The sequence below is a fragment of the Heterodontus francisci genome, chromosome 29, assembly GCF_036365525.1.
Source record: "Heterodontus francisci isolate sHetFra1 chromosome 29, sHetFra1.hap1, whole genome shotgun sequence".
In the NCBI taxonomy this organism is placed as follows: Eukaryota; Metazoa; Chordata; class Chondrichthyes; order Heterodontiformes; family Heterodontidae; genus Heterodontus; species Heterodontus francisci.
In genome coordinates this window covers 15,286,776-15,352,684 of record NC_090399.1, presented here as the reverse complement: position 1 = coordinate 15,352,684, position 65,909 = coordinate 15,286,776, and the positions used below count along the sequence as shown (strand labels likewise).

Genomic DNA, 65,909 nt, shown 5'->3' with positions numbered 1-65,909 from the left:
TACGGCATGCTTTCCTTCATCGGACAGGGTATTGAGTACAAGAGTTGTCAGGTCATGTTACAGTTGTATAGGACTTTGGTTCAGCCACATTTGGAATACTGCGTGCAGTTCTGGTCGCCACATTACCAAAAGGATGTAGATGCTTTTGGAGAGGGTGCAGAGGAGGTTCACCAGGATGTTGCCTGGTATGGAGGGCGCTAGCTATGAAGAGAGGTTGAGTAGATTAGGATTATTTTCATTAGAAAGACGGAGGTTGAGGGGGGACCTGATTGAGGTGTACAAAATCATGAGAGGTATAGACAGGGTGGATAGCAAGAAGCTTTTTCCCAGAGTGGGGGATTCAATTACTCGGGGTCACGAGTTCAAAGTTAGAGGGGAAAAGTTTAGGGGGGATATGCGTGGAAAGTTCTTTACGCAGAGGGTGGTGGGTGCCTGGAATGCGTTGCCAGCGGAGGTGGTAGACACGGGCACGATAGCGTCTTTTAAGATGTATCTAGACAGATACATGAATGGGCAGGAAGCAAAGAGATACAGACCCTTAGAAAACAGGCGACATGTTTAGCTAGAGGATCTGGATCGGCGCAGGCTTGGAGGGCCGAAGGGCCTGTTCCTGTGCTGTAATTTTCTTTGTTCTTTGTTCTTTTTTCTTTGTTCTTATATCTAAAGGCATAAATGTCCTTCGAGTTGGAAATTTGGAGGTTCTGAAAAGGCTGAGTATCGTTCTGAAATAGATGTTCTGAAATAGATGATCTGAAGTGTACTAGAATACATGCACATTATTTTAGATTGTTCTCTGCACTTTTTAATTTGCACTAAGGGAGGGTAGTCGGTGGCGTAGTGGTATTATCACTGGACTAATAACCCAGAGACCCAGGGTATTCCTCTGGGGACATGGGTTTGAATCCCTCCACAGCAGAATGTGGAATTTGAATTAATAAATCTGGAATTAAAACTAGTCTAATGATGGCCATGAAACCATTGTCGAATGTTGTAAAAACCCATCTGGTCCACTAATGTCCTTCAGGGAAGGAAATCTGCTGTCCTTACCTGGTCTGGCCTACATGTGACTCCAGACCCACAGCAATGTGCTTAACTCTTACATGCCCTCTGAAATGGCCTAGCAAGCCACGCAGTTGTATCTAACCGCTACCAAGTCTAAAAAAAGGAATGAACCTGGATGGACCACCCGGCATCGACCTAGGCACCGGAAACGACAACGGCAAACCCAGCCCTGTCGACCCTGCAAAGTCCTCCTTATTAACATCTGGGGGCTTGTGCCAAAGTTGGGAGAGCTGTCCCACAGACTAGTGAAGCAACAGCCTGACATAGTCATACTCATGGAATCATACCTTACAGACAATGTCCCAGACACAACCATCACCATCCCCGGGTGCGTCCTGTCCCACCGGCAGGACAGACCCAGCAGAGGTGGTGGCACAGTGGTATACAGTAGGGAGGGAGTTGCCATGGGAGTCCTCAACATCGACTCCGGACCCCATGAAGTCTCATGGCATCAGGTCAAACATGGGCAAGGTAACCTCCTACTGATTACCACCTACTGCCCTCCCTCAGCTGATGACTCAGTACTCATCCATGTTGAAAACCACTTGGAGGAAGTGCTGAGGGTGGCAGGGGCGCAAAATGTACTCTGGGTGGGGGACTTCAATGTCCATCACCAAGAGTGGCTCAGTAGCACCACTACTGACCGAGCTGGCCGAGTCCTAAAGGACATGGCTGCTAGACTGGGCCTGTGGCAGGTGGTGGGGGAAGAACCAACACGAGGGAAGAACATACTCGACCTCGTCCTCACCAATCTGCCTGCTGCAGATGCATCTGTCCATGACAGTATTGGTAGGAGTGACCACCGCACAGTCCTTGTGGAGACGAAGTCCCGCCTTCACATTGAGAATACCATCCATCGTGTTGTGTGGCACTATCACCGTGCTGAATGGGATAGATTTCGAACAGATCTAGCAATGCAAAACTGGGCATCCATGAGGCGCTGTGGGCCATCAGCAGCAGCAGAATTGTACTCAACCACAATCTGTAACCTCATGGCTCGGCATATCCCCCACTCTACCATGACCATCAAGTCAGGAGACCAGCCCTGGTTCAATGAAGAGTGCAGGAGGGCATGCCAGGAGCAGCACCAGGCATACCTCAAAATGAGGTTTCAACCTGGTGAAGCTAAAACCCAGGACTACTTGCATGCCAAACTGTGTAAGCTGCATGCGATAGACAGAGCTAAGCGATCCAATAACCAACGGATCAGATCCAAGCTCTGCAGTCCTGCCACATCCAGCCGTGAATGGTGGTGGACAATTAAACAACTAACTGGAGGAGGTGGCTCCACAAATATCCCCATCCTCAATGATGGGGGAGCCCAGCACATCAGTGCGAAAGATAAGGCTGAAGCATTTGCAACAATCTTCAGCCAGAAGTGCTGAGTTGATGATCCATCTCGGCCTCCTCCTGAAGTCCTCAGCATCACAGATGCCAGACTTCAGCCAATTCGATTCACTCCACATGATATTAAGAAACGACTGAAGGCACTGGATACTGCAAAAGCTATGGGCCCTGACAATATTCCGGCAATAGTACTGAAAACCTGTGCTCCATAACTTGCCGCGCCCCTAGCCAAGCTGTTCCAGTACAGCTACAACACTGGCATCTACCCTGCAATGTGGAAAATTGCCCAGGTATGGCCTGTACACAAAAAGCAGGAAAAATCCAACCCGGCCAACTACCTCCCCATTAGCCTCCTCTCAATCATCAGTAAAGTGATGGAAAGTGTCATCAACAGTGCCATCAAGCGGCACTTGCTTCGCAACAACCTGCTCAGTGACACTCAGTTTGGGTTCCGCCAGGGCCACTCAGCTCCTGACCTCATTACAGCCTTGGTTCAAACATGGACAAAAGAGCTGAACTCAAGAGGTGAGGTGAGAGTGACTGCGCTTGACATCAAGGCAGCATTCGACCGAGTATGGCATCAAGGAGCCCAAGCAAAAGTGAGGTCAATGGGAATCAGGGGGAAACCCTCCGCTGTTTGGAGTCATACCTAGCATAAAGGAAGATGGTTGTGGTTGTTGGAGGTCAATCATCTGAACTCCAGGACATCACTGCAGGAGTTCCTCAGGGTGGTGTCCTGGGCCCAACCAACTTCAGTTGCTTCATCAATGACCTTCCTTCAATCATAATGTCAGAAGTGGGGATGTTAGCTGATGATTGCACAATGTTCAGCACCATTCGTGATACCTCAGATACTGAAGCAGTCTGTGTAGAAATGCAGCAAGACCTGGACAATATCCAGGCTTGGGCTGATAAGTGGCAAGTAGCATTCGCGCCACAGAAGTGCCAGGCAATGACCATCTCCAACAAGAGAGAATCTAACCCTCTCCCCATGACATTCAACGGCATTACCATCGCTGAATCCCCCACTATCAACATCCTAGGGGCTACAATTGACCAGAAACTGAACTGGAGTAGCCATATAAATACCGTGGCTACAACAGCAGGTCAGAGACTAGGAATCCTGAGACGAGTAACGCACCTCCTGACTCCCCAAAGCATGTCCACCATCTCCAAGGCACAGGTCAGGAGTGTGAGGAAATACTCTCCACTTGCCTGGATGGGTGCAGCTCCAACAACACTCAAGAAGCTCGACACCATCCAGGACAAAGCAGCCCACTTGAGTGGCACCCCATCTTCAAACATTCACTCCCTCCACCACCGACGCACAGTGGCAGCAGTGTGTACCATCTACAAGATGCACTGCAGCAATGCACCAAGGCTCCTCAGACAGCACCTTCCAAACCCGCGACTTCTACCAACTGGAAGGACAAGGGCAGCACATACATGGGAACACCACCACCTACAAGTTCCCCTCCAAGTCACACATCATCCTGACTTGGAACTATATCGGCGTTCCTTCACTGTCGCTGGGTCAAAATCCTGGAACTCCCTAACAGCACTGTGGGTGTACCTACCCCACATGGACTGCAACGGTTTAAGAAGGCAGCTCACCACCACCTTCTCAAGGGCAATTAGGGATGGGCAATAAATGCTGGCCTGGCCAGCGAAGCCCACATCCCATGAAAGAATTTTAAAAAAAGTTATTAATCACTGTTCTCATTATGATGCGTATTTACATTTGTGGCCTTGTAAATTGCTGTGGCTTCTGCCTCAGAACTAATATTTTCCACGGCTCATGGCCTTTGACTTAATGGGATATTCCACACATGACCAAAGCCACATAATAGTCTTACTCTTGAACGACTGTTCCATCCAGTTCCAAAGGTAGGTTCTTTTGTCAAAAGGTGTAGTCACCATGAAGCTGCAAGGATGGGGAGCAAAGGCTATTGTCAGAACCCTAACCTTCCCTGAAACCTTGTCCACTGTTACTGAAGAGCTACTTTGCAGGTTAATTTTGGGTACAGAACATGGACGGAAGAAAACTATTCTGAACTGGAGGGGAAAATAGTTCTTTTGGTTATATTCACTTACATCATAAACACTTTCTATTAATTGCCAATGCTGCTACATAGGCCCCGAATGTTACGACGAAGAAGAACATTGTACCCATTAGTGTCTTGGAAAGAGCTAGTAAATTAAGCCCACATCAGCACTCTTTTTCCATTGCCCTGAAAATTTGTTCTGTTCAAATATATATTCAATTCCCTTTTGAAAGTTTCCACCGAAACTTTTTCCAACATCCTATAAGGCAGCGCATTCCAGATCAGAACAACTCCCTATGAAAAACAAATCTGATCTTGTTTCTGTTTCTTTTTTTGTTAATTATATTCCATCTATTCCCGCTAGTTACCGACTGCCCGACCAGTGGAAACAATTTCTCCTTATGCAGTCTATCAAAACCATGTTGAAGACCACTAGTAAACGCCCCCTTAACCTTCTCTGCTCTAATGGGAACAATCCGAGAGCGTCCAATGCACAACCGGACCAGAGCATTTCTTCCACCGGCAAAGTATCTTCTATAGACCAGTGGGGTAATTTAAATTGAAAGGTATAAGGTGGTTTTGGTTTTAAAGTTTACAAAACCATCTAACGTTTGTACATGTTGCATTTTTATTGCAGACGCCGGAATGTGACTATACCACTAAAAGCTTTAACCATTGTGATTATGTCCACCTTTGAGTGTAGATTAAGGTTACTTGTTCACGTGTATTAGAACCATATATTTCGCAAGATGACTAAATGAAATACCACTCCAGCTTTGAGCGTTGGAGGAGCAGATAGATGAATTGCGTGGGTGTCATTTACTGGTAACAAACTGAAACCACAAGACAATTTTATAAGCCTGATAGTGAAGTAATGCTTTCCATTGCTGATTGAGGAGAGCAGCAATCTGCAAGACAGATTGAATAAAATATCATTTACAAATATTGAGCCAACGTGTTGCAAAACAAGATATTTTTATGAGACAGAAAAAATGTAAAGCAAATTATTTATCTTTTGATCATGTATTTTTCAAGCTTAAAGTGACTCTAAGGTGATAACATTAACTTTATTAGAAGATGAATTCTAGTGTGGTTTTAATATTCTATTAAAATGCACATTACAGCATATTTCAATAATACCATTTTACAAAATACAGCGCCTTTAACGTTATAAAATGTCCAAGGCGCTGCACGGGAGCATTACAGAATACAATATTTCACTTTGATACAGAGACAGCGATGGAGAGTAATGTTGAGCTGCCTATAAAACCAACGTTGCACAGTATCGCATCAATTTCAAGTGGGGTAGGTTGAGTTAATATTTCCCCGATATCTATAATTTGAATGCTTTCTGCTTCACTACATTTCACATTACTCAGCAGTTCATTTGTGTTGCAGACTCATTACATTTTAACCATCATTTGCTAAAATATGAATTAACTGGCTTCAAGTCTTTAATAGTCTTTTTCTCTCCAGAGCTGCTCACCTAGAGAACATTGTCTCAGAGAATTTCACCTGGCAGGAAGGAAAAAAGGTGGCCAGAGATTGGTGGAATAATAATTGGAATAATAAGTACTAACTGTTAAAAAAAGATTTATTGTCTGATGTCAGGAACAATATCTTTATGAAAAATTATAGCTACTCTCCCTTCATTGTATTTCCTAGTAATAGTAACATCATCATTGGCCACACATATAAACTTTTTTATTCAAAGTGCATTTGCTGTATTTGCTTTCTGCTTCGATATTTATAGGGTGTGTGAGACAGTATTTTATCTGCATGTAGTTAACTTCTGCTTGCAGAAATACTTTTTGCTTAAATATACTGCGATGGCGCTACTTAGACATTAGTTTGATGATTTATGTCATTCAGCAACCAAAAAATAAATGAATGAGTTGTTCCTCTCCATTTATGCAAATGATTACATTGATATATAAGAAGTTAGTAAAAAAAAAGTATAAGGCATTGCTTGCTTGCATGTAATTTACAAACGAATCTGTTCATGTTGATACTAGGCACACATTTACATTTGCCTGGGCTCAAGTTTTGGAGAAGGTTGTAAGCCAAATCTCTCCTAAACGCATCTCACACATTCGGCAAATATTTCACTTAGGGAATGCAACAAAACACAAAGGGAACAATGGGTAAGGCTCCGTCTTAGCATCTAAATGTTCACCACAATGCTGGAATGATATGGCTTTGCCACTGATGGCTATTTATTCTGCTACCATGTCCCGCTCCTCAGGGACTCACTCCATGATTCCTAACACCTTGTTGCATTCTTCCTCTTAAAAGCAGCCAAGCACAGTGGTGCAGTGGTTAGCACTGCAGCCTCACGGCTCCAGCAACCCGGGTTCAATTCTGGGTACTGCCTGTGTGGAGTTTGCAAGTTCTCCCTGTGTCTGCGTGGGTTTTCTCCGGGTGCTCCTGTTTTCTCCCACAAGCCAAAAGACTTGCAGGTTGGTAGGAAAATTGGCTATTATAAAATTGCCCCAAGTGTTGGTAGGTGGTAGGGAAAAATAGGGACAGGTGGGGATGTGGTAGGAGTGTAGGATTAGTATATATGGGTGGTTGATGGTCGGCACAGACTCGGTGGGCCGAAGGGCCTGTTTCAGTGCTGTATCTCTAAACTAAACTAAAACACTTCAGTTCCAAAGAATTTTTCGATGAGCGGAGTCATGCGGTCAAACCATGTCACTCTTCTATATAAACCGACTTCTCCCCTGCCGACAGCAATATTTCAATTGTTTTTGGAATGACCTGACAGTTTTGTCTCCACTAATGAACGTGCAGAATAATTACATGTACCTGCACTCTTTTGTATCGGTGGTATTTCCTGTCATCAGTAAATAAACCTACTTCTTACCACGTAGTACCTATGTTCCCTTTTGTCCTTCCCTCCATCGCTGCCCCCTAATACTCAGTGTTTATTGTATTTTCAACTCCGCCTTGCGACATTCTCTGAGACATTGTTCAGTAGATGAGAGGCTCTGTAGGCACATAGACTATTATTGACACATATGCTCGAATTATTTAACTGCATAGCAACAATTAAAATGAACAGAGATGGAAAAAACAACAAATAGTTGGCCCGAAATGCGGTTTTACTGAAAAGAGCTAGAAAGTTACATTTCACAATGCGAGACTGCATAACTGTTTCAATCAACAAATCATGCATTTCAGTCCGCCTATCTATATTTGAACAAACTCTTGCTGCACAATAGGAGGTTTACCTATAAGTACAGATCATTAATTATATATCTACAACATTTTGATCTCCAGAAAAAACTACATTTATATGGAAAAACAAAACTCTGTTAAACTGATACTACTTATCATGTGACATAATTTAAAAATAACAGTGAAAGGAGCACAATCTGACGAGTTGTTTTCAGTACATGTATGCATATATGCATTCATACCATGCATTATATTACATATTCTAATAATTTTATTTTCTTCTTTACTTATAGGTTGTGTATGTTCTTCTGAAGGACTAAAAATCCTATTTGATATACAGTGAGATATTTGTACACATATATTCCTTTCAATTGTCCTCTGCTGCATACTTTCATTTGCTAGTTAGAGGCAACGTACAGGCATGCACATTGTATGGAACTCGTTTCCCAATTAAGGGTGTCATTATCAAGGCTAACACCTTCCAGATTAACGATGAAAAAGGTTAGGCTATGGAAGACTATCACCAGTCAACAGATGTATTTTTAAGGCAGAGGTAGATAGATTCTTGATAAGCAAGGGAGTGGAAGGTTATCGGGGGGGGGGGGGGGGTGGGTGGGGGTAGGTGGAAATGTGGAGTAATCAGTTCAGCCTTGAACCTATTGAATGGCGGAGCAGGCTCGAGGGGTCAAGTGGCCTACTCCTGCTCCTAATTCGTACGTTCGTATATCAGGAGTGCAAGCCCTTGGACACCGACCTGTGAATATTGTCTCCTATGCCACCTCCAACAAGCAATTGTACAGCATAATACACGCAGAGCAAGGGTTACTTCTATTATTGGGAAGCCTAGGTGTAGGGCTGAAACCCACAGCACAAAAGACAAAGATTGAACAGAATCAAGTGAAGTGTTTAATTGGTGGCAAGCTTCCGTTTTATAGGCCTGTGGGAAGTTGGGTGGACGGACAGAAACGGGAAGCCTCGCAGTTCTAAGGCCATGGGGAAGAATAATTTCAAACTGCACATTAGATCATTGGCCTATGTTTGAAAATGATGACGGTACAGGGAGGAGGAAGAAAGCGTAGACCTTGTAGTATGACAGTAACAAGAGAAACTCATAGAAACAATGAAAGCCGTGGTATCGATAAAATAGAAGTGACAAAAGCTAGAACCAAAAGAAAATCTGTACAAGTTTATTTTCTTCTGATATTTGGTTATTGGAAAACATTTCAGTGGAATGCACCGTTTCATTGCATAGGAATTATATTTAATTATTCCTGACAATAGGCCATCAATTGGTAACAGCAAATTCAAAGAGAGGAGTGGGTTTTAACTGAAAAACAAGCAGTGCCACATAATTAAAGCTTCATACAACATGTACATCAATTTTCAAAAACTGGTTACCACACAAATACGAAAAATTGAAATCAGATTATTTTTATCTTACATTTGTTCTGATAAAACCGGGTGGTGAAATGGATATAAGATAATAATAATGCGGTACTGAATGAGGTCTACTGCATGTTCCTTCTTGCCGGTAGTGGACGTTTTTTCTTGGCCTTGGGTTCATTAACGTGACAGTGAAGGTAAGCATCTTCATGCTTTGAAGCAAGGACACAAACATTACATTGGTTAGCACCACGATATAAAGAAAACGTTTTTTCACCCATTTAATTTTATACAGCAAGAGCTTTGTCGTAACTATTGCGTCCTTTCAGAAGCAGTCTTAAGGTGTACCAGCCTGAAATTATGCTGTGCAAAGTTAGTCTTTTGTAAGGCAAGCGTAGAATTTTAACAGTTTTTTTGACACATGAGTTGCCATGGGGACGGTGCCCATGGATGTTTGTAGAGCGAGGACGTCGAGAGTAGGCGTAGAACAAATATGGAGTTAAAGAAGACGCTTAAGTTCATAGGAACGGTGTTAGTATGAATAAAATGAGGAAAAAGGCTTCACACTGGAGCGACATCAGGCAGAAAAAAAAGATTCATATTAACGTAATGCTAGGTTACATTGCCGAGATACAATTACACTGTATTTACAGGTCTCAGCCATATCCGTGCACAGAGTTTCTCTATGTAGAAAGCTCCGAGGAACAATCCTTATTTCGAAAACATTTAGATAAGGCCTCGCTATCTTGGGAAGAACGTGCCAAAGATCTCCAAACAACTTCCTGTGCACTTTGAAAAGCAAAATTCTCTCCACTGGGATTTACCCTCTGTGCATTGCCAAACATAAAACTAGCGATTCCAGCTTAAGCCCACACTGTCGATCAGCTGCTATTCAACCAAAAAGAAGTCACTGCTCAACATGCTAATGCGTGTATCATCCATGGTCGCGAAGCAAACCCCATACAATTAATGGGTCAGATTAAGAAACACACCGCTGTCTCTAGAAGCGTTATTCCGTATTTTGGGACAGGATTTAGTGCCCAATTTGCGAGCTAAGGCCACAAAATGGACGGGAAGTCTTCTGGTGGGATCACTGATTCATGCGCTGCTCAAACTTTTTCTTGCCATTTTAGTCCAACTTAAAGAGTTTTCATAGGAGAACTTTGGGGAACTGCATCAAAAAAGTGAAATTAATCGAAATAAGGTACCGCACTATTTGCCATCTAAGACGGATGAAAATCGCTTAGCAATGGACGTCTATTCGTCTCCATTGTAGAACAGTTGCAAAGACTGTGGGATGAAAGGCTGAAATAAATCTTTTTGCTGACACTTTTCAGTATCAATGCTATTAACTTTTTAAACTTAGTTTTCAATTTTGCTACCTGTCGTGATTTTCGACATTTTTATTTTTAGTTTGTTTTTAATTTCAGACTGCCTGGGGAATGTTTAGGACGCGATAAAATAGCGGGGTTTCTGAAAGTTCTCTCGATAGTCCATTACAATTGTGAACAATTAGAAATTTTCAGTTTAACAGCAAAAGCTTTCACAGCGGAGTCACGTAACAAGAGCAGCACGGCAGTTAAACTCAATCTACATACACCTATGGATGTTACCAGGTTAACGTACACTTCATGGTGGTTTAAAAGCGCCCATTTGGTGCACGGGTCTGGTCTGCATATTGCAAAAATGAAATAGAAGCACTGGAGAAAATATTGCAAAGAATTACGAGGATGATATCAGAAATGAAAGGTTTTGACTATCAGGAAAGACCGATCAGGCTGGGGCTCTTTTTTGCTGAAAAACAGAAGGCTGAGAGGTAACCTAACAGAGCTTTAAATTATGAAAGAATTCGATAGGGGAGATGTAGGAAGATGTTTCCATTTGTGGGGCGTCTACTATTAGGAACTATAAATGCAAAATAGTTGTTAATAAATAGGAATTCAGGAGAAACGTCTATACCGAGAGAGTGGAAGAACATAGAATTACCACATACAGATTTGAAGCGAATATCGCAGGTACATTTAAGGGAAATCTAGATAAGTAAATGACAGAGAAAGAAATTAAATGTTATGCTGATAGATGAGCAGTATGGCTCCGATGGATCATTAACACCGGCATAGACTAGTTGGGCTGAACAGTTTGTTGCTGTGTTGTACATTCTATGTGGCTGAACCAGGCTGTTCACCATCTTAGTAACCTATTTTCCCCTGAGTTAAGCTTCTGGCCATATCTCTTCAGCATCACCAAGACCTCCTACTTTCACCTGAATCACATTTCCAATATCCGCCCCCACCTCAGCCTCTCTGCTGCTGAAACCCTCATCCATGCATTTGTTAACTCAAGACTCCACTATTCCAATGTTCTCCTGGTCAGCCTCCCGCCTTGCACCCTTTGGAAACCTGGGCTCATCCAAAACTCTGCTGCCCATATCCTAATTCGAACCAAGTTCCATCCACCCATCATCCCTGTGTTCACTGACGTAATTTGGATTCCGGTACAGCTACGCCTCGAATTTTAAATTTCTCATCTTCATTTTCAACTCCCCCACGGCCTCGCACCACCACCCGTACTGGCAGGTTTACATGAAAGGAGCTATATAATTACATCTTGTGGTTAAAAGTAAGATGATGAAATAAGTTGTGAAGCCTTGGCTGCTGGAGATTGTAGGTCACATTGTTCCACTTAACTTATCTGTCTATATACATTAAAAAAAACACGCATGATTCAACAGTGACCTTTTCGATTTTCGTACACAGAAGCTTTTGCTGAAATTATGAAAATCATGTCTCAAAATAGTGAAATATTCAGAGTGTTGTTTCGAATTGAAAAGACAATCGGACGAGGTGTATAACGAGTTATAACATTCGCTATTACCCATTCAAAGTTAACATTGCCCCCTTTGTCTGAAGTACAGACCCATCATGAAAGCTCAGAATAGATAAAAATGTAGAAATTCAAAGAAAAGACATGACGACTGGAAATTTGGAAGAGTTAGAGAGGTGAACCACCTGAAATTGCTTTCGGGTTCAATTTCCTTTGTGTTTCTCGCATGTTCTTCCTTTTACTTCAATTAAAAACATGTATCGGCATTTTGCTTTATCACATGTTGTTCAGATATTTCTGCATTTCAAATCATCGTTATTCCAAAGGCATTGCATGACGCATTTTTTGATAAGCATTTTCATGTAATCAATACAATGACACAAAAACGTGCCTATGCAATAGTTTTACACGTTACAAACACAACTCATGCAACTACATAGACAAACGTGCATTTACCTGGTGTGTGGCATGATTTTGCGCTTTGTTTCTGTTTGACAACTCTATTTGGGGGGAAAACAGGAATACAGTTAATGGACTGTTTCGGAAAAGTCCTTTAAAAATTCTGATTTTTTTGGGTGATTAATAACTCCATTCTCGAAATCTTTCCTTGGGGTGCATTTATAGACAAGTTTCTGGCAGGTAACATTTCAGTTATGCTGTCTGCTTTTTAACTTCTTTCCTAACTCCTTAAAGTCTGCTTTCAGGAGCTAATCCCTCTTCTTACCCATGTCGTTGGTACCAATGTGGACCACGACCTCTGGCTGTTCACCCTCCTCCAGAAGAATATCCTGCAGCCGCTCTGTGACATCCTTGACCCAGGCACCGGGGAGGCAACATACCATGCTGGTGTCACGTCTGCGGCCTTAGAAACGCCTGTCTGTTCCTCTAACTAATGAATCCCCTATCACTATTGTCCTTCCACTCTTCTTCCTTCTCTCCTGTGCAGCTGAGCCACCCGTGGTGCCACAGACTTGGCTCTGGTGCACTCCTCTGAGGAACCATTGCCCTCACCAGTATTCAAAATGGATATTGGTTAGCAAGCGTGATGGACTCAGGGGACTCCTGCACTACCTGCCTGGTTCTCTTACACTGTCTAGCAGCCACCCATTCCTTTTCTGTCTGCACATTTTTAACTTGTGGTGAGGCCACTTCCCTAAACGTACTATCCACGTAGTTCTCTGCCTTGCAGATGCGGTGACACTTCCTGCAGATGTGTTTATCAAGGACACATGGTGCGTTTACAAGTTCTCACATACCACAGGAGGCACATTCCACTCGGCCAAGCTGCCCTTCCATACTTTAACTTTACAAACTAATTATTGCTATTTTGCTTTATTCTTTTTGTTGCCACATTGTTAAAGTAGATAGCCAAGACAGTCTTGAGATAGGAAGTGGGACAATAAGCCAGGATGATGAACAAGCTGGCATCTAGTCTTTTGTAGGGACTCTCTCATTTCTGAGGATCTTCTTCACAATTGCAATTGTCATGCTGTAATGAATTAGCAAAGACTGTGTCTGACTAGAGACCTATAAAGATTTTGAGCTTTCTCAACAGTTTATAGAGCCGGTCAAGATCAAAATAATTCATGAAGTTTACGTCTCCACCCAGAGAAAAAAGGACTAATATTGTTTATTTCTCTGCATGCCTACTAGTTAAAGACTTGAGGTTATCCATTTGGGACCAAAAAAAGGATAGAGCATGATACTTTCTAAATGGGAAGAGGTTAAGTACAGTGGATGTCCAAGGAGAATTGGGGGTTCAGGTGCATAGATCTTTAAAATGCCACGAGCAAGTGCAGAAAATAACCAATAAAGCTAATGGAATGCTAGCCCTTACATCTAGAGGGTTGGAGTATAAAGACACAGAGGTTATGCTGCAGCTGTACAAAACCCAGGTTAGACCCCACTTGGAGTACTGTGAGCAGTTCTGGGCACCACACCTCAGCAAGGATATATTGGCCTTGGAGGGAGTACAACGTAGCTTGACAAGAATGATACATGGACTACAGGGGTTAAGTTATGAGGAGAGATTACACAAATTAGGCCTGTTTTCGCTCGAATTTAGAAGGTTAAGGATGATCTGATTGAAGTCTTCAAGATATTAACAGGAAAAGACAGGCTAGATAAAGATAAACTATTTCCACTGGTTGGAGATTCTAAAACTAGGGGGCATAGTCTAAAAATTAGGACCAGACCATTCAGGAGAGATGTTAGGAAGTACTTCTTCAAGCAAAGGGTGGTAGAGCTTTGGAACTCTCTCCCACAAACAGTAGTTGAAGCTAGAACAGTTGTTAATTTTAAATCTGAGATAGATAGATTTTTGTTAAGCAAAGATATTAAAGGATATGGGCCAAAGGCAGGTATATGGAGTTAGGCTGTGGATCATCCACGATCTCATTGAATGGCGGGACAGGCTTGAAGAGTTGAATTGCCTACTCCTGTTCCTATGTTCCTACATCACAAGTGTCTCGATTTGGTCGATCACAATAACAGTATGATGTTGCCATCACATTTAGTTTGTCAGAGTCAACCTGTCTTGCAATTGACGAACGGGGAAGGATCTGACTAGCAGTAATCTTGTTTTTGTGATACCAAGTACTTATGACAGTCTAGACTTGTACAAAACCGAATTTCAATTGGTTAGGAAACCGTTGGGGGTACTGTCTCCAATCGTTGAATTAACCATGGTGACTGTCAGGGAAACCCTTCAAAAGAAACTAATTGACAGAGCAGTTAGTGAGCTGTTGGCCACCGTAATGTTCAAAAGAGACAAGTCGCAGGTGACGGTGATGACCCATGAAAAGGGGTTGGTAAATCAGAAATCACTGACACGGAACACAAAAGTCCGAGTGTATCAGGCCTGTGTCCTCAGTACCTTGCTCTATGGCAGCGAGGCCTGGACAACGTATGCCAGCCAAGAGCGACGTCTCAATTCATTCCATCTTCGCTGCCTCTGGAGAATACTTGGCATCAGGTGGCAGGACCGTATCTCCAACACAGAAGTCCTCGAGGCGGCCAACATCCCCAGCTTGTACACACTACTGAGTCAGCGGCGCTTGAGATAGCTTGGCCATGTGAGCCGCATGGAAGATGGCAGGATCCCCAAAGACACATTGTACAGCGAGCTCACCACTGGTATCAGACCCACCGGCCGTCCACGTCTCCGCTTTAAAGACGTCTGCAAACGCGACATGAAATCCTGTGACATTGATCACAAGTCGTGGGAGTCAGTTGCCAGCGTTCGCCAGAGCTGGCGGGCAGCCATAAAGACAGGGCTAAAATGTGGCGAATCGAAGAGACTAAGTAGTTGGCAGGAAAAAAGACAGAGGTGCAAGGGGAGAGCCAACTGTGCAACTGCCCCGACAAACAAATTTCTCTGCAGCACCTGTGGAAGAGCCTGTCGCTCTAGAATTGGCCTTTAAGCCACTCCAGGCGCTGCTTCACACACCACTGACCACCTCCAGGCGCTTATCCATTGTCTCTCGAGATAAGGAGGCCCAAAAGAAAGAAGAAAGAAAATCAGAAAAAGAGGAACTTAAGAGTTGCGAGGCATTTATTATGCCAGGTGGTTCACTTTTGCAACCAGATAAGTGAAAATAGAGTAAATGATCCATTCGAAGAGAACGCTCAGATTGAGATGACGCATTGACAATGAATGGATGATTATGGGTCATACTGGTTCAATTGCAACTGACAGCTTCCTAACGCGGCAGGCCAAGGGTTAGAGAGACTGATCAAATTAACAAATTATGAATGCTGGTTTTTTTTTTTGCGGCTGGCACCTACAAAATGCTAATTATTTAAAGGGAAAGTGGAATTGAGGTGGAAGATCGTCAATGATTGCACTGAATAGTGGAACAGGCTCGAGAAGCCGTATGGTCCACTCCTGCTCATAATCCTTATGTTCTATTGCTCCTATTTAACCCATGTTGACATCCTTGTGCGTACGGCTGGGATTGTGCATAGAATTTGGAAATTTTAAGTTGATCAGACCATAACAAGGAATTCACATTTTAAAGTGGGTGAGAGGAAATAAGATTTGAATGACTGAATGTGTTTAAGATATCTGGAGTTGTTATGAGAGCGTGAATGTTGTTGTTACAATTACTGCATGCTCTTTTTAACTAAAGTTTGTTCCCGCAAAGGAATGAGAGATTTAAGAAAACCTCTGTGCTTTCCTAAGAACTGTTTGGTTGTAATCTTTTGAGTTAAAGGCGTGCAGTACAGATTTATTTTGACTGTAATTTATACTATACCACTTCTCAAATGCACAGCTTTTTGTCTGTAAAAGGTAAACACAGCTTTGGAAAAATACAAAGGTACAATTCAAACATTTTCAGTTTTAAAATTTCTTTAGTGGGTACGTTTGAATCTGTTGTTGTGCTGGATGGCTCCAAATAGTTACAACTATGCTGAGGAAAATTCGAAGCGAGTTCGAGTGAGACTGACATCTTAAAATAACTTGGTATTTTATGGCAATTGGAGGGACTGTGTTTACGAGAACTAAAGACTTTTGAAATCTAACGCCATAACTGATCATGAAAGAAAATCTCCGAAATACGTCTACTTTTCCTCAGTGACTGATATGGTGAAACAAAGCATTGCTATTGAATCTTTTCAGGGGACCAATCATTGAAAAACAGCTTCTTAAAGTTTCAAAAATTTAGTTGATATCTGATTAAATTCGAACCCGTGTGGAGAGTTATTTCTTTTCAGATTTAAAGGACGTCATGAATATTTCTTGCTGCTCCGAGGAAGGAGAAATTTGTAGCACATGAATACCTCTCTTACGAATGACAATTGGTGGTCCAAGATGGGTTTATATTTGCATAAAATTATGCATACAAAACTTTAGTTTTTCAAATAATAGCAGGTTCCATTTACGCTGGAGCTTTCTAACCCAGAGGCATCAGAAGCTGTTAAATTGAAACAATGCCAGCGCACACACACCACATCCACGAATTCTTCATCGTAATGCAAGCAGCCCACAGTCTCTCGAGTGAGCAAAATAAAGATATGAATCACTTACCTGGTTCTTTTGCAGAATCGAAAGAAGAACATTCTCTGCAAAACAAGAAGATGTTTAGCAAAAGTGTTACCTGACTGTAATTTTTTTTGTCGTGTACAATCTTTTAGAATAAATCATTCCATGATTACAAGGAAACTATTGATTGACTCACCTGACAAGCAACGCATAAGCTGTGAATAAGAAAATGGTGAAATATAGTTGTGGTTAATATTGTTGTTGATATTGTCGATTAAAGCAGCACTTCAATAACATCATATCTCAAAATTATGAAGATCCTCTAAATGTACTTGTATATCCGCTGAAGTGCAATTACTTTAAATGTGTTTATTCATATAAATTGTGACTTAACATTAGGATTTTAATAACAATATTTGGTGTTCCTAATATATTTTCGTTTACTGTTTTTAATGTCTCCCGATTTACATTAACTTTCCCTATATTTGGGAAGTGGATGACAAGTCATATTATCAAGACAAGCGTAATTGTTATCCTTAATTCCCTGAAAAATGAAAGGTGCCTTTGAAAAGTTGCGGAGTAGTTACAGCATAGAAACAGGTTGTTCGACTCAACAGGTCAAGGCCGTTGTTTGTCCTCCACACCGGCCTCCTCGAACCCTTTTTCATCTAACCTCATCAATATGTTTTTCGATTACTTTCTCCCCCATTTGCTTACCTAACTTCCCCTTAAATGTATCTATTCTAGTCACCTCAACTACGCTTTGTGGTAATAGTTCGACATTCTAACCACTCTCCGGGTAAAGAGGTTTCTACTGAATTCACTCTTGAGTTTATTACTGACGATTTTATATTCTTGGCTCCTAGTTCTGGTCTTTCTCGTAAATGGAAATACCTTCTTTAAGTCTACATAATCATAAAGATCGTGCCACCCCTCAGTCTTCTCTTTACTACAAAAAAGAGCTCCTGTCTCTTCAATCTTTCCTGACAGGCATCTCTGTTTTGGTATCATCTTAGCAAATCTTTTTTGCCCTTTCTCCAGCGCCTCTATATCTTTTGTTTAAATAATGTGGAGACCAGAACTGCTTACATACTCCAAGTGTAAAAATCATCCGGATCATATAGACTCTAATTCATCGCAAAATGAAAAATGTGTTAAAAGTTAACCACAAAATTGCAAAAAAGAAAATTGCATTGTATTATAATTTTTTTTGTCATTCTGAGGCATGAGATAGAAATTCTGACGATTCCATAGCATGGCGACCACTTTTAGTATTTAAAATACCTTTGTTTCTTTGAGCAAGGACTATTATCACAACAAGGAGTGGCAGAGTAACCAGCAACGTGACACCACCTGCTACTGCAATCCACAACCACTCAAACTGAAGACTTGAACGGTTTGGTTTGTCACAAGAATCTGCAAAAAGAAATAAAAAATGTTATTTATTTATAAGTCCAGAAATGGATAGAGAGACAGGGACACAGTGAGAAACGCAAAGAAATACAAACAAGATAGACATGAGGGTGTGGGAGGTGGGGGGGGGGGGGGGGGGGGTGTGGGGGGTATGGGGGAGTGGGGTGGGGCGGGGTGGGGGGGGGGTGGTGGGGGACAGAAATAGACATTCACCGCCCGTGGGCAGAAAGACAGAGGTGGAGACAGAGGGAGAGCTGCACAACAACAGCATGAAGGAAAGGATGAAGGGAAGGTTTAAATCAGGAAACAATATCACAATGCTTTCAAGTTACAATGTTAGGTTTCCTTACGCTGTACGATAACCGAGCTTCCATTACCGACAAGCTTCTGCTTGCCCATTATATCAATCTCGCAGTAATATATGCCAGAGTCGCATTCTGTCATATTATTAATTTGGATGGATGCATCTCGTCTCAATTTGAACGCATTATAGTCGGCTTTTATTACTCTTTTCTTGTATTTCGGAGATTCAAAGTCTATGACACTATTATCTCTTCTCCAGCTGTAGGTGCCCAATCCTTCCAAACGAAAGGTGCAATTCAAAATCACACTATCACCTTGGAACACACGAACTGAAATGGGCCTTTGTATTATTTGGGAAGTAGCAGCCTCGTTATCTAGTGGTGCAGAAAGAAACACAAGCATTAATTAGCCACTGTAAATGGTTGATGCATCACCGTGAACCAGAACTATTTGGCTTAGTTGTCGCAGCATCGCCTGGTTGTTGCTTCTAAGCGTGGATTTGACACTTTAATGCAGCAACTGAGAGAGCGTTTCTCACCCTCACCCCACACCCACCCCCCCCCCCCCCCCGCCCCCTCCAAAGTAGAGAAAGTTCTCCCGGTGCGGTAGTCAAAATTTAGCCTTCAGAAAACAGCACAAAAATATATTATGAGCTATTCATCTCATTGATGTTTGTAGAACCGGGCTGTGAGCAAAGTCATTGGTGAGTTGTCCTAGAAAGCAACAAAGACTACTGTTCACTTCTTATTCATTGGCCACGAAGAGCTTTGAGATGGCTTGAGTTGTTTTAATTCCATAGTATGCTATTATTAATTCCAAAGGAAATTATTATATGAATGCTAGAAAGAAAGAAAGGAGGAGAGAAAGAACTAGAGAAAGACACAAAGAATGAACGATAGAAAGAAAAACGAATGCAAAGGAACGAAAGAAAGATGGAGAGGAAGAAAGTAAATGATGCATTCCTTATTGATTCATTAATAGTATTATCAAGTAACAGATCAATGCAATACACTTTTTATCCTTACATAGTAATCTACAGGTGTCTGATTTCCATATGGAGGAATGTATAGGGGCGGAATATGATGGGCATGCTGGTATTCCATATTAGCTCGTTGCCCAAATTCAAAAATAAGCTGTAAGATGCGCAGTAGATCACAGAACACTGTATATATCTTAAATTCATGGAAATTAAAACATTGACCCGTGTTAATTAAGGGACCTGTTCGACAATAATTATCGAGTTTTATTTACCAAACAACCATCAGAAAAAGAATTTGTCAATGAAAATATGGTCATTATGATGAGTTTGTGAACCTGTTCGAACCTCTGTTCAAATATTGAAGCCATGCACACTTCGCTCTTGTAAACATTAATGTTATACCAGGTTTTCTGCATACTGCGGACTTCAATCGAGGATCAACTTTTTAACACCATGCCAATAAATAAATCAATCCCGTTTACTTCCTTGATGTGAAGATTATTATCTCGTATCCCAACCGTACTTAATGGCGTGATTATTTCCTTTAGCTGCTCACCTCAAAACAAAATATAGCTATGTTGAGATATATTGGATGTGAGTAAAATATATTTATTGTAATGATCTCATACATAAAAAACCTCATCATTAGTTTTCCACGAATTCCCGAGGATGATTTATTCATTTAAGTTCAATAAGGTTGAGGCATAGAAATGATAGATTTTCAGGTGTATGTGGCATCATTGAGCAAATATTATGAACAGTAGTATTCAACTAACAAGCAAGACATATAAATCTGATCGCTACCCGAAATATGTGTCCACAATATTTCTAACACCAGTAAAACCATTCTTCCAGGAGCAACAATAGAGTGTTATAGTTATTATGCTTAAATTTGGTACATGTGGCTGCAGATGTTTTGGGCAAAGTAATTCAGTGATTGTATTGGCTGATTTTGCAAATATATTAATACAGTTGCATAATGGCACCGAATGTTAATTCCAAAAATACCAGCGCATTTGGAGTCCAATGTTGATTTGAACTGTTACTACCAGACGTCTGAAGTTGGATATAACGGGATATTATTACCGGTAGTGCTCTGCAAATCCTGAGTTAAAACATATCTCGATGCTAAATTCAAGGTTGGATTAAGAGATTATTAGGAAATGTATGGCTCTGTAGTGTGTGGTTAATGGAATCATTTACATCAATCATTTGTGTAAAGTATGCATCTGTTTGGTTGCATTGCGAGAAGTAAATTAAATAAATCTGGAGTGATAATTTTAATGATATATTTAGTCCTGGTGAGACCATATCCGGAGTGCTGTCTTTGTTCACTGTATCAAAAAGGCTATTTCAGTAATTTCAAGAGGTACACAGAAGGGGTGCATGGTTGACCCCTGAACTTAAGGGAATGACTTGTGAGGAAATATTGATGATCTTGGGCTGTTCCCAGGAACGCACACCGAGATAAACGTCAACTGTTGCTGGAGGACCATCAACTGGGTGAAAGGCGCACTTTGGTCTGCCTGAAACTTGCTGGTCTTCCAGTGCAAAGAGTTGTCCACGACCGAGTGCTACAGACTGGCACATTCCAAGGTCCAAGATTACGTGCTGAGGGATGCACTAAAGCTTGGGCAACTGCCGCTAAGGCTCAATGGGGAAAGGCCACTGTGTAAGGCTCTCCCGCCATAATATACTGAGGGGCTGGAACCTATGTAAAACCCAAAGTGCTGTATGCACCAAAATGTTTATGCTGTGTAATGCAAATGTACTTTGCATATAAAATGGAATGGCAAGAATTGTGAGACACTCTGTATCGAAGGAATCTGATCTCTATTGCACTTTCAGAAATGTAAAATTTGAACTGTTTTTGTATTTTTTTTTCAAATTTCTGGAAAAAAGATTGATGATATTAGGATTTTTTGATAAGAATATCTGAACAAGATCTGATGGAACTATTTAAAATTATAAAAGAATTGGACAAATCGAACCCAAGTAAGCTTGTCTGTCAGTTACAGGATTTTAGCATATTTACAAATTAAAAATAGCAGAAGAAAATAGGAAATGAGGGAGGACGTTATTTATTATGAGTGCTAAAGACGTGGAACTGGTTAGTCGTAGAGGTGGTGGAACAAGAAAACTTAATAGGTTTCAAGAAGACCTATAAATTTCTTGTCAACAATTAAGATTCAGGAATATCAGAAACGCACTAAGGGAATATTATGGCTAGCTGGGCTAAATGAACCGGCAGTCTCCTCCTGCTGTTACTACGTTGGATGCACTCCTTCATTTCCAGAAATAACAAACCTGCTAACAAACATGCCTAGCAATTGTTTACTCTAGTTCCATATCGGTAACGAAGCAAAGCAGGCATTTGGGGAAAAGCAGGAACAACAAGTGAAATGCCGTTAAGAAGATGCGTCTATGGTGAATTAATCACTTTCGTGCCTAAAAGCATTACAAAATGTACTCATTTGGGGATAATTACAAAAACATTAAAACTAATGTTGCAACTGGTATTGATTTATGCCACCGCTATAGACAATATAGGAACTTGTTAAGCCATGCATCTCTAGTATTTAAAAAAAAATACTTGCAATCATTCATTTAGTCTGATTAATGATCATGGTTTTCTTATAATATTTAAACAATAAAATTGGGACAATTCACTTACCCGCTAGAAAGATTGAAATCAGAAGGAAAACAGAGGTTGTTGTCCACCGTTCTATCGCCATTGGTACAGACTGGTTTGAAACAGGAAAACAAATTTCGTTAGTCTGAATTGCAGCGTGAGATAAGATCAGCCTTTAGCGTGGGACAGTGTTGAGCTTTCGACACGAATTGGTACAGCATGAACCGCGGTTTGCTGGTCCTCATGCAACGTAGGTTTGTAGAACATTGTTGATTGAGAGGCCCGCATCTGACAGGATGTGAAGCGTTAACGAAATTAACGAGCCTGCCCAAGAACGGAAGTAGTAAAGTGGCGAGATAAATATGAGTTCCAGTTCTAATTTCTGAGAGCTGAAGCAAAATACTGGACATTCTGATAAGCAAACCTGCTTAGCAGCGGGTATGAACTCCATGGAAATTCCCCCAGACTTCCAATCCTCTTGTAGTAAAGGGAATATTGCGCATTCAGCACTTCATCATTTATGATGAAGTGCTCTGCTCTGCAATCTTAGAGGTGGCTATAATTCAAAGTGGTCTGGGGTTTGGCTATTAACCCGCTCACATCTGTAAAATATACATCCTTGCATTTACAAATGCAAACGAGGCTATGAACATACTACAGTTTTTGTCATCACATATGAAAGTGCACCAAATTAGATTGGTTTTAAACGGAATGCCAAACTAAATACAATATATCGCAGGGTTTTACATACATAAAAGGAAGAAGGACGATAAAGAATATTAAAGCCATTGTTCGTCCTTTTTATCCTGCAGCAGTAAATAAAATTAAAACAACACGTGTGCTGCGACGAGGCTGTAGTCAGCAGAGATCATGTTGGATTATTACACTAGAAACGATTGCAAAAAAACATTCATGTTGTTGTTTTCCTGTTATGTGGTTGTTATCAGGCAAGCTGGATTGCATTAATTTATACAACTGCATTGCAGATCAAGACCCGTTTCTTGGTGTGTTGTTTACGCCTAGGTGCAATCATCACCTGATCTAAATAAACATACACAGTCCGAATAGCTGTGTACTGGCTGATGTATGCACTACGTGACCCTATTCTTGAAAGGAGCTACTGAACTCTTTAGCTTAACTGCCAATGCCAGCTGATTCACGCGCACTCTGTAACCTCAAACGTCATTGCACCTAAGAGTAGCAAAATTACATTCAAGTAACTAGAGAATCTATACAGCACAGAAACAGGCCTCACGACCAATCGTGCCTATATATTTAATCCCTTATGAATGCTACTTTTAAACCTTCATCCACCACCCTTTCAGGCAGCGCATTCCAGATCTTAATAACTGACGGCATAAAAATGAATTTCTTCATTTCCACATTGGTTCCTTTGCCAATCATTTTATATTTGTGTTCTCTGGTTACGGGCCTTCTGCCAGTGGAAATAATTTCCCCATATTTATTCTCTCAAAACCACTTACAATTTTCAACACATCTATTAAATCTCCCTTAACAGTCTCTGCTCTAAGAAGAACAGTCCTTGCTTCTCAACCCTCTCCATATAACTGAAGTTTGTAAACTCTGAAGTCTGATAGAATTTTGCATTAAGTTTGAAAGTGATGTAGCTCAATCTGAAACTAGGGCCTTAAATCTAAACAAAGGTATGAGGATAGACAGGCAATGGCTAGCATTTGAAGAATTAATACATGGTTTACAACAAATTTACATTCCCTTGAGACACAAAAAAACAACAGGAAAGGTAACCCAAGCACGGCTAACAAGAGATGCATTACTTCAAAGGAAGAGGCTTATAAAATTGCCAAAAAAGTAAGTCTGACGATTCGGAGCATTTTAGATTGAAGCAAAGGAGGACCAAAAAAGTGATAAAGAAAGAGAAAATAGAACATGAAAGTAAACTAGTGAGAAACATAAAAATGGAATGTAAAAGCTTCTACAGGTATGTAAAAAGGAAACGATTAGCAAAGACAAATGTGGGCCCACTACAGGTAGAGACAGGGTATTTTATAATGGGGAATAAGGAAATGGCAGAGAAGCTAAAGAAATACTTTGCGTCTGTCTTCATGGAGGAAGATACAACAAACCTCCCAGGAATACCAGAGAATTAAGGGACGAGTGAGAATGAGGAACTGAAATAAATTAGTATTCGTAAAAAAGTATTATTGGACAAATTAATGGGATTGAACGTGATAAATCCCCTGGGCCTGATGATCTACATGCCAGAGTGTTGAAAGAGGTGGCTGGAGAGGTGGATGCACTGGTGGGCATTTTGCAAAATTCTACAGATTCTGGTATGGGGGGCAGTGGGGGGTGGGTGGTGGTGGTAGTGGTGGTGGTGGGGGGGGGGGGGGGCGGGGGGGAGGGTTCGTGCAGATTGGAAGGTAGAAAATGCAACCCCACTATTTAAGAAAGGAGGGAGAGAGCAAACAGGGAACTACAGACATGTTAGCCTGACGTCAGTAGGAGGGGAAATGCTAGAATCTATTATAAAGGTTTTGATAACTGGACACTGAGAAAATAATGGTAAGATTGGGAAGTGTCAACGTGGATTTATGAGAAGGAGTTTATTGAGATGTAAATAGCAGAATTTATAAGGCAGAACCAGTGGGTGGCATGTTTTTGGATTTTCAGAAGGCTTTCGATAAGGTCCCACACAGGAGGTTAGTAAGCAAAATTAGAACACATGGGATGAGGGATAATATGCTGGCATGGATAGAGAATTGGTTAACAGGCAAAAAAGAGGGAATAGGAAACAATGGGTCATTCTCAGGGTGGAACGCTGTGACTAGCAAGGTATAGCATGGATCAGTGCTTCGGCCCCAGCTATTCAAAATCTATATCAATGATTTGGATATGGGGACTAAATGCAATATTTCCAAGTTTGCTGATGATACAAAACTAAGTGGGAATGTGAGTTGTGAGGAAGATGCAAAGAGGATTCAAGGGAATTTGGACAGGCTAAGTGAATGGCAAGAGCATGGCAAAAGGAAAAAAATGTGGAAAATATGAAGTCAACCACTTTGGTAGAAAAACAGAAATGCATAGTATTTCTTAAATGGTGAAAGATTGGGAAGTGTTGAACTCCAAAGGGACCTGGGTGTCCTTGTTCATAAGTCACTGAAAGCTAACATGCAGGTGCAGCCAGTAATTAGGAAGGCAAATGATATGTTGGCCTTTATTGTAAGAGGATTTGAGTTCAGGAATAAAGAAGTCTTGCTGAATTGTATAGAGCCTTGATGAGACTGCACTTGGAGTATTGTGTATGGTTTTGGTCTCATTATCTAAGGAAGGATAGACTTGCCATAGTGGGATTGCAACGAAGGTTCACCAGACTGATCCCTGGGATGGTAGGAGTGTCCGATGAGGAGAGATTGCGGAGACTGGGCCTATATTCTCTCGAGTTTAGAAGAATGAGAGGTGATCTCATTGAAGCATACAAAATTCTTACAGGGCCCCCCTGGCTGGGGGAGGGGTGGAGTGGGAGGGGGGAGGTGGTGGGTTCGAGAACCAGGGGACACAGTCTCAAAATAAGAGGTTGGACATTTAGGACTGAGATGAGGAGGAAGTTCTTCGCTCAGAGGGCAGTGAATCTTTGGAATTCTCAACTCCAGAGGGCCTTGGAGGCTCAGTCATTGAGTATATTTAAGACAGAGATCAATAGATTTCTAGCTATTAAAGATATAAAGGGATATGGGTAGAGTGATCTAGTTGAATGGTGGAGTAGAATAGAGGGGCCGAATGGCCTACTCCTGCTCCTATTTCCTATTTCTTATGGTCCTACGTCCCCACATTACAGGTAGTTCAATAGTAAATGAAGCGAGAGTGACTGCCCTTGACATCACGGCAGAATTTGACTGAATATGGCATCAATGCGCCCCAGCAAAACTGAAGTCAATGGGAATCAGGGGGAAAACCCTCCACTGATTGGAGTCATAGCTAGTGCAAAGGAAGATGGTTGTGGTTGTTGGAGGTCAATCATCTGAGCTCCAGGACAATAATGCAGGAGTTCCTCAGAGTAGTGTCCTAGGCCCAACGATCTTCAGCTGCTTCATCAATGATCTTCCTTCAATCATAAGGTCAGAAGTGGGGATGTTCGCTGATGATTGCACAATGTTCAGCACCATTTGTGACTCCTCAGATACTGAAGCAATCCGTGTAGAAATGCAGCAAGACCTGGACAATTGCCAGGCTTGGGCTGTGAAGTAACAAGTAACATTCGTGCGACACAAGTGTCAGGCAATGACCATCTCCAACAAGAGAGAATCTAACTATCTCCCCTTGACATTCAATGGCATTACCATCGCTGAATCCCCCACTATCAAATGCATAGGGGCTACCATTGACCAGAAACTGAACTGGAGTAGCCATATAAATACGGTGGCTACAAGAGCAGGTCAGAGGTTAGGAATCCTGCGGTGAGTAACTCACCCCCTGACTGCCCAAAGCCTGTCCAGCATCTACAAGGCATAGGTCAGGATTGTGATGGAATACTCTCTACTTGCCTGGATGGGTGCAGCTCCAACAACACTCAAGAAGCTCGAAATCATCCAGGACAAAGCAGCCCGCTTGATTGGCACCCCATCTACAATCATTCACTCCCTGCACCACAGACGCACAGTGGCAGCAGTGTGTACCATCTACAAGATGCACAGCAGCAATGCACCAAGGCTCCTTAGACAACACCTTCCAAACCCGCGACCTCTACAAATTAGAAAGACAAGACCAACAAATGCATGGGGACACCACCACCTGCAAGTTACCCTCCAAGTCACACACCATCCTTACTTGGAACTATATCGCCGTTACTTCACTGTCGCTGGGTCAAAATCCTGGAAATCCCTTCCTAACAGCACTGTGGGTGTACCTACCTCCAATGGACTGCAGCGGTTCAAGAAGGCAGCTCACCACCACCTTCTCAAGGGCATTTAGGGTTGGGCAATAAATGCTGGCCTCGCCAGCACCACCCACATCCCATGAATCCATACAAAATGCATTGGCAGCGTTCAGGGAAATCTCCTCTGCACCCTCTACAAGTCCGTGTCGTCCTTCCGAAAGTGTGGTGCGCAGAATTTGATGCAATACTCTAATGTAGGCCTAAGCAGCAATTTGTAAAGCTTTTGTGTAACTTCCGTTCTTTTGTTCTATATGTCTCCATTTATAAATCCAACAATCTCAGAGCCTTGAATACATCCCATCCGGGCCAGGTGATTTTTCTGCTTTAGCACTGCTCACCTTTGAAGTACGTCCTCTTTATCTGTTTTATTCTGCCAATTATTGCACATCCCTCCGCTTTAGTGTGACATAGGCATCAACCTCTCTTTTGTGAAGACATATGCAAAGTAGTCATTGAGGACCTCAGCGAAACCCACTGCCTCCACAGGAATATCTCCTATTGGTCCCTAATTGACCCAATCCTCCCATTGAATATCATTTTACTAATTGATTCTTTCTATAAGATTTAGTACTCCCTTTTATTTTATCTGCCCATCTACTTTCATGCACACTCTTTGTCCTCTTACTGTTCTCCTCGCATTTTCGGTATTTTGTTTGACTCTCTATATTATGAACATTTATCATAGGCTTCCTTATTCTGTTTTATTTTAATCTCAATATCTTTGGTCATCCAGGCAACTATAGCTTTGGATATCCTCCCTTCCCCCTTATTGGAATGTGTTCAGTTTGTGTCCGAGCTATATCCCTTGAAGGCCCCATATTGCACATTTAATTTACAGAAAACGAGACAAGGAGGGCGAGGCCCAATCTGGTAGCTGTGCCCTTCCACACATGGTTAGCTGAAATAGTGTATAACTACTGAACCACTGTTGCTAGTGGATACTAAAGTCCCAACCTAGTTCATTCTGTGCTCTTGTTTTCCACAGTGCTTCTGAAAAATTGTTTCCCATGTGAAGGAGTAGCTAGTTGCCAATTTAAAGGTGGTCTGTGGTAATCAGCAGGTGCCCTTGCTTCGCCTGAAACCATGAAACCTCTTGTGGGGTCCAGAGTCAACCCCGAAGTATCCCAGGCCACCACCACACAAATTGATACTATTGTGACCCCAGCTCTGTTAATCGGAACATACCCAGGGATGTTGGCTGAAGGACATGCTTGTGAGAGTCCGTCAATGTCACGAGTTCTGTAATATTGATGAAGAAGATTTTAGGAGATTGCATGGACTGGGATAGCTGAATGCTATTCTGATCCAATGTGTGGTGCATTGCCGATGGGTTATTTCATGTTTGTCTTCATTGTTCTGTTATATCTGCTCTACAACACAATGGCCCCGATACTGCATATCAGAGAGCACGAAGAGAAAACGACTCTTTTGTGGAATTGCAATCAGATGTAGACCAGACCTGGTGGACGTGATAGGTTCTCTTTACTGAACGGCATCAGTGGTGGAAACAAGAACAGAAATGTACTCGAGGACGATATGGAGAAATTGCCCAGAACTAGCTATAGAAAAGGAATTGATTTGGTGGTGGTGGTGCATGTGGGGGACATGGTGATGGGAGTGTATTAGAACAGCGAACATGGGTCCCTGGGATTTAGTAATTAGTCAAAGAGAAGACGGCAGAAGTTCCTGTCATATTTCTAAATCCATGTGAAATATCTAAATAGTACCTTTTGGTTGAGAGTTGCTAATTTAACACTTTCGTTGATGCTAGGAAATCTAGATAAGCCATGTAGCCCAGGTAGTCTAGTATCCGTTGTTGCAATAAATCAATCATAAATCCAGCTAAAAGTAAGTAAACATCAAAAATGTACGTGTTACTCAAAATCTCGAAATTTGCTGATGACATAACAGTGTGGAGTAATGTAAAGGAGGTCACAGATAGCTTGTCAGAAGGGGCAACCAAGTGGAAGGCGTAACGATGTGGATGCATGAGGAAAACTATTTTTGAAGGGGAAAAAAAAGGAATAGGAACAAAGGCAAAATACTGTGGATGCTGGAAATCTGAAATAAAAACAGAAAATTGCCTGAACTACTCATCTGGTCAGGCAGCATCTGTGGAAAAAGAAACAAAGCTAACATTTCAGGTTTGTGACATTTCATTAGAATTGAGAAAAGTTAGCAATGTAAAAGGTTGTGAGCAAGTGAAAATGGGGAGGGTGGGAGGGAAAAAGTGAAGGCCTGTGATAGGGTGGAGGACAGGAGAGATTAATGACAAAAGGATTCATGGTACAACGCCAAATAGAGTGTTCAGTGACTCCGCAGATACTGAAACAGTCCGTGTCCACATGCAACAAAATCTGGGCAACATTCAGGCTTGGGCTGATAAGTGGTAAGTAGCATTCGCCCCACATAAGTGCCAGGCAATGACCATCTCCAACAAGAGAGAATCTAACTATCTTTCCTTGATATTCAACGGTATTACTGCAAGTATCACCTCTATTTCGGTAACATCTACCTGAAAACTTACATTATGATCGCTGAATCCCCCAGTATCAACATTCTCGGGGTTACCATTGACAAGAAACTTAACAGGACCAGCCACATAAATACTATAGCTACAGGAGCAGGTCAGAGGTTGGGAATTCTGTGGCGAGTAACTCACTTCCTGACTCCCAAAGTCTGTCCACAAGGCACAAGTCAGGAATATCTCCACTTGTCTGGATGAGTGCAGCTCCAACAACACTCAAGAAGCACGACACCATCTAGGACAAAGCAGCTCACTTGATTGGCACCCCATCCACAAACATTCACTGCCTGCACCACTGACACACAGTGGCAGCAGTGTGCACCATCTACAAGATGCACTGCAGCACCGTGCCAAGAGTTCTTCGACAGCACCTTCCAAACCCGTAACCTCTACCACCTAGAAGAACAAGGGCTGCAGATGTATGGGAACACCACCACCTGCAGGTTCCCCTCCAAGCCACACACCATCATGACTTGGAACTGTCCGTTCCTTCACCGTCAATGGGTCAAAAACCTGGAACTCCCTTCCTAATAGCATTGTGGGTGTACCTACACCAGACGGACTGCAGCGGTTCAAGCAGGGAACTCACTGGCACTTTCTCAAGGTCAAATAGGGACGGGCAATAAATGCTGGCCTTGCCAGTGATGCTCACATACCATGAAAGAATAAGAAAAGGGACAAGTAAAGAAGCAAAAAGATGTGTCTCGATGAGGTGTGAATGGTATGATAGCAGTAGTCCAGACGCAAAGTAAAAGGATTAAGAAACAAAAGAAAACACCCAAAAAGCAAAAACAAAATCACGGAACAAAATGAACCTGAGGAATGGGAGCATATACTCAGTGGAAAGACGCCCATGATGTGGATGATCATCGACAACTCGAATTGAAATGTACAATTACCTGAAAGTTCTAGTGCTAGGAGCTAAAGTCAGGAAAAAAAAAAAACTAACAGCATTTCCAAGTTTATAAGGAGGGGCATAGAGCACAAGGTTAAACAATTACCCATACATTTATGCAAAACATTGACCAGGCCACAGTTATAATATCTCCTTATAGAAATTGAATACAGAGAGAACCCGCAGCTTAGGCTTACCAGCACGATGCTATGAAGGAGAAATTATAATGATATGGAGAGGCTTGAGAAAGCGGGGTTCTATCTAATGGGATAGAGAAGGCTGAGGGAATTTAATAGGGATTTTTAAAACAAAAGATTCTGGAAAGGAAGTATACTATTTTCTCTGGTTGCAGAGTCAGTGCGAAGGATTCAGTCATTTAAAATTGTCATTAAGAGAGTGAGGTGAGCAAAGTTCTTCACACAACACGTTTTTGGAGCATCAATTGCTTTGTCCCCAGAAGTAGCTGAAGCAACAGCAATAACATCTTATGAAGGAACATTGGATACATATTTGAATCACAGATATATACAGGGCTGTGGGAGAGAAAACTGGCAGTAGGATAAGATTTGCACCTCTCTTACAAAGTGACTGCAAAAAGACGATGGGCAGAACGCCTCCTTCTATACTGCAACATAGAAATTTACAACACGGAAGGGGACCATTTGGCCCATCGTGTCCGCGTTGGCCGGCAAGTACTCATTCAGCCGAATCTCGCTTTCCAGCTCTTGATCTGTAGCCTTGTAGCTTACGTCACTTCTAGTGCATATCCAAGTACTTCTTAAAATCTTATGCGAGTTTGTGCCTGTACCGTCCTTTCAGGCAGTGAGTTTCAGAACCCCAAAACCCTCTGGATGAAAAAGTTTCTCCTCGAATCCGCTCTAAACCTCCTATCTGTTGCCCTAAATCAATGCCCCCTAGATATGGACCCCTCAACCAAGGGGATCAGGGCTCTCCTATCCACTCTATCTAGACCTCCCATTATTTTATACACTTCGATTAGGTCTCCCCTCAGCCTCCTCTGTTCCAACGAAAACAGCCCTATCCGATCCAATCTTTCCTCATAAATAAAATTCTCCAATCGAGGCAGCATCCTCGTAAATCTCCTCTCTTTGGTGCATTCACATTTTCCTGTCGTGTAGTGACCAAAACTATAGCAGTACTTCGGTTGTGTACTAACTAGTGTTTTATACAGTTCCAGCATAGTCTCCAACCTCTTATATTCTATGCCTGGGCTAATAAAGGCAAATATCCCGTATGCCTTCTTGACCACCTTATTTACCAGTCCAGCCACCTTCAGGGATCTGTGGACATGCACTCCAAGGTTCCTCTGCTCCTCTACACTTCGCAGAATCCTACCATTTATTGTATATTCAATTGCCTTGTTAGCAATTCCAACATGCATAACCTCACATTTCTCCAGATTGAATTCCATTTGCCACTGTTCTGCCTGACTAGTCCATTGATATCTTCCTGTAGTCTACAGCTTTCTTCTTCATTATTAATCACATGGCCATTTTTTATATCGTCTGCAAAATTCTTAATCTACCCCCTATATTCAAGTTCAAATTGTAGATATATATCAAAGAAGTAAGGCACCTGATACTGAGCCCTGCAGAACCCCAATAGAAACAGCCTTCCAGTAACAAAGCGTGTTATAATTCCTTACCCAGATATTTAGACAGGATGTGAAAAGAAAAGATCGAACTGTTCTTCGCGCATAAGAAGTAACTACAAATCAGACACCAGGTTCTTAAAATCACTTCCAATTTAGTTTTAGATTGTACATTATGTGGTGTCGTCAATTGTCCATTGCTGGAGAAAACAACTAATATACTGGAGGTGGCGCTTTAGTACGGATTAGTTCGTACAAGAAATCAATCTAAAAACATTGATATCCCTTAAAATTAGTACTTAAATGGAACATTATAGCGAATGTAAAGTTATAAAATTGTTTACACTTTCTATCATTCTATTTCTCCGTCTATCCTGCGTCGCTCTGTCTACCTGTCGGTTTGAGGTTCATCTACCGCTCTATTTATCTAGCTAGCCAGGTATCTAACTAATAAATCTCATTGATAAATACTTGTAATGAACTCTCATTAGTTTATAACGATAGTTCAGCAACTTTTTTTCGCTTTGTACAAAGGGAAAATTATATTCTTACAAATGATGGGACTTTAGAAGTACGGCGCAAGCAATCCAGAAACGCAATTGAACTAAGTGAATTTGGCAGATAACCTTGTAATATCTCCAAAAGCGATCGATTGGTTTCTGTATTCCAAACGTTGTAGTTTTAAATTAAATTTTAACTGCTTAGAGAGCTCCATAGAACAAATTTCCTGTCTAAAGGAACGTACTTAGAATATTGCGTGCAATTCTGGTCGCCACACTACCAGAAGGACGTGGAGGCTTTGGAGAGGGTACAGAGAGGTTTACCAGGATGTTGCCTGGTCTGGAGGGCATTAGCTATGAGGAGAGGTTTGATAAACTCGGATTGTTTTCACTGGAACGACGGAGGTGGAGGGGCGACATGCTGGAGGTTTATAAAGTTATAAGCGGCATGGACAGAGTGGATAGTCAGAAGCTTTTTCCCATGGTGGAGGAGTCAGTTACTAGGGGACATAGGTTTAAGGTGCGAGGGGCAAAGTTTAGAGGGGATGTGCGAGGCAAGTTCTTTACACAGAGGGTGGTGAGTGCCTGGAACTTGTTACCGGGGGAGGTGGTGGAAGCAGGTACCATAGAGACGTTTAAGAGGCATCTAGACAAATATATGAATAGGTTGGGAATAGAGGGATACGGACCCCGGAAGTGCAGAAGGTTTTAGTTTAGGCAGGCATCAAGATCGGCGCAGGCTTCGAGGGCCGAATGGCCTGTTCCAGTGCTGTACTGTTCTTTGTTCTTTGTTCTTTGTAAGAATACAAATATGACGATTGGATGATAATGAACTTGAGGGCATGGAACCCTGTTGAATAAGAATCTAGCGGTGCATGGTTTTCGGCAGTGTTCAAGTATTATTTGGAAGGAATTGGTCACATCTACTTTGTTTATTTTGAATATTAAATTTGCATCTGTCAAACTTAAGGTATTACAGCGTGGTAATTACAGTCTGTCATATTATGACAGGAACACTTAACGCGCTCGGACCAAACTACTCGTCCCCCTGTTTTAGCAGAAGAGGTAATGCAGTTGAAAGAAAAACAGAAAGAGGAACTGGCATTAACATATAAAGTATGTTACGATACCCACATATGAAGCATCCTGTAGAATTAATTTCGACCCTTACCTAACAAAAGTATAGGGAGATAATTCTACCGGTCTTTGCGCCACGTGGTAGACAGAGAGCCAAAATTATCCTCTGATAATTTTTCTGATTTACTGCATTATTCCAGAGAGATTTTGAAATTTCGCTAGAAAGAGTAAACCTGTGAAATATTCCGACAGTGCTTCCAAAGCCAGGTTAAATCACCCACCCCACCCCAACCATAGTAACAGCGTAGTTACTTAACAATTACCTTCTGTGTGAAAAGTCTAAACACAAGCTGCACTTTAAAGTTCTGTTGAATATCCTCCTTTCAAAATAGGATTGACTTGTACCGAAAACCAGGCCTCTGAGAGTGCTCAAAACATCCTATTGTGGGTATAAACATCTTAAAAACACAGGAACAGCACGAATCTTTACTGATTAACTCTGGTTTGCCCAAATGTTTAATCTAAATTCCAAATAGATTATCCGGTCAACGAAATGATCTGCGCCATGGTTACTAAACTGATTTTAAACAGAATTTTGACCTGATAATTTCCTTGCGAGTTGCTCATTAGTAAATCGATCTATATCTCCGCTGCGGTCCGTGGTTGGAGCCTGAATGACTTGATCGCTTCAATAATTCAACGTTAACAGTGTGGAGGCAGTTGCTGTTTTCTAATGCTTCAACGGGATTGTTGCAAGATTTAAATTCCTCTGGTGTGCCAGATGGTATGCATCATCATGATTGTCTCATCCACACCTGCTCCGCCAGTGCTGACGGTTTGCTCGACTGAGAGGGGTTTTGTTTTTACAAAGGAAACGATATTACAAAGGAAAACCTCACTGCATTTACCCGCTGCCCTTCTATACTTGCCATCCAGACAAACGTGGACGACAACAATGGCTGTCATAGCTCAATAAAGCAAGGCGCACCTCTCGAATCCGAATTCCAATCCCCTCTTCTTTCCAGTGACGGTTAACCTAAATATCAGATCTCGGTGAAATAGGTATAACCCCGCACCAACCCCATAACAAGCAAATATTATAGTCACATCGCCAGTCTGATGAATAGACACAGTAAGATGAACGTAGTTGTGCAGTTGCACCAACATCTGTGAAGAGTACACCCAAATTAATGCCCCATGTGCAGTTTTGAGATAGATATCCAATGGAGACATTAAATATACTTTATCACTATTATTTGCTTACATTTGTACAATTGAAGAGGCAACTAGAATCTGGAACAGATGGGTTAGCAGATGGGTTAACTGTAGTAGTTGGCTTTTGGCCTGAACAGCAAAGTCAAGTTTCTGAATATAGGTTTCGTTTTTGGATTGTAAGGAAATTTTATATATTTATTTAAACTTCTAGCTGCATGACTAAAACTCGATCTTTAGAGCAACAGGTTGTAATTTGATGGAGAAGCAGGAAAAATGCAACTAAAAGGAACGTTCGTTACTGTTAGAAAATCGCAAATGTCTTTATGAATTACTTTTACATCATGAAGGACATGGAGGAAACCTTCTCCCATGCAATTAAACTGATTAACAAATAATCTAGCATTCCAAAAGAAGAAAGTGGAGAAAACGCAGATATTAGAAAATCTGTGATAAAATCGAAAATTGTGGGACATGCAGAACCGTCAACCCATTATTTAGAAGAAAGATATGGGTTGATATTTCGGTTAATGGATCTGACCAAAGGTTCCACTTGTAAGCACTAACATTTTTGGTTAATTTTCAGCTGCTGTTTGATCTACTGTACTATACTCGCACTTTCTATTTTTATACGCCAATAATCTAGGCCCTGAGGTTATATTGTGTGATGCTAGAAGCACGATGGTCTAAATTCTCTCTCCATTAACTGAACAGAGCAGCTTAAAGTAAGTGCGTAACACGGACTTGTACTAGAAAGCAAGGAGAGGATTTGCACAAAGCCAAGATGCTCTTCAGGCTTACAAGGAAACTTAGCTGCAGCGCCACTACTTGATGAAGGTTGTATTTTGCAGTGCGACAAGTTCATACACGCAGTTTCTATTATAGGACACAGACCTGAGCTTGCCTGTTATGCAGTTGGCGTAGCCGTCCAGTCCGAGTTCCAGTTTGATCACACCACCGTCTATTGGGCCTCTACATCTTCCACTAAAGCGGCTTACTATATCATTCTTAAAGACACATGCTTCTGTTTTCGGTTACCAACTGCCTCTCTAAACAATTGATATCGGAGTTAAAAGGGTTAAACTATCAGGATAGGTTGTATAGACTAGGCTTGCATTCGCTCAAGTATAGAAAGTGAAGCGGTGATCTAACTGAAGTGTTTAAGGTAATGAAAGGAGATGAAAGGGTAAATAGGGAGAAACTATTTCCTCAGGTGGGAAAGTCCAGAAAAGGGGCATGAGAATAAAATTAGAGCTGGACTGTGCAGGGGTGATGTCAAGTGCATTCCTTTACCAAAAGGCTGCTTAGGATTGGGGTCAATTGATTCTTCTTATGTTGGAAAATTAAAGCTTACGGAACCGAGGCAAGTTAAGGTACAAGTGAGCCATGATACTTACCTGGCAAGGGAGAAACCATGATCCTGTCCTGGGTACTTTTTGAGCAAATGGCTATAACCAATTCTAGAGCTTCAGGCCAGGGAGTGCGTAACAGCGTTCGGGTGGTTGTGAAGGATAAGGATGTAGGTGTACCATTTGACCGTACCTTCCTCATCAAGAGAATCCTCATCCATTGCTCTGGATTCCAAGCTGCAGACATCTTCTGCCTGCAGGACCTCCCCAGCAGTGGATATTTCGATGTGACATTTAAGAACGTGGTTAGATTCATCAAGTTCCTAAAGGTCTTCAAAAAGAAGGGGAACCAGGCGCCGCTGTCCATTCTCACAGTGGAGCCACTCTTCACAATGCCGACACAACGTGATTGGCTGGTGACAATTACACACAGTGGCGCAGTGTTTAGCACCGCAGCCTCACAGCTCCAGGGACCCGGGTTCGATTCCGGGTACTGCCTGTGTGGAGTTTGCAAGTTCTCCCTGTGTCTGCGTGGGTTTTCTCCGGGTGCTCCGGTTTCCTCCCACAAGCCAAAAGGACTTGCAGGTTGATAGGTAAATTGGCCGTTATAAATTGTCACTAGTATAGGTAGCTGGTAGGGAAATATAGGGACAGGTGGGGATGTTTGGTAGGAATATGGGATTAGTGTAGGATTAGTATAAATGGGTGGTTGATGTTCGGCACAGACTCGGTGGGCCGAAGGGCCTGTTTCAGTGCTGTATCTCTAATCAAAATCTAATCTAATTAAATTCACCGCTACAACCCCCATGTTCCTTTCGTGGATGCACTCACCTTGCTAGCCAGGTACATCGAGGTGGCTGGCGGCAGCACTGATGTCAGGGACTCGTTTGGGATTTGGACAAGTACGTGGCAGGTCAAGGTGACCTTGAAGGTCGATGCCAATGCAGCCATCATCCACCCTCCCTCCAGCTTCACTATCAGGGGAAATCGAGGCTTCTTAGTCTGTGCGGAGCAGCCCAGAGTTTGTTGCACCTGTGGCAAATCTGGTCACATGGCAGCAAACTGCAGTACCGTCGACTGCATGAACTGCTGGAAGGAAGGCCATCAGACCAAAGAGTGTAACAGAGTAAGTGCTGCAACCTGTGTGGTGAGGCAGGCCAACTCTAGAAAACCTGCCCCAAAAGTTGCCTCAGCTATGCTCAGGTGGCAAGGCCCAAGGAAAGGCCAGGAGAAAGAACAATGAATGCGTCTGGTGCTGGGAAGGAGGCAAGCAATCCTCTCCGTAGCAAGGAAAGCCTACCTGAGAAGGAGAAGAAAGGGAAGGCAGCTGAAACCAGCGACCCAACACATACCCTGTGCCCAGAAACCCCTCCTGCACAGACAGAATCAATGGAGGAGGAGGCAGCAGATGGGCAAACAGGTCAGTGGCAAGTGGCACAAAAGAAAACCACAAGGAAAAATCTGCCCAAAGCGGAACAGGTCACCACCCAAACCAATGGCAAGAGGAGCCTACCGTCTGAGAAAGACTACAGCAGCTCCTCTTCACTGGACAAGGACGTGTCGGAATGACCACACCTACAAAAGAAGCGGAATAACTCAAAGGAGCTGGAAGATGAAGCCTCCCAGCCCCTGGGCACTGAAAGTTGTCATGGGCCCAGCACGCCTCAAACCCAAAGCGCCAAATCTAGCAACATGACCAGTGTATCCCTGCTCCGGGACACCGAGAGCAATGACACATCTGGTGTGCTCCAGCTCCGGGAAGCTGGGAGCAGTGATGTTCTCGAGGAGGAAACAACAGCAGAGGACAGCCCAATCCTTGCTATGTACACGACCGCCCCCCCCACCCCCGATGTCACCCCAGTGGAACAAACCCTGCATGAGAAACCAGGAGGTGTTTCTGAGCCCAACAAACGTGAAACAGCATGCGTACACTATGCGTATGCAGGAACATACCAAAGGACTGGGTCTAGCAAGGACAAATGGTGTGGGAAGCAACAACTAACTTAAAAATGGGTATAAGGATTGCTTCAATTAACGTGTGTAGCATTAAATCCACTATGCGATGTGTTTCAACCTTGGACTACCTCGCCAAGGTCAAAGCCAACCTACTGTTTCTGCAGGAGTGTGAAATACCACACCTCAGCACCTACAGACAATGGTTGAGGTTGTGGTCCCACGGGCCATCGATTTGGTCAGGGGGTAATGATTCCCGTTCCTCTGGCTTAGGTATTCTGCTGCGGGGAGGTAACTTCATCATCTCCGAGGTTAAGGAGGTGGTGGGCGGTCACGTCCTCGTAGCAGATGTAATGTAGAACAATGCTCTGCTCTGGTTGATCATCGAGTACGCCCCAGTTCACTGCAGTGAGCAGCTGATCGTTTTCCAGCAGCTCCCACTGCTGCTGGCAACATCCGGGTTGGTCATCCTAGGCGGTGACTTCAACTGCATCATCAATGCAGCTGGATGATCCGGCAGTGACGACAGCAAACTGGACGCGACGTTCAGATTCCTAATAGAAACAGTAAAAGATGCCAAGCTGCACGACGTCTTCAGCAAACCTGCAGACGGAGCACAGCGTCGATACACCTGGTCAAGATCGGACAGGTCTGCCCATTCCAGGATTGACTTCCTGTTGTGTCCTGTGCTGTCACGGTCAGATCCACCAATGTCAAACCAGTGTTCTTCTCCGACCACTGCCTCTTACTGGCGGACTGTCACTTACAGGATGACCAGTGGGTTGGCAGGGGGACATGGAAGCTCAATGCCACACTGCTAACACCAGAGAACATTGAGGAACTCAAAAGGGATTACAAATGTTGGGGAACCGTGAAACCCCTCTTTGAGTCTCCAGTGCACTGGTGGGAGGTGATCAAGGAGAACACCAAGAGGTTCTTTATCTTCAAAGGTGTTCAGAGGGCGAGAGAGAGACAGAGGCAAATGTCCCAACTCCCGAAAATTATGCAAAATCTGCTCCGGCTGTAGTCGATGGGGGTCGAGGTCAAGGAGGATCTCCATGAGGTGAAGAGCCAGCATGCCTCGCTCTTTGCCACGGAGGCCTCCATGATCAACTTCCGGTCTAGAATCCGCTCCATTGAGCAGGATGAGATGTGTTCACGTTACTTCTTCCAAAGGTACAGAGAGACATAGAGCTCTGTGATCAGCATCCTGAAGGAAGAGGATGGCTCAGCAACGTCTTTGCAGTTTGACATACTAAGGATCAGCAAATTCTTTAATGCTGGGCTGTATGACGTGAAACCCACAGACAGCAGAGCCTCCCAGTCCTGCCTATCATCTATCACAGAGGTCTTAGATGACAGCATGAGGGAGAGACTGGACAAGCAGTTAACCCTGGATGAGCTGACAAAGGCTGTCAGGTCCTTTGAGATGAGTAAAACTCCTGGAAGTAATGGCTTACTGGTTGAGTTGTATTCGGCCCTGTGGGACAGGGTCGGCCCAGACCTGCTGGAACTATATGAGAGTATGCTCATAGCTGGCAGCATGGCAGAATCCATGAGGAAAGGCATCATCACCCTCATCTACAAGTGGAAGGGGGAGAGGACAGAAATCAGAAATTGGCGGCCCATCTTACTGCTCAATGTAGACTACAAGATTCTGTCCAAAGTCATAGCCGGTCGAGTCACGTCTGCTCTGGAGTTGGTGATTCCCCCTGACCAGACCTGCACTGTACCCGGCAGTAAGGTCTCTGATAGTCTCGCGCTACTCAGGGATACGATCGCCTATGTACGGGACAGGACGGTGGACATCTGCCTCACCAGCCTGGACCAAGAGAAGGCTTTTGACAGGATATCACACACATACATGATGGACGTGCTCTCCAAAATGGGGTTTGGGGAGGGAATCCGCTATTGGATCCAACTGCTCTACACAAACATCAGTAGCACAGTCTCAATCAATGGATGGGAATCAGAAAGTTTCCCGATTCAATCTGGAGTCAGACAGGGCTGTCCTCTCTCCACTGAGTTGTTTGTTTGCTGTATTGAACCCTTTGCTGAGTCCATTAGGAAGGATGCAAGCATAACAGGAGTGACAAACCCAGGCAGCGGAGGCACTCAGGTCAAAGCCTCCCTGTACATGGACGCCGTCGCCATCTTCTGCTCGGATCTGCTGTCTGTTCACAGACTGATGAGCATCTGCGACCAGTTTGAACTGGCCTCGGGAGCCAAACTTAACCACAAAAGAGCGTGGCCATGTTCTTTGGGAACTGGGCTGACCGATCCTTTATCCCCTTCACTGTCAGGTCAGACTACCTGAAGGTGTTGGGGATATGGTTTGGAGGGGCCGGGGCAGGCACCAAAACCTGGAAGGAGTGAGTAGCGAGCATACACCATAAGCTGAGCATTTGGGAGCAGTGATCTCTTTCCATTGTGGGTAAGAACCTGGTCATCAGATGCAAGGCGTTCATGTTGTTGCTGTACGTGGCGCAGGTCTGGCCCATACCCCACTCCTGCACAGCCATTTTCCGCTTCACATGGGGATGCAAAATGGACCATGTCCGGAGGGACACGATGTTCAAACCTCTCGATAAGGGCGGGAAAAATGTACCTAACACCGCCCTCCTCCTGATGACCACCTTCGTGTGCGGCTGCATCAAGCTGTGTGTAAATCCCCAGTACGCAAACTCCAAGTGTCACAATGTGCTGAGGTTCTACCTGTCCCCGGTGTTGCGAAAGATGGGTCTGGTCAAATTGCTGCGGAACGCTCCATCCAGTTGGACCATGCTGTACCACCTATCCTTCATGGAAAAGTTTCTGTGGAAAAACACCTTTGACCACCAATCCATCAGGCAGTGATTTGCATGGAATGTCCTCAAGGCCCTACGGGAAAAGGAGATGGTGGATTTTGTCGGATGGTTCCCCGAGTAGACTGCCAAAGTCATTTGGCGGAATGCCTCATCACCAGAACTTTCAAACAAGCATCAAATTATAGCTTGGCTGGTGGTGAGAAGGGCCCTCCCCGTCAGATCCTTCCTGCACGCCCAGAGTTGCATACCCTCTGTACAATGCCCTCGAGGTGGCTGTGGTGGGTAAGAGACGGTTGCCCACCGCTTTCTGCAATGTGTCTTTGCAAAGCAGGTGTGGAAAGAGATGCAGTGGTTTTTGTCGAGGTTCATCCCAAGCAGTTCTGTAACACAGGAGTCTGTGCTCTATGGTCTGTTCTCAGGGACGCACTCAGAGATAACCATCAACTACTGCTGGAGGACTATCAATTCAGTGAAAGACGTCCTTTGGTCTGCCCGAAACTTGCTGGTCTTTCAGCGCAAAGAGTTGCCCACGACCGAATGTTGCAGACTGGCACATTCCAAGGTCCAGGACTAAGTGCTGAGGGACGCACTAAAGCTTGGGGCAGCTGCGGCAAAGGCTGAATGGGGAAAGACCACTGTATAAGGTCCCCTCACCAAGGTGAACTGAGGGGCTGGATGCATGGAAAACCCCTCGAACTGCAGCCAGAAAATATTTGTCTGTTGTAAAATGTACATGGCAGGTAAAATGAAATGGAAGGGTTGTGAGGCAACTCACTCCTGTATTGAAGGAAGCTGATCTCCTTTGTACTCTTTGTATTGTTTGACTTGGTGCTTTTTGGAACTGTTTTGTAATTTTTTTTTACAGATTTTTATGAATAAAGTATATTTTGGAAATAAATAAAAGCCACGATCTTATTGAATGGAAAAGAGCTTTTGAGTGGCCGAATGGCTTACTTATGTTGCCTTGTTGCTGTGCTTTTCCATCCACATCTCTATTATTTCTACGTGCTGCAAAAAAGTACCAGACCTGCTGTGCTCCTGATTACGTTAGTATTTTATGTGCTTTATCTGAATGTTCACCTTGTACCTTCACAAGGTGTCTGTGGAACTGTAACGAAAAGGATGTCCAATGCAATTTCGGCTCAGGTATTGCTTGTTTATGCCAGCAGAACTATGGCGTTGGTCTTTCTCACCACAACCGAAGATCCACTGTTGGCTGTATCAGCAATTGTAGATTTACAACATGGCACAACATTGCTCTCTGTCTTAAGTAGTTGGAGGCTTGAAATCATTGAAAATGAACGGGATAACGCTTGCATTTAAATGGGGGTACAGATGAGTATCAGATAAAATGTTTTAAATGATACTTCACGCTAACATCACCAGCAGTAATTTAACAGCACTGAGCTGATCATTTTCTGTAGAAAGCAGCGCTCCATGCTGGCATTTTGCCGGTATTGCAGTTCCTCAATGTACCCATCCCTCGCCTCGAAGGTCATGAGGCAGAACAAAGAACAAAGAACAGTACAGCACTGGAACAGACCATTCGGCCCTCCAAGCCTGCACCGATCTTGATGCCTGCCTAAACTAACACCTTCTGCACTTCCGGAGCCCATATCCCTCTATTCCCTTCCTATTCATATATTTGTCAAGATGTCTCTTAAACGTCGCTATCGTATCTGCTTCCACCACCTCCCCTGGCAGCAAGTTCCAGGCACTCACCACCCTCTGTGCAAAAATATTGCCTCGCACATCCCCTCTAAACTTTGCCCCTCGCACCTTAAACCTATGTCCCCTTGTAACTGACTCTTCCACCCTGGGATAAAGCTTCTGACTATCCACTCTGTCCATGCCGCTCATAACTTTGTAAACCTCCATCATGTCGCCCCTCCACCTCCGTCGTTCCAGTGAAAACAATCCGAGTTTTTCCAACCTCTCCTCATAGCTAATGCCCTCCAGACCAGGCAACATCCTGGTAAAGCTCCTCTGTACCCTCTCCAAAGCCGCCACGTCCTTCTGGTAGTGTGGAGACCAGAATTGCACGCAATATTCTAAGTGTGGCCTAACTAAGGTTCTGTACAGCTGCAACATGACTTGCCAATTTTTATACTCTATGCCCTGACCGATGAAGGCAAGCATGCCGTATGCCTTCTTGACTACCTTATCCACCTGCGTTGCCACTTTCAGTGACCTGTGGACCTGTACGCCCAGATCTCTCTGCCTGTCAATATTCCTAAGGATTCTGCCATTTACTGTATACCTCCCACCTGCATTAGACCTTCCAAAATGCATTACCTCACATTTGTCCGGATTAAACTCCATCTGACATTTCTCCGCCCAAGTCTCCAACCGATCTATATCCTGCTGTATCCTCTGACAATCCTCATCATTATCCGCAACTCCACCAACCTTTGTGTCATCCGCAAACTTACTAATCAGACCAGCTACATTTTCCTCCAAGTCATTTATATATACTACAAACAGCAAAGGTCCCAGCACTGATCCTTGCGGAACACCACTAGTTACACCCCTCCATTCAGAAAAACACCCATCCACTGTTACCCTCTGTCTTCTGTGACTGAGCCAGTTCTGTATCCATCTTGCCGGCTCACCTCTGATCCCGTGTGACTTCGCCTTTTGCACCAGTCTGCCATGCGGAACCTTGTCAAAGGCTTTGCTAAAGTCCACATAGACAACATCCACCGCACTTCCCTCATCAATCATCTTCGTCACTTCCTCAAAAAACTCAATCAAATTAGTAAGACACGACCTCCCCTTCACAAAACCATGCTGTCTCTCGTTTATAAGTTTGTTTGTTTCCAAATGGGAGTAAATCGTGTCCCGAAGAATCCTCTCTAATAGTTTGCCTACCACTGATGTAAGGCTCACTAGCCTATAATTTCCTGGACTATCCTTGCCACCCTTCTTATACAAAGGAACAACATTGGCTATTCTCCAGTCCTCTGGGACCTCACCTGTAGCCAATGAGGATGCAACGATTTCTGTCAAGGCCCCAGCAATTTCTTCCCTTGCCTCCCTCAGTATTCTAGGGTAGATCCCATCAGGCCCTGGGGACTTATCCACCTTAATGCTTTGCAAGACAGCCAACACCTCCTCCTTTTTGATAATGAGATGACTGAGACTATCTGCACTCCCTTCCCTAGGCTCATCATCCACCAAGTCCTTCTCCTTGGTGAATACTGATGCAAAGTACTCATTTAGCACCTCACCATTTCCTCTGGCTCCACGCATAGATTCCCATCTCTGTCCTTGAGTGGGCCAACTCTTTCCCTGGTTACCCTCTTGCTCTTTATTTATGTATAAAAAACCTTGGGATTTTCCCTAATCCTGTTTGCCAATGACTTTTCATGACCTCTTTTAGCCCTCCTAACTCCTTGCTTAAGTTCCTTCCTACTGTCTTTATATTCCTCAAGTGCTTCATCTGTTCCTAGCCTTCCAGCCCTTACAAATGCTTCCTATTTCTTTTTGACTGGGCTCACAATATCCCGTGTTATCCAAGCTTCCCGAAACTTGCCAAACTTGTCTTTCTTCCTCACAGGAACATGCTGGTCCTGGATTCTAATCAGCTGACATTTGAAAGACTCCCACATGTCAGATGTTGATTTACCCTCAAACAGCCGCCCCCAATCTAAATTCTTCAGTTCCTGCCTAATATTGTTATAATTAGCCTTCCCCCAATTTAGCACCTTCACCCGAGGATTACTCTTATCCTTATCCACAAGTACCATAAAACTTATGGAATTATGGTCACTGCTCCCGAAATGCTCTCCCACTGAAACTTCGACCACCTGGCCGGGCTCATTCTCCAATACCAGGTCCAGAATGGCCCCATCCCTAGTTGGACTATCTACATACTGTTTCAAGAAGCCCTCCTGGATACTCCTCACAAATTCTGCCCCATCCAAGCCCCTAGCACTAAGTGAGTCCCAGTCAATATTGGGGAAGTTAAAATCACCCACCACTACAACCCTATTACCTTTATATCTTTCCAAAATCTGTCTACATATCTGCTCCTCTACCTTCCGCTGGCTGTTGGGAGGCCTGTAGTAAACCCCCAACATCGTGACTGCACCCTTCCTGTTCCTGAGCTCCACCCATATTGCCTCGCTGCATGACCTCTCTGAGGTGTCCTCCCGCAGTACAGCTGTGATGTTCTCCTTAACCAGTAATGCAACTCCCCCACCCCTTTTACATCCCCCTCTATCCTGCCTGAAGCTTCTAAAGCCTGGAACATTTGGCTGCCAATCCTGCCCTTCCCTCAACCAAGTCTCTGTAATCGCAACAACATCATATTTCCAAGTCCTAATCCAAGCTCTAAGTTCATCTGCCTTACCTGTTATACTTCTCGCATTGAAACAAATGCACTTCAGACCACCAGCCCCGCTGTGCTCAGCAACATCTCCCTGCCTGCTCTTCCTCTTAGTCCTACTGGCCTTATTGACTATGTCCTCCTCATTTACTTCACTAGCTGTCCTACTGCTCTGGTTCCCACCCACCTGCCACACTAGTTTAAACCCTCCCGAGTGACGCTAGCAAACCTTGCAGCCAGGATATCAATGCCCTTCCAGTTTAGATGCAACCCGTCCTTCTTGTACAGGTCCCATTGGTCCCTGAAGAGAGCCCAATGGTCCAGATATCTGAAATCCTTTCTTGTACACCAGCTGCTCAGCCACGCGTTCAGCGGCACTATCTTCCTATTTCTAGCCTCACTGGCACGTGGCACAGGGAGTAATCCAGAGATTACAACCCTAGAGGTCCTGTTTTTTAACTTGCTACCTAACTCCCTAAACTCCCCCTGCAGGACCTCATCACTCTTCCTGCCTATGTCGTTGGTACCGATGTGTACCACAACCTCTGGCTGTTGACCCTCCTCCTTCAGAATGCCCTCTGTCCGTTCAGAGACATCCTTGACCCTGGAACCAGGGAGGCAACATACCTTCCTGGAGTCTCTTTAACGTCCACAGAAGAGCCTATCTGTGCCCCTGACTAGAGAGTCCCCTATAACTATTGCTCTTCTGCGCTTTGTCCCTCCCTGCTGAACAACAGTGCCAGCCGTGGTGCCACTGCTCTGGCTGCTGCTGTTTTCCCCTGATAGGCAATTCACCTCAACAGTATCCAAAACGTTATACTTGTTAGAGAGGGGGATAGCCACAAGGGAGTCCTGCACTGACTGCCTGCCCCTTCTAGCGGTCACCCATCTATCTGCCGGCACCTTGGGTGTAACCACTTCTCTAAAACTCCTGTCTATGACACTTTCCGCCACCTGAATTCTCCTTAGTGCATCCAGTTGCCGCTTCAACCGATCCATGCGGTCTGTGAGGAGCTGCAACTGGGTACACTTCCTGCAGATGTAGTCGCCCGGAACGCTGGAAGCGTCACGGACCTCCCATATCTCACAGGTGAAGCACTTCACCCCTCTAACTGTCATTTCTAGCACTAATTAGTTAATTGATATAAAATAAATAAATACTTATTAAATCTTTACTAAATTATGATACACTTCACTATGTGGTCCCGAGTGCTAGATTTCTACAATAAATATTAAATGCTGTCTAAATACAGTAATCTCCTCCCTCTGGTTTAGTTACTCTACTTATTAATTAGTTCATTATTGTTTTAATCAATTTTTATCAGTTTTATTTTCAAATTCGGTACAGATTCCCTACCAGCCAATCAGGTCACCGCTTTCCTGTGACGTCACTTTTTCAGGGTTTTTTTCCCACCTGAGGTAACTTCCTCTGTGAACTCACCGCTCCGGAACTCCGCCCTCCGAGTCTGCTCCGAGAATCCCCGAGGTAAGTTTTTTTATATACTCACCGCTCTGGAACTCCGCCCTTACACTTTGGAAAATTGCACTGAATTGGCATTTTTTTATTTGTTTCATGGGATGCGGGCGTCGCTGGCCAGGCCCGCATTTATTGCCCATCCCTAATTGCCCATGAGAAGGTGGTGGTGAACTGCCTTCTTGAACAGCTGCAGTCCATGTTGGGTATGTACACCCACACTGCTGTTAGGTAGGGAGATCCAGGATTTTGACCCAGCGACAGACTAACGGTGATATAGTTCCAAGTCAGGATGATGTGTGGCTTGGAGGCGAACTTGCAGGTGGTGATGTTCCCATGCATCTGCTGCCCTTGTCCTTCTAGATGGTGGAGGTCGCGGGTTTGGAAGGTGCAGTCTAAGGAGCCTTGGTGCATTGCTGAAGTTCGTCTTGTAGATGGTGCACACTGCTGCCATGTTTGAATGTTTGGCAATTGCAATAGATTCTTCTGGTAGAATAACACTGACGTCGCGTGATGTAATTCTAGTGCTGGACCTTTAATGCAACTGGAGGTGAAATACATAAGTCTAAATATTTTAGATGTTGCATAAGCCACGAGAGTAGATGTAAAGCATTCTGCAATGCAGTCGATGCCACTTCATTGTGTGACGCTAAATATTGTACATTGCTAAGAACGACTCGTTAAACTCTGACTGCATAATTAAAACAAAACGAAATCATAAAAATTATAATCGTATTTGCATGAGCCCCATGGCAACGTAACCAGCTCTCGCCTAGTAGTAGTTCATCTAAATGGTTTGTTCAGCATTGGGATGTGTTTGATGCACAAGCCTTCTTAGAGTTCTCGAAGGGCTAAATAATTCGAGAGCAGGGGCATCCGCTCAAAGCATTGCAAGCAGTTCGGCTGAACTACATCTTTTAACGCGGGGTGAAACACCACACCGCAGTTCTATACCCGTGATGCTCTCAAACGGCGGGAGATAATCTCCTCCGAGTGTCTGACACGATTACCCTCTAAGTTATTGGAATCTTCTGCTGATCATAATGTCACTGTCTGCGTTAAAAAGAACATAAAGTGTCAACATCACTGCACCATGAATTGAAAGAGCAGGTAGGCTATTCGATGAGTGGGTATCAGAGCCAATGTTGGGCAAGCACTCCCTCCCATGGACGTACCCTCGATTTTCAGTAGATGTCACGAAGTGGGAAGGAGGGGGATTTCGTTTCTACGCTCCCAAAGACATTGTGCGTTACCGCACGGCATTTCAGGTCCGTTAAGTTTAATTGATTCCTAGCATTCTGAGTCAACGAGTGGAATAGTTTGCAACAGCCAAAAAAAAAGACCCGGTAAACATAGCAAAAAGAAAAAGCAGCTCTTCAGAAGTTCCTACTGCATTGTCAAAAGACTGGATCCAAGGTAAAGTTGCCGCCATGGCATCAAAAGGAATGAACAATTGGGTGGTTGTAACACAGACCGACAGAGTAATCACTTCAAGATAGCACCTTCAACCTTGTAAACGCACAATACAAAGCCTGCGACTCCTATCTGTCACACCCACTCACAAACCTGTTGTTCAAGATAACAAGTAGAGAAAAGTGAGTTTGCAGGAAACTATCGTCTAAATGTGAGGTGAACAAAACGAGACCATCGGATTCAATAATATTCATGTTTATTTCAGTAAATTGTGACCCGGCGCATTCATTTGCGAATATTTGGGTTTCTCAAAGACACAAGGGAATCTATCACAAATAACACGAATGTAGTTGCAAAAATGCTTTCTTAAAATGGACTTGTAAAATCACTTTACTGTTCCGATGAAGGGTCACTGACCCGAAACGTTAACTCTGCTTCTCTTTCGTTAACTCTGCTTCTCTTTCCACAGATGCTGCCAGACCTGCTGAGTGGTTCCAGCATTTCTTGTTTTTATTTCAGATTTCCAGCATCCGCAGTATTTTGCTTTTATATTATTATTGTAAAATCACTGCTTGATTGCTCCTGCTTGACAATATAATCAGTTAGCACGGCTTTTGCTACCTGCTACCACTCTTTGGCTAAGTGTGTCCTTTATGTGCGCTGCGCGCAGACACACAACCGTGTGAGTGAAGCCCAAGTGGTTTGTGCTGCAAACAGAACCAGCGACATCAGACCTCCGCTTGGCATTGCTGAAATACCACGTGCAGCCTGTTCCTACTAGTGGTCCAGGTCAGGAGGTTTACTCTGGGTATCAACGACTCAAGACTACCAAATTAATGCTTCCACACAGCATGTTTATTCCACGTTTCAAAGTCTTATCTTCAACAGAGATTATACTCGCGCCCAGGTAAGCTAGGTTACTTAGGTTTATCTGAGAGTCGGAATGGAGCAGATGATCAGTCCTCCTCTTCCAATTCTACAAGTAGTTGATCAGACTACTTCGTCCTGAGTTAGCTGGCTAGCACGTTGGAGCGTTCTTTCCTGTACCCTGTTTCCTGCCTGCTACCTGCGTGATCAGCTTGGGATGGGCCGGGCCTGACTACCCGATGTAGTGGGTGCGCTACGTCAGTCACAGCCGGTCAACCTTTCACCAGTTTTGACATCTACTTATTTTTGCTAGCCTCATCCCTCAAGTTTCAACCACATTGCATAGCTAGTTCTCCGTTCTCCAGCCCTTGTCTGATCACTCTGTCCAGGCCCAATCTCCAAGCAACCAGCTCACAAATTTAGCAGCAAGTTTAGACATGTTCTCATCAAGCCTCGCAGGTGTTAATACGTCCATTTCCCCTTTACAGTTCAGTTACACCACATGGTTGTCTCAGCACATTCCTACTTCCCTGTTGCAAACTTGTTTATACTTTTAGCACCCACATTATTTCCCAATGTGACAGGTCACATAAAGTTCATGGGTTGGATGGTGGTCACATACACATGTAATCTGACCCGTGTTCTGGAAAACTTGTACATTAATGTCCTGCCACCCCCCACCCCTCCCACCCCACACATATCCCCCACGATAGCTAAAGCATAACCACAAAGAGGGAATAGGGAATGTAATGATATAATGCAGATTGGGGATCATATACTGGCAGCAGGGTAATGATAACCCAGTCCAATGCTCTAACCCGGTGGTCAGTTAATCCCCTTCCTTACTTCGCCGCCAGTGCAAAAGAAGTGAAATGTAAATCTCTGTTAAACAGTATTGAAAAAAAAAACCCCTAAGTTTTGGGAAATTGGGTTTCAGGAATTTCTCAGACATGGCTGCCTGGTGTCACTTTTCTAGTGGGAACAACAATGAAGATATTTAGAGATCTGTTCATTCAGGATCTTAGGGAGTTGATTGAAGGACGTTAAAGTGCACGCATTAAATTAGGTTCACTATATTGATTTCTGGGATGAGAGAGTTGTCCTTTGAGTAAAATGGGCCTTTTCTTTCTGGATTTTAAATATTGTATATTTTATATGTTTATAAGCTATTGTTCATAAGAATGAGAGGTGATCTCACTGGACCAAATAAGATCCTGAGAGAGTTTGATAGGATAAATGCTCAGAGTCTGTCTCCCCTGGCTGGACAGTCGAGAATTAGGGGTCATACTCACAGGATAAGGGGTTGACCATGCAGAACAGAGATGATGATAAATTTCTTCATTCAGGGTTGTGGAGCTTTGGAATTCTCTCTCCCAGAGAATTGTCGATGCTCAGTCATTGAATATATTCAAGACTGAGATCGATATATTTTTGTAATTTAAGGGAATCAAGGGATATCGGGATCAGGAAAGGATGGTGATGGCAAACACGAGGGGACATAGCTTTAAGTTGAGGGGTGATAGATATAGGACAGATGTCAGCGGTAGTTTCTTTACTCAGAGAGTAGTAGGGGCGTGGAACGCCCTGCCTGCAACAGTAGTAGACTCGCCAACTTTAAGGGCATTTAAGTGGTCATTGGATAGACATATGGATGAAAATGGAATAGTGTAGGTCAGATGGTTTCACAGGTCGGCGCAACATCGAGGGCCGAAGGGCCTGTACTGCGCTGTAATGTTCTAATTCTAATTCTAATTCTAATTCTAAGTTCAGTTAAGGCCAGAGATCAGCCATGATCTTACGGAATGACAGAGCAGGCTGCAGAGGCTGCATGGTCTACTGCATCTATTTTCTATATGTTTATAAACGGAGTTCATGTAAATGAATGTGGAAAGGACATCAATAGTGTTTTGCTTTAAACGAATTGGTGATATGGAGAGGTTTTCCAAGAGCCCACACCACGGCCGGAATATTAGGAGGCCCCGCCAACCAGTCAAAAAGTCGAGGGCGAGCCCATCTCCGCTGGGCCTCGAAGCTATGATTTTACCAGGCCCAGGCCCTTCATTGTCCTCAGGCGGGATTTCTCCCCGCTGAGGCAGGAAGTCCCACCTCTAAAAGCTGCCAGTCAATCAGTGGGCCCACAGTTCAGTCCCAGCAGCACACTGGGAGCGGTGGCCACTGCTGGAACTGCATCCAGGGAGAGGAACAAGCCGTGCACCTGTGAGGCAAGGTTGGGGTGCCGAATATAGTGCAGTGGGGTGGTTGGGCTGTAGTGGCCCTCTGTGGGGCACAGGTTGCCTGATCAGAAGTGCCCATCCCCAGCCCACAAGGAGGCCACTAGGTTCTACTGGATAAAAGCAAAATACTGCGGATGCTGGAAATCTGAAACAAAAACAAGAAATGCTGGATTCACTCAGCAGGTCTGGCAGAACAAGAAATGCTGGATTCACTCAGCAGGTCTGGCAGCATCTGTGGAAAGAGAAGCAGAGTTAACGTTTCGGGTCAGTGACCCTTCTTCGGAACTGACAAATATTAGAAAAGTCACAGATTATAAACAAGTGAGGTGGGGGTTGGGCAAGAGATAACAAAGGAGAAGGTGCAGATTGGACCAGGCCACATAGCTGACCAAAAGGTCACGGAGCAAAGGCAAACAATATGTTAATGGTGTGTTGAAAGACAAAGCATTAGTACAGATTAGGTGTGAATATACTGAATATTGAACAGCAGCAAGTGCAAACCTGAAGAAAAACAACCTGAAAAAAACAGTGGGTAACAGGTTCTACTGGATAGCCTTCTGGGGGCCCTGAGCCACCCGCCCGCTGCTGGTAATATACCAGTGGTGGCGGGAGGAGGCCCTTAAGTGGCAGTTAATTGGCCACTTAAGAGCCGTAATTGGCCTGGGCGGGTGGACTGTTTCTTGCCATGTCCGCTCCGCATAAATTGCAGCGGGGCGGGAAGGCGACAGGAACAGCAGCCCCCACCTCCCACTCAATTTTACGATCTTGTTACCGGGGGTGGGGGGGGGGGGGAGGGGAGGGGGTGGTGGAATGTGGGGGGAGTGGCATAAAATTCTGGTCCACATGTTTAAAGGGTGAAAATGGGAAACACTACAGCAGAGAATCCCTGATATATCATGAGAGACCTTGCTAAATGCGCTTGAACCTGGAAATATTCACCCATAATAGGGTTGATGACCACATGGCAAGAGAGGGATGAGAACAGTGTATCAAGGTACCACCTGGAGCATTTTAAAGATCATTAACAGTTTAGAGAGTTAATCAGCACGGGTGCTGAATCCACCACATTGCACGGAACAGCAGTTTTGCACGTTGGCCAAGATTACTCTACATTGCCTTCAAGGAAGAGTAAATGTGTACAGCCAGCGTTGCATGCGACCAACCAGTTAGCTTAGGTTAAAATTAGACCTAAAACCTATCAGCGCATTTCAGCGCTTAAATCCGATTGCCGTTAGGATGGCCCTACCCTTGCTGGGGAAACATGCCTCATATTTTGAGTAAAAGCTGTCAAATCGTTTTAAGCATTAAAAGTTGTTACAAAAGGGAAGAATGTCAGTGGATTATTAAGTCATACACATTTTTAAAAAAGTAATCAGCAGAATTCTGAGATATCCTCTGGAACACAATTTTAGAGAAACAAAAGTGCTGCAAGATTAATCTCCACTTGGAGGTTTACTCTGGGTGTCAACGACTCCAGACTACCAAATTATTGCTCCCACATCGCATGTTTATTCAGCGTTTCAAAATCTTATCTTCAGCAGAAATTATACTCACACGTCAACGTAAGTTAGGTTACTTAGAGTCAGAGCAGAGCAGAGCAGGTCCTCCCCTTTTGATTCTCCAAGTAGTTGATCAGACTACCTAGTCCTAAGCTTGTTAGCCATCACTTTGGAACACAATTTTTATACGCTGTTTCGTGCATGCTGCCTGCGTGATCAGCTTGGGATGGGCTGGACCTGACTACCCGATGTACAGTGATTGGTCAGTCAGCTGTTGCTAATGCCATGGGGGCGCTACATCAACCACAGTCATAGAGTCATAGAGTTATACAGCACAGAAACAGGCACTTCGGTCCATCGTGTCTGTGCCAGCCATCAATGCCTAACTATTCTAATCCCATTTTCCAACATTTGGCCCATAGCCTTTTATGTTATGGCATTTCACGTGCTCATCTAAATACTTCTTAAATGTTGTGAGGGTTCCTGCCTCTACCACCTCTTCAGGCAGTGCGTTCCAGATTCCAACTACCCTCTGAGTGAATTTTGTTTCCTCAAATCCCCTCTAAACCTCCTGCCCCTTACCTTAAATCTATGCCCCCTGGTTATTGACACCTCCGCTAAGGGAAAACGTTTCTTCCTATCCAACCTATCAATGCCCCTCATAATTTTGTATACGTCAATCAGGTCCACCCTCAAACCTTCTCTGCTCTAAGGAAAACAAACACAGCCTGTCCAGTCTGTATTCATAGCTGAAATGTTCCAGCCCAGGCAACATCCTGATGAATCTCCTCTGCACCCTCTCCAGTGCAATAACATCCTTCCTATAGCGTGGTGATCAGAACTGTACACAATACTCCAGCTGTGTCATAACTAGTGTTTTATACAGCTCCATCATAACCTCCCTGCTCTTATATTCCATGCCTCAGCTAATAACGGCAAGTATCCCACATGCCTTCTTAACCACCTTATCTACTTGTGCTGCTGCCTTCAGTGACCTATGGACAAGTACACCAAGGTCCCTCTGATCCTTTGTATTTCCTAGGGTCCTACCATCCATTGTATATACACTTGCCCTGTTAGTCCTTCCAAAATGCATCACCTCACACTTCTCAGGATTAAATTGCATTTGCCACTGCTCTGACCATCTTACCAGCCCATTTATATCGTCCTGTAATCTAAGGCTATACTCCTCACTATTTACGACACCATCAATTTTCATGTCATCTGCAAACTTACTGATCATACCTCCTATATTCACGTCTAAATCATTAATGTGCATTACAAACAGCAAAGGCCCCAGCACCGATCCCTGTGGTACACCATTGGTCAAAGACTTCCAATCGCAAAGACAACCCTCGATCATCACCCTCTGCCTCCTCCCACTAAGCCAATTTTGGATCCAATTTGATAAATTGCCCTGGATCCCATGGGCTATTACCTTCTTAACCAATCTCCCATGCGGGCCATTATCAAAAGCCTTACAGAAGTCCATGTAGACGACATCAACTGCTTTACCCTCATCTACACATCTAGTCACTGCTTCGAAAAATTCAATCAAAAGTTAGTTAGACACTATCTCCCCCTGACAAAGCCATACTGACTATCCCTGATTAATCCCTGCCTCTCCAAGATTAATCTTGTCCCTAATATTTTTTTTCCAATAGTTTCCCAATCACTGATGTTAGACGCAGTGGCCTGTAATCACCTGGTTTATCCCTGCTACCCTTCTCGATTAATGGTACCACATTCGCTGTCCTCTGATCTTCTGGTACCTCTCCTGTGGCCAGAGAGGATTTGGAAAGTTGTGCAGAGTCCATGCTATCTCCTCCCTTGCCTCACATAACAGCCTGGGATACATCTCATCTGGGCCTAGGGATTTATCCACTTTTAAGCCCCCTAAAACAGCTAATACATCCTCCCTTTCAATGCTAATATGTTCAAGTATATTACAATCCCCCTCCCTGAACTCTACACCTACATCGGCCTTCTCCACAATGAACACAGTTGAAAAGTAACCACTTAAAACCTCACCTATGTCCTCCAGTTTCACACACAGATTGCCACTTAGGTGCCTAATGAACCCTACGCTTTCCTGGGTTATTCTCTTGCCCTTAATATACTTATAAAACGCCTTAGAACTTTCCTTTAAAATGCCTGCCAATGTTTTTTCATGTCCCCTCTTTGCTCTCCTAATTACTTTTTGAAGTACCCCCTACACTTTCTATACTGCTCTAGTGCCTCCGCTGCTTTCAACGCTCCGAATCTGCCATAAGCCTCCTTTTTGTTCCTGATCCAATCCTCTATACCCCTTTACATCCAGGGTTCCCTGGACTTGTTGATCCTACCCTTCACCTTAACGGGTACATGTTGGCTCTGAGCTCTCACTAACACGGCACAGTGGCGCAGTGGTTAGCACTGCAGCCTCACAGCTCCAGCAACCCTGGTTCAGTTCTGGGTACTGCCTGTGCGGAGTTTGCATGTTCTCCCTGTTTCTGCCGGGTGCTCCGGTTTCCTCCCACCTCCAAAAGATTTGCAGGTTGATAGGTAAATTGGCCATTGTAAATTGCTGCTAGTGTAGGTAAGTGGTAGGAGAATGGTGGGGGTGTGGTAGGGAATATAGGATTAGTATAAATGTTGGTCGGCACAGACTCGGTGGGCCGAAGGGCCTGTTTCAGTGCTGTATCTCTAAATAAATAAATGAATGACTCCCACTGGTCTGATGTAGACTATCCTGCAAGTAGCTGCTCCTAGTCCACTTTGGTCAGATCCTGTTTTATAATTATTGAAATCGGCCTTCCCCCAATTCATTACCTTTAGTTCTAGTACATCTTTGTCCTTTTCCATAACTAGCTTAAATCTTAAAGAGTTATGGTCACTATCCCCGAAATGCTCCCCCACCGACACTTCTACCACTTCTCTTGCTTCATTCTCTAGGATTAGGTCCAGTACTGCCCCTTCTCTTGTAGGACTTTCTATGTACTGGCTCAAAAAGCTCTCCTGTATGCATTTTAAGAATTCCGCCCCCTTTAAGCCTTTTGAACTATGACTATCCCATGTGATATTGGGGAAGTTGAAGTCCCCTACTATTAATACCTTATTATTTTTGTACCTCTCTGAGATTTGCCGATGTATCTGCTCCTCTATCTCTCCCTCACTGTTTGGAGGCCTGTAGTACATGCCCAGCCAAGTGATTGTTCCCTTTTTTGTTTTTAAGTTCTACCCATATGGTCTCATTTCAGGAACCTTCAAAGATATCATCCCTCCTTACTACAGTAATTGACTCCTTGATCAACAGTGCAATGCCACCTCCTCTTTTTCCCCTTCCCTATCTCGCCTGAGGATTCTATACCCTGGAATATTGAGCTGCCAGTCCTGTCCCTCCCTGAACCATGTCCCTGTGATAGAAATAGTATCAAAATCCCATGTGCTAATCAACGCCCTCAATTTATCTGTCTTACTAGTAAAACTCCTTGCATTAAAGTATATGCAATCCAGCCTAGAGGCCTGCTACCCGACCCCGGGACACGACAACATGTGTCAGATTCGGGTCGGGTCAGGCCATCCTCCGGAGTCAGCTTTTGGGCTCGGGTCGGGTCGGGCTGAGTCCGGGTCGAGTCGGGCCCGACACACACAATAAGTGCTCTGCTAGAATTTAAAAAAAACTTACCTCAGCTGGGAGTCAGGGATGAAACTGAGTCTGCGCAGAGCAACTGGCGTCATTATGACATCATCGCACATGCGCTGCAGCTTCCGGCAGTTTTGGTGTCAGGAAGGTTAAGTAAAGGGATGGTCGGGTCAGGCTTGTTTTGGGTTGCGTATTGGCTGGTTCGGGGCAAAATCGGAGGGATTGGGGCCAGATCGGGCTCGGTCGGGTTCGTTTTCCCGACCTAAAGCAGGCCTCTAATCCAGCCTTGCATTTTTCACTTGTGCCTTAACAAATATCTATATTTGCTCTGCCTTCCAGGCTGACTTAGTTTCTCTTCTATATTTGGCGTGCATCACCCCCTACTGTACCTCCACTCTGTATCCCATCCCCCTGCCAAATTAGTTTAAACCACCCCCAACAGCACTAGCAAACCTCCCAGCAAGGATGTTGGTCCCATTCCGGTTCAGGTGCAACCCGTCCAACTTGTACAGAAACAGACCCAGTGATCCAGGAAACTAAAGTCCTCCCTCCTGCACCATTTCCTCATCCACGCACTGATCTGCTCTATCCTCTTATTCCTATACTCACTAGCACATGATACTGGGAGTAATCCAGAGATTACAACTTTTGAGGTCCTGCTTTTTAATCTGCTACCTAGCTCCCTAAATTATGGTTGCAGGACCTCATCCCTCTTTCTATCTATGTCGTTGGTACCAATGTGTACCACAACCTCTGACTGTTCACCCTCCCACATCAGAATGTCCTGCAGCCACTCCGTGACATCCTTGACCCTAGCAGCAGGGAGGCAACATACCATCCTGGAGTCACGTTTGTGGCCACAGAAACGCCTATCTGTACTGGTTACGATAGAATCCCCTATCACAACAGCTCCTCCATTCCTTTTCCTCCCCTCCTGTGCAGCTGAGCCACCCGTGGTGCCACAGATTTGGCTCTTGCTGCATTCGCCTGAGAAACTATCTCCCCCAACATTATCCAAAGTGGAAAATCTGTTAGAAAGGGAGATGTACCCAGGGGACTTCTGCACTACCTGGCAGTTCTTCCTGGCGGTCACCGATTCCTTTTCTGTCTTAGCTGTCTTTACCTGCAGGCTGACCACCTCCCTGTACATGCTATCCACGATGAGCTCAGCCTCGCGGATGCTCCACAGTGTCTCCAGCCACTGCTCCAGATCCAAAACATGAATTTCAAGTCGCTGAAGGTGGAGACACTTCCTGCACACGTGTTTGCCCTGGACACTGGAAGTGCCTCTGACTTCCCACATTGCACAGGAGGAACACTTCACACTGCTGAGCTGCCCTGTCATGACGTAGCATTAATTTATTCCCTTAAATTTCCCAAAAATTAGATAATTTACACCAGGGACCTTGATTCCCTAAAAAAAACCTACCTACTATATTAAAAAAAATTTGTAGACCTTTCCTTTTGCTTTTAGTTACTTAGCCAGCTATTTAGAGTTATTCCCTGACAGCAGTTACTCACCAACCACTCACCTTGCAGCCTTCCTGTGACTTCACTGCTCACTTTGTTTTCAAACTGCGCTGCGCCTGGACTGCTCTCCGCTGCTCACCCGAAAGGTAAGTCAGTCAAACTTTCATTGGTTTTGACATCGACTTATTTTTGGTAGCCTCATCCCTCATGTTTCGACGACATTGTATAGCTAATTCTCCGTTCACCAGCCCTTGTCTGATAACAAGACATTACTTCACTCCGCCGACCCCCGGTCTCCAAGCAACCAGCTCACATGGCGCATCTGTTACAAATTTAGCAGTGAGTTTAGAAATGTCTGCATCAAACCTTGCGGGTGTTAGTACAAACTCTTCCCCTTTACATTTCAGTTACACCACGCAGCTGTCGGGTTCCTTTCGGGATGTGCTACTAGCCACGTTTCCCGTTTCATGGGTTTTCAGATGCACCTTCTTCATTTGGTTGATGTGGAACCATTTAACATGTTTGGGCAATTGGATGGCTTCAACCAAAGGACTGACCTTGTCCACAATGTAGTATGGGCCTTTGTTCATGGGTTCAAATACTCCCACCCTTGCATAGTTTCTTACCATGACCTTGTCCCCAATGTCCCATTCTTGGGACTTGCCCGGCATCAGGAGTAGTTTGTTCTGTCGATGCCTCATCTCGATATTACTAGCTGCACTTTCATGCAACAATTGCCATTGGTTCCACTGATCTCGGGTGATTTTATGTTTAGGTACCTCCTGAGCCTGCTGTTCCATCAGTGTGGGTTTCAACAGGTGGGGGGGGGGGGGGGGCGGGGGCGGTGGTTACGGATGGGCCTCCCCGTCACCAATCCATGGGGGGAATACCCTGTTCCTTTGGACTTCTGCCCTCTGATATGCATTCGGACTAAGGGCAGTACTTCACCCCATCGCTGGGACCTTCCCTCCAACTCTTTTTGCAAAGCGTTTTTAATGGTTCTGTTCATGCTTTCCACTATCCCCGGTGACTGGGGGTTGCAATGATTTCCCTTTTGATACTGACTAGGCTGTTTCTCCTTAACCAGGCACTGGCATGCAACCTTCAGGTCAACACACTGTCTCTCGGCCCCTTCCGCCCTGCAGCGTTGAGTGGGTGCTTCCTCAGCCTAGGAGTCACTCTGGCACTGATTGTTCACCCTCTGACTCTCAACAAACTGTAGTCAGCTGCACCACTTTTCCTTTTCATGCTTTTCTAAATCCTCCTTGTGACCTTGTCGCTCCTCTTCCAATTCTTTTAATAATCTATTCACTGCCGTTTCTCTCTCTTCTAATTTCTGTCTTAACTTCTGCATCTTCTCCTAGTCATTTTGCTCCGTTAGCTGCTAAGCCATCAGCTAGAGGAACCCTTCTATGGCCGACAACCGAGTGGAGCCTTGTGTCCACTCGACCACCTGCTGTACCAGGTCCTCGCTTCGGAGGATGATCTGCACCCATTGCTCCTTGAGCGGTACCTTTTTCCCTAAGTAACGTTGTACTAACGCCTCGATGGTTAGTCTAGTCATTTCTTTACCTTCAACCTCCTGGATGGCTCGCCAATTAATCTGTAGCCTATCCCTACTAATGGTCCGAAGGTTTACTCTGGGTATCAACGTCTCCAGACTACCAAATTATTGCTCAGACATAGCCCGTTTATTCAGCATTTCAAAATCTTATCTTCAACAGAGATTATACTCACGCATCCACGTAAGCTAGGTTACTTAGGCTCATCCGAGAGTCGGAACGGAGCATGTGATCAGTCCTCACTCTTCCGATTCTCCAAGTAGTTGATCAGACTACTTAGTCCTGAGCTAGCTAGCCAGCACTTTGGAGCACAGTTTCCTGTTTCGTGCATGCTACCTGCGTGATCAGCTCGGGATGTGCTGGACCTGACTACGCGATGTACGGCGATTGGTCGGTCAGCTGTTGCTAACGCCGCGGGTGCGCTGCATCAGCCGCAGTCGGTTCACCTTTCACCGGTTTTGGCATCTTATTTTTGCTAGCCTCATCCCTCAAATTTCAACCACATTGTATAGCTAGTTCTCCGTTCTCCAGCCCGTATCTGATAACAAGGCATTACTTGACTCCGCCGACCACCGGTCTCCAAGCAACCAACTCACATGGCGCGTCTGTTACAAATTTAGCAATAAGTTTACACATGGGTTCATAAAACCTTGCAGGTACATCCACTTTCCCTTTACAGTTTAGTTACACCACATAGCTGTCTCCGCACATTCCTACTTCCCTGCTGTGGACTTGTTTATACTTTTAGCCTCACACATTACTTTCCCCAATTATCAGGTTACATATAGTTCACAGGTTGGATGATCGTCGCCTATACTGGTGGAGTACAGTAGTTTAGGGAGGAGATTAAATTGCTCTTCCGATATAGCACAAAACAGGCGATAGAACATCTGTAGCCCGCTTTACGTTCCGTCCGAAATTCAACTTCATTAAAGTCAATTGTCTACAGTGCAGTATCGGCTGCCATTTTTTGGACCACCCAAGACCATTTTCACGCCCCCCCTCCCCCACCCCCGCACTGTCTTTTCCCACTGTTTAAAATTGATCTTGCCTCCTGAGGTCTCCGGAATTGGCATATGTCAGCTCAGGTCGCCGAGGCTTGTGGGACATGCAGGAACTCAGTGAGTTTATTGAGGCATATTCTATGTCAGCTACGTTTCTGTTGACTCTGTCCTGCCTTCTCGCTTGCTGTATATTCATCTGAGCGTAATGCAAAGACTCCTCTTCAGCAACACGATAATGAGGAAGCGCCTAAAAGGATTAAAGCATTAAGATGATCAATAAACAGCAATTCTCATCATTGAATTACAGCTTTTTTGTGATTTGAGCTCAATCGCCTTCGATCTTTCTGCATGTATTCACACTATATTAAAATCAAGACTCATGCGTTTTCTCCTGATGTACCTCATACTTTACAGGGCCTTGGATTGGTGAAACTATTTGAGTTACTGAACCTTCTCTGATTTCCTCAGGATTTCTGCGCTCCGCTTTGCATCATCCAATTACAATAGTACTTCAACATTGGGAGCGGAGAGGGGGCGATGAGGATGGGGAGGCTGCTCTTCTACAAGGTCTCAATCAAAGAAGTTCTCAAAATCCCAATACCACAAATTTGCTGCCAATCAAAATGCTTATATGGGACAAGAACACGATTCCGTATAAAACAATCCAGTTTATCAGTCATCGGGAGCGTAATGTCGATAAACATTTTGTGTTTAAGAAGGTTACGGATGTAAGGAACATTTCCCCCTTGAGAGACTATGGGCTATTCAATAGTCGCGTATAACAGAGGATTAAGTAAAGTGTCCTTGTCGCTATAAATCGGCCGTATCAGGGGATTCAATAAGACCCTCCTGTTCTAAAATTGCAACATTTTTCTAGTGTCCACAGGAGCCATTATTGTGGCGATCTAATTGAACTCATGAGTACGATGCAAATTCAGCGCCATTTTTTTGACCCAAGCACACAAATACCAGGAACTGGATTGGGATGTAGTAACCCTGTTTCGATGCGAACAATTACAATCAAGAAACTTTTGGGGTTTATTAGACTTGGGCGGTAGCGCAAAATGGGCGATAGCAGATCGGCCACCTGTCTTACCCCTTGCCCAATCTAATTTTCCATTGACTTTTAAACGTGCTGTTTTTCGCTACCGCCGAAGGTCCCTTTGATCTCATAGAGGTGCATCGCGTTTGATTGAGTTCGTTGAAATTCAAGCCGTAATGCAGTCGGAGGGTGCTGGGAGTGGCATAATGCGCATTTCATCAGCTTGAATTGACTATCATTCAGCTGCATTACTGCAGGAGTTCCTCAGGATAGTGTTCTAGGCCCAACCATCTACAGCTGCTTCATCAATGATCTTCCCTCCATCATAAGGTCTAAAGTGGGGATGTTCGCTGATGGTTGCACAATGTTTAGCATCATTCGCGACTCCTCAGATATTGAAACAGGCCGTGTCCAGATGCAGAAAGATCTGGACGAAATTCAGGCTTCGGCTGAATAGTTGGAAATAACATTCGCACCACATAAGTGCCAGGTAATGACAGTCTCAAACAAGAGAGAATCTAACCATCTCTCCTTGATGTTCAATAGCATTACTATCACTGAATCCCCCAATATCAACATCCTGGGGGTTACCATTGACCAGAAACTGAATTGGACCAGCCACATACATACTGTGGCTATAACAACAGGTCAGAGACTGAACATTCTGCAGTGTATAACTCAACTCCTGACTCACCAATACCCCTCCACCATCTACAAGGCACAAGTCAAGCGTGTGATGGAATACTCTTCACTTGCCTGGATGGGTTCAGCTCAAATTTCTTGACACCATCCAGGATAAAGCAGCCCACTTGATTGGCACCCCATCCACGACCTACAACATTCACTCCCTTCACCACTGGCGCACAGCGGGAGCAGTCTGTACAAACTGCACTGCAGCAACTCACCAAGGCTCCTTCGAGAGCACGTTTCAAATCTGCAGCAGGCTGTTGGAGTCTGGATTGCGCTGCCTGAATGGTGCTGGAAGCAGAATTAATAATAACTTCCAGAAACAATTGGATAAATGCTTGAACCCGTGACCTATACCTCCTGGAAGGACAGAGGCAGCAGATGCATGGGAACAGCACCACCTGCAAGTCACCCCGCCAAGCCACACACCATCCTGACTTGGAACTATATCACCGTTCCTTCACTGTCACTAGGTCAAAATTCTGGAACTCCCTTCCTAACAGCACTGCGGGTGTACCTACACCTCAAGGACTGCAGTGATTCAAGAAAGCAGCTCACCACCACCTTCTCAAGGGCAAGTAGGAATGGGCAATAAATGCTGGCGTTGCCAGCGACGCTCACATCCCATGAATGAATGAAAAAAGTTATTTGAAATCATAGAAAGCGCACGAGAGCCATTCAGCCCATTGTGCCTGTGCTGGTTCTTTCAAAGAGAATAATGCTATTCCGCTGCTTTTTTCCCTCGAGCCCTGCAAATGTTTTTCCTTCAAGCATTTATCCAATTGTTTCTGGAAGTTATTTTATTAATTTTCCTTCCAGCACCCATTCAGACAGTGCAATCCATTCAACAGCCTGCTGCGTTAAAAAAAAAGCCTTGTCTCCACACTGGTACTTTTGCCAATTATGTAACCTGGAAATTGAATGAAGGCTGTAGATAATTATGATTTTTTAAAAATCCCTGGAACCGTCCATTTATCATTTGACATGGAAAGCATCGCATAGTTCTTACTTGTCTTGTTGCTTGCATATCATTGGAATCTGTGGTAATCAGAATATGCCAGAATTATATAATGCTTAAAAAATGAAGTTCATCATATAATAGGACTTTAATGCAAATATGAACATGAACACTTATTTCGGATCCCAAATAAAAACAGTAACAAAATTGAAGTGATTTCCTTTCTTTTTAAATTCTTCCGAACACACAAAAAAAGAAACGATGAACTAGATAAATAAGCTGTTTCTTCCCCTATCAATGACAGCTTCACCATATTATTACAATTCAGTAACAAACTGTTGTAACTCAATTACAACTCGTAGCCAGGGACATCATCACCATTTGAAAGTCGGAACAATTTTGTAAAAAATTCTCCAACAATCAGAATTCCTTGTCGATCTATTTTCAACGAGGCTTTAAACAACAGTTTATCTTTAAACACTTAGTGATCGTGAGCAGCAATTACTCTGGTCGTTATGTGAAGAGTGTGGTGAGTTATTTAAAGTACCCTCTCGTTCCCACTTTTAACAAAATGTGAACCAGAGTGGTTGCGACAATTGACCTCACGGCTCCTGCGCCTAGAAACAGGAAAAAAAAACCCCAGCCCGTGTGTTAGAAACTGCACCCGTGTAGATGCCTGTCTCGAATAGTTAGACACCCCGAAAACCTTCCTCTCACGACTCCCGTATGGAAAATAGCCACTTGGACATTTTACCAAACAAATGCAACCCTGGCAGCAAGCGGAGGCGGCAGCGCAGTGCTCATGTCGCGCGATTAATGGACTAGGCTATTGCTCTCGGGACGAGGATTCAGCTCCCACCATAACAGATGGTAACATTTGACTTTCAATTTTGGCATTTAAAAAAAAAGCGAGTTTCATGGTGACCATTGTCGATTGTTGCAAAAACCCATCTGGTTCACGAATGTCTTTTAGGGAAGTAAATCTGCTCTCTTTTACTGGGCTGACCTACATGTGACTCCAGACCCACAGTGACTCGTAAAATGCCCTCTGAAATGGCCTAGCAAGCCACTCAGTTCAAGTGCGATTAAGGATGGAAAATAAACGCTGGCCTAACCAGCGACGCCCACATCCCACAAACAAATAATTTAAAAATACACTATACCGACAACGAACGGTAACTTGTTCACAACAGGACACTATTTATTTAGGTATAAGCAAATACAAACTTGTTTCCCCACGCATCAATCGAACTGTCAGAAACACGATTAGCACGGTTATGAATGCCAGTGCGCCCAGCAAAACCGGTGTTATGTCGGATCTTGTTTCCTTCATGCGGCCTAAAATAAATCGAGTGAAGAGAGAGGTTTTAATTGATATTGAACGTGAAACAGCTCACCGAAATGAAGCGGTTTCTAGAGTAAGAAATAAAAATGTTCGCATCTCAGTGGAACAAGAATGACAACAAAAAACTCCTACCAGGTCTGTGCCCGAGCAACAAAATATTGCCCCTCACCTTCCTTCTTCCAGACGTTGGCCTGCCTTCACTGCATCAACAGTATCATCACCTATAAAGAAAACTGGTGTGTGTTGGGGGGGGGGGGGGGTGGGGACGGTGGCTCAGTGTCTAAAACCAATGTTCAGAAGATAGCCTTTCAGAGTCGCATCAGAAGGATGAAGCTGCTCCTGAAACTTGGGCTAACGTGGAAGAATGCGTATTTAAAAGACGCTGAATTCAAAGTGGGATGAGTCAGATAGCTGGAATTCTACATGGAGGTGCGGCACCTCCGCCGCCCCACTCGATTTTACGCCAGATTTTCTACCCATGACTAGGCGCTCTGTCTCTTGCCTGTGTGCACTCTTCCACACTTCATTTTTCCCTAGTGAGGAGGAGTCACTTTAACTTTGAGCGACATGCTAAAACGGGTGATATCGAAATTCGCGCCGATTTACACTCGCCCAAAATTAAAGGTAACACCAATGTGCTTAAATAGTCGCATGCACTATGTCTCACAAACAGAAATATCTACTCTACAGTATTGTAAATCGTAGGAGGCAATTCCACAGATGTCTAATATAGAACGGGTGTTTGTGACTCTGAGCAATGTTGCCAGAGAAATTAATAAACAGGGGTTACATCTACTGGTGCATTGACAAAGTACCAACTGAACGGCAATGAGCGAAGCTATTTGAGAACACACATACCTCCCAGAAATTCAGAGAGGGAAGGAGTTTTTGGTGATGGGTTCATGTGGTAGGTGCCAGAAATGTCAAAGAGTAATCTTGTCAATGGGGAGTTTGGTGATATGGAAGGTTAGGACAAGGGGTGCCCTAGAAATGTTGTGAAAGCAGGAACAGGGGATGGTAGCAGAACAATAAGAAATAGGGTCGGCGTTAATCCTCTGGGTAAAAACGGAGACAACATAGAGATATCATTTCAGAGAGGGGTTGGATGAAAATGCCTAAGGGGACTGTGGAGATATAAACCTCCGATTTCTCTGTGATAGTAATCGATGAAGAGATCGAGAGAAAGCCAAGCGGCATAGAAAGAGACATGGGAGAATGGACAAAAGAGATCCTCCAGTTCAAAAATAGTACTGCAGCGAAAGAAACTATCAACATCAGGTCCAGCTTGGAATTCATTAAAGTGGATCGGGATCCGGATCAGAAAGAACGACGTCAAATGGAACGGTCAAAACCTGGCAAGCAGCGGTCTTACGGGAGTGAAATTAAAAGGAAAGATATGTT

At 44.0% G+C, this 65,909-nt stretch overlaps 1 protein-coding gene across 2 annotated transcripts; it reads right to left on the bottom strand.

Annotated features, from left to right (window-relative positions):
• Positions 1–5,444: 5,444 nt before the first annotated feature.
• Positions 5,445–34,512, bottom strand: LOC137346156 (natural cytotoxicity triggering receptor 3-like). Of its 2 annotated transcripts, none has more exons than XM_068009500.1 (8): positions 34,278–34,512; positions 22,194–22,263; positions 18,588–18,914; positions 18,109–18,240; positions 17,021–17,039; positions 16,870–16,904; positions 12,297–12,340; positions 5,445–9,229 (listed from the first exon to the last, which is right to left on the bottom strand). In XM_068009500.1, exons 1-8 carry the CDS (start codon positions 34,302–34,304, stop codon positions 9,143–9,145), a joined length of 741 nt encoding a protein of 246 aa, XP_067865601.1. In that variant the 5' UTR covers positions 34,305–34,512; the 3' UTR covers positions 5,445–9,142. The 2 variants fall into 2 exon arrangements, with proteins under 2 accessions (XP_067865601.1, XP_067865603.1); XM_068009502.1 differs by lacking the exon at positions 34,278–34,512 and adding an exon at positions 34,001–34,209.
• Between the last annotated feature and the right edge of the window lie 31,397 nt (positions 34,513–65,909).

What these genes read in the sequence shown, in the direction of transcription:
- LOC137346156 (XM_068009500.1), bottom strand. Translation starts at nt 34,304, where the DNA reads ATGAGCAACTCGCAAGGAAATTATCAG. An exon ending in AAGCTCGGTTATCGTACAGC is followed by an intron (nt 18,241 to 18,587) that starts GTAAGGAAACCT and finishes TTCTTTTTGCAG; the next exon opens with ATTCTTGTGACAAACCAAAC. An exon ending in CGATTCTGCAAAAGAACCAG is followed by an intron (nt 12,341 to 16,869) that starts GTAAGTGATTCA and finishes CCCCCCAAATAG; the next exon opens with AGTTGTCAAACAGAAACAAA.